This window comes from Vigna umbellata, chromosome 1 (assembly GCF_029865625.1).
Source record: "Vigna umbellata cultivar VRB3 chromosome 1, Vumbellata_1.0, whole genome shotgun sequence".
Lineage (NCBI taxonomy): Eukaryota > Viridiplantae > Streptophyta > Magnoliopsida > Fabales > Fabaceae > Vigna > Vigna umbellata.
Window position 1 is genome coordinate 55,846,751 of NC_142165.1, and position 70,809 is coordinate 55,917,559.

The 70,809-nt window shown below is 33.9% G+C and overlaps 7 protein-coding genes across 18 annotated transcripts; 2 read left to right on the forward strand and 5 right to left on the reverse strand.

Annotated features, from left to right (window-relative positions):
* Positions 1–5,701: 5,701 nt before the first annotated feature.
* On the reverse strand, positions 5,702–8,862 carry LOC124847418 (Pentatricopeptide repeat (PPR) superfamily protein). Of its 6 annotated transcripts, none has more exons than XM_047324906.2 (4): positions 7,391–8,862; positions 6,988–7,202; positions 6,676–6,791; positions 5,702–6,217 (listed from the first exon to the last, which is right to left on the reverse strand). In XM_047324906.2, the coding sequence occupies exon 1, from the start codon at positions 8,860–8,862 to the stop codon at positions 7,483–7,485; it is 1,380 nt and encodes a 459-aa protein (XP_047180862.2). In that variant the 3' UTR covers positions 5,702–6,217; positions 6,676–6,791; positions 6,988–7,202; positions 7,391–7,482. The 6 variants fall into 6 exon arrangements, with proteins under 6 accessions (XP_047180862.2, XP_087959973.1, XP_047180861.2 ...); XM_088103847.1 differs by having other exon boundaries at positions 5,702–6,243; XM_047324905.2 differs by lacking the exon at positions 6,988–7,202.
* Positions 8,863–9,623: 761 nt separating this feature from the next.
* SC35 (serine/arginine-rich splicing factor-like protein, putative) lies at positions 9,624–14,318 on the forward strand. Of its 4 annotated transcripts, none has more exons than XR_015783366.1 (11): positions 9,624–9,846; positions 9,936–10,014; positions 10,116–10,195; positions 10,281–10,347; positions 10,921–10,992; positions 11,775–11,981; positions 12,074–12,299; positions 12,397–12,537; positions 12,800–13,001; positions 13,105–13,283; positions 13,378–14,318. XR_015783366.1 is itself a non-coding variant. In XM_047324907.2 (8 exons), the coding sequence occupies exons 1-8, from the start codon at positions 9,771–9,773 to the stop codon at positions 12,400–12,402; spliced, it is 813 nt and encodes a 270-aa protein (XP_047180863.1). In that variant the 5' UTR covers positions 9,624–9,770; the 3' UTR covers positions 12,403–12,677. The 4 variants fall into 4 exon arrangements, 1 of the variants encoding a protein (XP_047180863.1); XR_015783365.1 differs by having other exon boundaries at positions 13,397–14,318; XR_007029617.2 differs by having other exon boundaries at positions 13,105–14,318.
* Positions 14,319–15,430: 1,112 nt separating this feature from the next.
* LOC124847423 (heavy metal-associated isoprenylated plant protein 45-like) lies at positions 15,431–19,104 on the reverse strand. Of its 3 annotated transcripts, XM_088103849.1 has the most exons (4): positions 17,768–19,104; positions 17,587–17,661; positions 15,945–16,017; positions 15,431–15,856 (listed from the first exon to the last, which is right to left on the reverse strand). In XM_088103849.1, exons 2-4 carry the CDS (start codon positions 17,608–17,610, stop codon positions 15,660–15,662), a joined length of 294 nt encoding a protein of 97 aa, XP_087959975.1. In that variant the 5' UTR covers positions 17,611–17,661; positions 17,768–19,104; the 3' UTR covers positions 15,431–15,659. The 3 variants fall into 3 exon arrangements, with proteins under 3 accessions (XP_087959975.1, XP_087959974.1, XP_087959976.1); XM_088103848.1 differs by having other exon boundaries at positions 17,587–19,104; XM_088103850.1 differs by having other exon boundaries at positions 16,580–19,104.
* A 143-nt stretch (positions 19,105–19,247) lies between these two features.
* Positions 19,248–20,648, reverse strand: LOC124847420 (tropomyosin). Of its 2 annotated transcripts, XM_047324910.2 has the most exons (3): positions 19,974–20,648; positions 19,703–19,846; positions 19,248–19,542 (listed from the first exon to the last, which is right to left on the reverse strand). In XM_047324910.2, the coding sequence occupies exons 1-2, from the start codon at positions 20,311–20,313 to the stop codon at positions 19,713–19,715; spliced, it is 474 nt and encodes a 157-aa protein (XP_047180866.1). In that variant the 5' UTR covers positions 20,314–20,648; the 3' UTR covers positions 19,248–19,542; positions 19,703–19,712. The 2 variants fall into 2 exon arrangements, with proteins under 2 accessions (XP_047180866.1, XP_047180864.1); XM_047324908.2 differs by having other exon boundaries at positions 19,248–19,846; positions 19,974–20,640.
* A 1,255-nt stretch (positions 20,649–21,903) lies between these two features.
* On the reverse strand, positions 21,904–24,675 carry LOC124847422 (uncharacterized). The gene is made up of 4 exons (XM_047324911.2): positions 24,499–24,675; positions 24,137–24,360; positions 23,845–23,918; positions 21,904–22,349 (listed from the first exon to the last, which is right to left on the reverse strand). The coding sequence occupies exons 2-4, from the start codon at positions 24,356–24,358 to the stop codon at positions 22,256–22,258; spliced, it is 390 nt and encodes a 129-aa protein (XP_047180867.1). The 5' UTR covers positions 24,359–24,360; positions 24,499–24,675; the 3' UTR covers positions 21,904–22,255.
* A 19,516-nt stretch (positions 24,676–44,191) lies between these two features.
* Positions 44,192–48,941, forward strand: LOC124822993 (uncharacterized). Its single transcript, XM_047295108.2, has 5 exons — positions 44,192–46,227; positions 46,317–46,479; positions 47,294–47,457; positions 47,956–48,214; positions 48,494–48,941. Exons 1-5 carry the CDS (start codon positions 44,600–44,602, stop codon positions 48,599–48,601), a joined length of 2,322 nt encoding a protein of 773 aa, XP_047151064.2. The 5' UTR covers positions 44,192–44,599; the 3' UTR covers positions 48,602–48,941.
* A 17,058-nt stretch (positions 48,942–65,999) lies between these two features.
* LOC148205810 (uncharacterized) lies at positions 66,000–67,101 on the reverse strand. The gene is made up of 4 exons (XM_088105412.1): positions 66,691–67,101; positions 66,353–66,612; positions 66,091–66,274; positions 66,000–66,032 (listed from the first exon to the last, which is right to left on the reverse strand). Exons 1-4 carry the CDS (start codon positions 67,099–67,101, stop codon positions 66,000–66,002), a joined length of 888 nt encoding a protein of 295 aa, XP_087961538.1.
* Between the last annotated feature and the right edge of the window lie 3,708 nt (positions 67,102–70,809).

The following is a 70,809-nucleotide window of genomic DNA, read 5'->3' on the forward strand; positions in this document are numbered from 1 at the left end:
TTACAAATGAGTATTAGCACCACTCTTGGTACTCAGCTACCTTGTTGAGATTTCCTCTGAGTATTAGCACCACTCCTAGTACTCAACACCCTATCGAGATTTCCTTTGAGAATTCGCATCACTCTTAGTACTCAACAACTTGTCGAGATTTCCTTTGCGTATTTAAACCACTCTTGGTACTAGACTATCGCGCCTAGATTCCTCAACTTAAACAGAGTTCAGTTGTAAGTGTTTTAATTCTCTTGAGAATTGCAATCAACAATTACTTACAAGTAGTTCAGACTATATCTCTCGATGAGAGGATTTGAATACAATACAATGAAGTCTAAGCACTCATAGTTCTTTCTCTCTTCTCTCTACAATAGTAAACAATTTGATAATGAAGCTTGAGAGTATCTCTTTTTCTTTTTCTCTTTTCTTCTCTTTTCTTCAGCTTAGATGTATTCTTTTTCTTGAGCTCTTTCTCTTTTTCTCTTCAAGATGAATATGTCGTTGTAAGCTTTTCTTTCTTAAGATTTTCTCTTAAGTTATCCTCTTGATTTTCTTTTTTAGAGATCTTCTATTTATAGGCTTCATGAATATTTGTCCGTTAAACTGAGTTTGTAGTTTATAGCCTTTATACTTGTGTTTTCTCTTTCTTCTTTTCACAGCAGTCGTTGTGTAAGTAAACTTTGTTAAAGCAAGGATGCTTTTTCAGTCTTTTTGCTTCAAGTGAGAAACATTTCGTGAATATCTCTTTTGTCTCAAACGTCCACATTTTGATATTTGAACTGTAGCACTGTGGATGTATATAGAATGGCTTATCTGCAAAATTAGAGTAAACTTTGCATGCAACAAATATGACTTTTCTTATCACTTTTGTTGTTTTTGAACATTGAGCATTTAATGTCATTTAATGCTTGCTCATAACAACAAAGTGATTTTGATTTCCTACCGTTAGGTAGCATTTTACAATTAAGTTCTTTTCGTTGAAGAAACCAAGTGTAGATGTACATTTCATAAAAAAATATAAGGTACTTGTTGAACTCATTGTACCGTTTAGTCAAGTAAATGCTTCTTTAGCTTTTGTCTCGTTTTAGACAGATGATGTTTAGCTTGTTTAAGCTTCCTTACATATTTTTAAGTCTTTTAATGTATTTTGTCAGAGACATTGTCTCGACCTATTTTGTTTTCGAAAGAAGCCAAATACCTATTCCAGGTATTATAAGCATTAAGCTTTTATCTCAATCTCTCTTGGACGCTTTAGGCATAACATCGCTTAGTTATGCGTCTTATCACTTTTGTTGTATAATGGCTTATCTACAAAATTAGAGTAAACTTTGCATGCAACAGATATGACTTTTCTTATCACTTTTGTTGTTTTTGAACATTGAGCATTTAATGTCATTTAATGCTTGCTCAGAACAACAAAGTGATTTTGATTTCCTACCGTTAGGTAGCATTTTACAATTAAGTTCTTTTCCTTGAAGATACCAAGCGTAGATGTACATTTCATAAAAAAATATAAGGTACTTGTTGAACTCATTGTACCGTTTAGTCAAGTAAATGCTTCTTTAGCTTTTGTCTCGTTTTAGACAGATGATGTTTAGCTTGATTAAGCTTCCTTACATATTTTTAAGTCTTTTAATGTATTTTGTCAAAGACATTGTCTCGACCTATTTTGTTTTCGAAAGAAGCCAAATACCTATTCCAGGTATTATAAGCATTGAGCTTTTATCTCAATCTCTCTTGGACGCTTTAGGCATAACATCGTTTAGTTATGCATCTGGATGTTTTAGTCTAGATGTTATTCTATTTTCTAGGAGCTAAGTGTTTTCCTATGTTTTTCAATGTTTGGGGATTCTGGTTCTAGGTTGTGTTTGTTTGGGGATTGGGCTCTAAGTCTTATGTTCTTACCCTAAGTTATTTTCTAATTATTACTCTGTTTTAATGTTATTTAATTAAACTTCAAAACATGAGAGTATTTGGTTGTATAGACGATTTTATCTTTAACATTTGCAAAATAAGAAATCTTCCATGCAGGATTTTCAGAATGAATAATTTATAGAATTCAATTTAATCATGGTTCCAACACCGTCATTATCTCTCATCTTTAGAACACAAATCAAAGCTCCTAACTAGAGTCCTGATACCATTTGTTGGGAAGATAGTAAAAATAACAAATAACAAGCGGAAGAAAAACCCAAATCAAATCTTTCCTATATAAATAATAAGCAAAACAATGAGATGCCCAAATAAAAAAGAGAGAAACCAGTAGACATTAAAACTTTTAACAGAGGAAGGAAAACCCACAAGACCTAATCCAGTATCACTAACAATAATTAATGAGTACACTACAAGTTAAGGATCAAAAGAAAAAAAAAACCTTTTTCATCATCAAGGTGGATAACAAAAGAAGAAATCCCATGGAATAAAACCTTTTCTCCAAGCTAGCTTATTTGCACATGATATTTTTCTCACCAAAGGCACTCACATTTTATCTATATGTCTCCCTCGTAAAAACTTAATGCAAAGGGTTACATGATTTTAAATTGCATAGTAGGTTGGTAGCCCATGAAGAAAAATACCTCATTTTTTTCTTAATTAAGTTAGTGTGAACTCAATAAACTTTTGACTCATCTGACATATTTAACTAAAACAAAAACGGAAATTAAGTTTGAAGTAACTAAAGTTTTCAAACAAAAATGAGAATTGATGAAAGACCCTTTTGAAATTAAACTTAATTAATGACAAATTCACACAATACTCATATCAGTGAACACGTCATAAGTTAAGGAAACATGTTGAGGAAAATCTACACAATGTGAGCTATGTGGACCAACCTGTCATATTCCGTCATTGGCCCACATGGGTTGTGGGTTTTGCAAGGTGGGTCTAAGCAGGTTAATGAGCCAAATTACTCAGGCCACCCTATACTCAAGTTGTCGCCCTTAACATGACTCGCTCTATACTGTGATCCTAACCTTAGGCAGTAAGATTTAAAGTTTGCATAGGCCCTTGTTGAATAGGGTATAAAAGGACTCTTTTAGGGTCAATCCATTTACGTTAAAGTTGCTGAGAATGTTTTGGCACAAGTCATTAGAAGGAGAAACAATTGGTCCAATGTCATTAAACTTGTGATGATTTTGAACCAAATAGCTATTGGGCAAACAATTAGTGTCCGCATTGCCACCAACTACTACTACAAAGCTTGAGACAACATGTATAAATATGACAATGCGATGTAACATGTATTGTATAAAGTGAAGTTTGTAACGAAGTTGATAGGCAAAAAGATAGTTTATAAGAAGCTTTACTCACAACAACAAAAAATAACAAATCTACAATGAGTTCATATTACATAAATTAAAATAGAAAAAACATGTAATTGAGATTGGTAGGCCTATTATCTACCACCTCTTATTAGGAATTGTTTTCAACCTACTCCATGTATTGTACATCAATTCCTACACTCCATAAGGGCATGGAAAAGACATAAGTGACATATAATATTCCACTAGATTGAGCAAAAATATTATGGAGACAAAAGATATTTGACACATTATTTCATACCTTAACCTTAACTTTTTATAAGATATCATTGAAAGAGGAAATTTTAATGTAAATAAACTATTTTTCAATAAAGTCAACATAAGAAAAATGTGCATCAACCTCATTCTAGCAAAGTTGAAATGGTTTCAATGTTTGACATTGAAGGCAGTATGGTTCATCATCTAACAAATCTTAATTTGTGAAAAATGAACTTCAGTCTTTATGAAAATTAAATGAGGTCTTGTACTCATTTTTTGCCTAACCCTTCTCATTACACTCTTGATATAAGAAGAGTCCATAAACTTATCTTAACAATTTTGATAGAATAAAAATACGAGTTATTATCTTTATGTGTCATATTTTCTAGGTGACGCTTCTTAATTTATCACTTATGGAATGTATTAATGATTAATCAAAGTTTAAGAAGTATAAAGTTCTTTTTATTAATGTTGCTTATTGTGAGATAGATTACAAATATTGATTTTACATAGTTGTTGGAGATAGTAACACAAAGTTCTTCCTCATCTATAATATTTACAAATTCTTTATGAACAATTAGTTCATAGTTAAATATGACCATTTTTATCTTTTTCAAACAATTAAACATTAGCAAAAAAAAGTATAAATGATCAAAAACATATTGATAAGTACATCAATACACATATCTTCATAAATTATAATTATGAGAGAAAACACATTAAAAAGATATTTTAAATCATTTAATTTAAATTAAATAGATTAAGCACACAAATGATTTAAGAAAAAAAAAATATGAAACTCACGTGTAATAACAATGGAGTAATTATTAATGAATTTCAATAATTAGTCAATGCAAGAAATGAACACAACATTAATCTTATTTTTCTTTTTTAGTTTTTTTTTAACAAATGTAATAATAGCAACCTAAAAAACATAAGTACATGACAAATACATTAATATGGTTGAGAGATTTAATAAATACAATTTATCAATTACAAAGTCATACTAAATGTATCGTGACAAATGTCTCGAACAATATAATGAGGATTTAAAAAAAAAATCTATGTTAATTAGATACCTTCAATTTGAGCACAACGTCATGAACATGAGATAAAAAAAAAAGATGAGACATCGATCACAATCTTACTATTAACACAATTTTTATTCAACATCTTCTTACATCGATCACAATTTATTCTTTTTATTAATTAGATAAGTTGGTATTAAATTCACACAAATAACCACTAAAAAATCATTATTATTTGTTGCAAAAGTTTGTAAGTAAATCACAATATTCGTAAATAAAACATTTTTATTTACAAATTACTTAAGATAAAATTTGTAAGTAAATCAGTCATAACTAACATGGATTTATACCTAAGTGGATTTATACCGAAGTATTTTATCTATAAATTATATAAATAAATAGGTAATATGTTGACTTCTTTTCTTATTCTCTTATCCCATATGAATACAATCAATCTAAAAAAATTCATTAGATTTCATTAATGTTGAAAAGAAATATTGGAAATTGGGTGATCTAAATGTTTTTAATTCTCTTTTGATCAATCATTGAATTGAATGTGAATCAAACGAGAATCTACTATTATTCTATATAGTATCTTTTTATCACACGTCGTAAACGTAAATATCATACAGAATTCGAATTCTAGCGCTTCAATAATAATAATTTCAACTTAACTTGACTCTTTTATTAGTGAGTCGAAAAAATTCAAATTTGACCCGACTCACCATGGATTGATAAATTAAACGGATTAACTCACTTATTCACTTAATAATAAGTTTTTCTTTCAATTCCAAAAAAAATAACAACTTTTTTCTAATTCAAATCTAAATAAATTTCAATCCAAAATGATGTTAAATTCCAAAAACAATTCAAAATATATATATATATATATATATATATATATATATATATATATATATATATATATATATATATTAAACTCCAAAATATAAAATGAAGTGGGTTGGCGTGGATTCAACCTGGCTGAGCTAGATTCTCATTAGATCAAGTTTAAAATTGGTCAAAAGTGGGTCATGTTGGCTTACTAGTTCCAATTCATGTTGACCACACTAGTTATATAATCCTGAACATTGAAGTTTATCATAAAAGTTCATAATATTATTGCATTGCAAAGAATTTATATAATATATAAGAATCAATCAATGAAACAAATAATTTAAATATACAATATTCATAAATAGGTTTAACAACGTTAAAAATCCAAACATTATGATGATAATCACCCGGGCTTACAACATGGGTCCATGGATAGAGCAAACTTTAGTTTCCTTATTTTTAAATATATAAATAATGGCTGTAGAGTTTCCATGTTACCTGCCAAGCTTTCATTCTGCCTATCGGGTTAGTTATACTACCAACCGAGCTCTCATGCTTCCTGTTGAGCTCTCATGCTTCCTGTCAGAATGATTATAATGCTAGTCCAGCTTCCTCGCTAACTACTAAGCTATCATACTGCTAGTCAAGCTCCTATATGATGTTTGTCATGTTGTATGCTAAGATGTTGAGCTTCTAAGACTGCTATGATGTTGATCTTCTATGAGTGTCGGCTGTCAGGCTATATGCATGAGGCCAGTCCATCATTCTTTGTCATGCCTCAATCCATTTTCTTCTTCTTAGCCATCTTCACAAGTCCTAACACCATCATCACTTTCACTTTTCCTTGCACACAGAGAGCCAATTCACACCTTACAATACAATTCAGAAACAGAGGAAGGAGAAGAAGGGTTGTGGCATTGGGGTCAAATATCATTGATTAAAAAACACAACAATAGTGTTACACTTTACACTCCCTCTAACTTAAATTTATGAGAACTAACACTAAGTGAGCCATCATCAAAATAAGAAACTAATTTACAACTTGGGTGGATTGGACTGCATGGCATATGAATACCATCAAACATTAGAATTATTCAAGCAGTTAATAAAATTAGAGAAGAGTTTCCCCACTTATTGTCAACACATTTTTTGAAACAGGTCTATAAAAATTAACAAAATTAACAAAATGAATTATGCCACCAACGAATCTTCTCAAACAAAAAGGAAATATACTCTACATTATACTTGCTAACAACAGTAAAACTATCAAGGCAAGCAAGAACAGGGAATAGCAAACACACCAAATAATGGCAAACAATAAGGCGAAACAGACAAAGTCTTGCTTGCATAGGACAATCACGGGGATAGGTTTCAGAGCTTTTGGTCCATTTCTTATTCCTCTTTTATGGGAAGAAACCTGCACGATAGACAGAACCATTAAAAATATTTCAAAACACAAAGCCCAAACGATAACAGCGCACAAATAATGACACTCACAGCAAGTTCTACAATAGTTCGTTTCTTCTTCAACAAGTTTAAATCATTTCTAACACGAAGATGCCGGTGAAAATAATTTCAATGCACATAGTACTATTCCTAAAAACATGACTCACCTGATGGTATTGGAACTAGAGAAAAAAATGGTTATGCATCCGAGATAAAGAATGCATATTCCCAGGACACTCATGTGCTAAATGATAGTAATATATTTATAATGAAAACATTCTCTTTGCTCCGTCTGTCTGTCTCGTCTTACACGTCACAAATGTGGTTTGCTCAGGTTTTCAAAGGTCATTCATTCACAATGTGTTATGTAATGTACGTTATTCTGCCAAACAACAATAAAGGTTTTCAACTTTTCAGAAAGACACAAGAGCAAGCAGTGCAACCAATAAGTTTCTTAAAGGATCGAATGTATGAGATAAAAACAATCAAGTTTGTGAACACAATTGACAGAAATAAACTAAGAACTTCAGCCCAACACAGATGGAATAGAGAGAGTAAAGGATTTGAGACCTATATTCCAATGTATAGAGAACTTTTGAGCTTGAGAGAGGCAGGGCATGGGCAATAATGGTAAATAATGGTAGAGGCAAATACATGATGCATCAAACACCACGGATAGAAACTTCGAGCTGTTGCACTCTACTAGCCAAATCATGTTTGCCAGAATTCTTCAACCCATCAGTGACCATGTCAAAACAGCGCGAGATGGGGACCAACCCCATCTCAGTCATTTCAAAGAGGTAGTTAGCGGCCTCCACAAACTTCCCAGCGCGGCCGCACATGGTAATCAACATGGTATAGAGAGGGCGGTTAGGGGGATGTGCCTTGGCCTTCATATCCCCAAAGAAACAAAAAGCATCATCAAACTGCCCTCTCCTACACAGAGCCTTAATAACAGGCGCATACAAGCTAGGAAATGGACGGTTACCATCCTCAACGAAATTGTTGAGCAACCTAAATGCCTCATCAATGGAGCCACTTTTTGAAACAGCCGGAATGAGAATCTTGTAAGTGTTGACATCAGGAACCATCCCTAAAGCACAAACCTCGTGATAAAGATCAACGCAAAATTGAACGTCTTCCTTGCACACTGTCTCCACCACGGCATTGAAAGTTCCAACGTCGGGAACGATCCCTTCCTTGATCATCTTCCTGACCATTCCCTTGGCGGATTCAACGTAACCGGCATTGAGCAGGCCTTCGACGAGAAGGTCGCGGCCACGAAGGGGAGGATTGAAGCCCTTGTCACTCATTTCCCTGAGGAAGAGCTTGGCCTCGCGGAGTTTGCCGGAGGAGCACCAGGCGTTGACGAGGACAGAGTAGGTTGTCTTGTCGGGGTGGACGCCCTTGCGGAGCATGCGGCGGAGGAGGGCGTAGGCGCCGTGAAAGAGGCGGTTGTGGCAGAGGGATTTGAGAAGGGCGTTGTAGAGCGGGAGGGTTTGGGGACAGTTGAGGACGGCGGCCTTGTTGAAGACCTCGACGGCCTGGTCGATGTGGCGGTGGTGACCGTAGGCGTCGATGAGGGTGGCGACGGCGGCAGGGGAGAGGGAGAGACGGTGGAGGAGGGAGACTTGACGGATGAGGGACCACATGGTTTGGTAATTGTTGGCGTGGGCGAGGGTGGTGACGATTTGTTCGAACTCGAGAGAGGTGGGGGTGTAGGAAGGGTGGGATAGAGCCCAGTTGAAGAAGCGGAGGGAGGGCGTGGGGGCGGTGGAGCACGCGCGGAGAACACGAAAGACTAGCTCCGGGGTGACGTGGATACGGAGCTTGTTGAGGGTGCGTTCCAGGTAAAAGTCGCGGCGCACGATGTTGGAGACGTGGTGAATCACCGCGAAGTACTCGTCTCGGGGTGAGGCCGCGGTGGTTAGGGTTTTAGGGAATGAATGGAAATTGAGTATAAGTGTTTTCGAGGTGGTGAGGATCAGTTTTGCGTAACTCTTCAACATTGCGTTTGCAGCATTTCTCAAGAGCCTGTTCATGTCTTAGTAGCCTCGATGTAGAGGATTCAATTTTAAAATGTTTTTTTATTTTATAATTTTTTTATAATTAAGAAATGGTTAAATTGAAAAAATGGTTAATTTTTTTTTAAATGGTAAAATTGACAATATAATTATTTTAATTTTAAAAAACTTGTATTTAAAGGATAAATTTGGAAAATAAATGTAGACATAAAAATGTATAATTTTTAATTATAATAATTATTTTAATTTTCTTTTTTTTTAATTTTACTTTTTAAATAAAATTTTCTTTAAATTAAAATAATTATTCTATCAATTTTATTCATAATCACTGTTGCTTTACATTTACCTGTGTTTTTAATTTAACTATTTATTAAACTTGCCAATTTTTTTAATTATAAAAATATCTTCAAAATGAATAAAAATAATTTACAAAGTTATAACAATATTTATATTTAGTTTTATAATAATAATAATAATTTATTATCATTAATTTTACTATAAAGAAAAAATTATAGATATATATATTTACTGATATTTAAAACATATATCAGTTATTTAATTAATTTAGTATAATATATAAACTTTATCAAATAAATTATTTTTTTCAATTTAAAAAAATTAAAAAATCAGGTAAACATTAAGTTTTCAAAATCAGGTGAATAAATATTATGAATAGTAAAAGAGTTTATTTATTTTTGGCACAATGCTGGTAAAAGAAAAATAAATCAAAGATGATAGAAAGAGTTTGCATGTGAAGATAAATAGAGGCTTTGGCACAAGGAATGTTCAAGAAGGTTTGGTTTATGCGGCCAACGCAACGACAAACCCAAACCCTAGCCCTTCTTCTTCTTCTTAATCCCTAATATCTTCTTTTTTCTTATCTTCATCTTCTTCTTCTACGCCTCTGTCTCTCTCTCCCAACAAACATGTCTCACTTCGGACGCTCGGGTCCTCCTGACATTTCCGACACTTACTCTCTTCTCGTTCTCAACATCACCTTCCGTATTTTCTCTCTCTCTATTTTTCTCTTTCTCTTTTCTGTAATTTTTCTACTAAACCCTTAATCTAACGGTTAATGTTGTTGCCTTCAGGCACCACAGCCGATGACCTATTTCCTCTATTCGACAAGTATGGGAAGGTCGTTGACATCTTCATCCCCAAGGATCGAAGGTACTTTCAAATTTCATTCTCAATTTTTTTTTGTCACCGTTTATTCATAATCTTTTCTCTATATAATGATTTGTTCTTCGTTTATTGATTTTGTCGTAAAGGACTGGTGAGTCCAGGGGTTTTGCCTTTGTGCGTTACAAGTATGCTGATGAGGCTCAAAAGGCCGTTGATAGGCTCGACGGTATGCTTTCTTGTTTTTAATTGGTTCTTTTAGTCTTTGTTTTGTTAGATTCTGTTTTGAATGGGGAGTCTTGTAACCCTTTCAGGAAGAATGGTTGATGGTCGTGAAATAACTGTCCAGTTTGCGAAATATGGGCCTAATGCTGAGAGGATGTAAGTGGTTCCTTTTTCTTTTATTTTTTGTTATTTATTTATTTGTTTATTTTGTTTTTAATATATCAGTTGTAAATTGTAATTTTTGTTTGAATCATCCTTCACTTTGTTTTCACTATGTTATTTCTGCTTTGGTATTTTTGTTTATGTTATTTTTGAAAATGAAAATTTGTTGGGGGGATTATTTCCCAGAGCCTCTTTTTCCCTTGTGAAGTTGTTGCCATTGTCTGTTTCTCTATTTAGAGATTCATCATGGTTTTAGCTTAATTTGCAAACTTACACTGTTGTGTTTGGGGTGTTAGCATTCCATGTGGCAGTGGTGATGTTGCTAGGTTTTGAGATTGAGAGCTGCGAAGAATTAAAGAAAATGTATCATCTAGTTTGTGTTCTCAATCTTATCTCTATAAATTTTGGCCCACAGGGTTTGAAAATGATCAGTTTCAGAAGTTAACTTTATTAATAACAAAGAGTTTTGGAAAAACAGTAATCAGACTGGCCTTACTCCAATTCAATGATTTTGCATGAAATGACATGTGAGTTTGTCCATGGCTTAGTTAATTTTTCAATTTGCAGTCACAAAGGAAGGATTATTGAAACGGCCCAGAGATCAAGGCACCGGTCAAGAAGCCGTAGTCCCAGGAAAAGGTCTGCTGTTGTTAAATTTACTTGCTTCTTTAAAATGTTGTGCTGGCTTTACTGTAATGAGAAGTGTTGAACTACAATTGTAGAATTATTTATTTTGTTCATAAAAGTTGTGCTAGTATGCTTTGATTGCCTGTTTTTGCGTTGAGTTTGATGTTCAATTTCATATTTTTTCTTAGCTTTTGTTTTTATGTTATGAGATATCCCTGTTACAACTAAAACAATATTTTGGAATCTTCATTGGTACACTGTAAGCTATGATTTTGTGGCAATCAGGCTGTATATCATGCAATCTAATTTTGTACTTATGTTGTTTTTACTTATGTTGTTTTTCAGAAGTAAACGCATAGTTTTTTTTTTGTTGTTTTGCCCTGGATTCTTAATGCAGTTACCTGAGTTCAGGGATGAAAGGGGAAGTTAAAACACGCCTGTGTTCAGCATATACTAGCCTTCTCTTATCTAGTGAACGCTGAATGCTTTCTCCCTCTCAACTGTCATTTATTGGACGGAGTTTAGTTCATATACATTCCAGTTGTCAAATGTTTTTAAAAGAATTGTGTTAGGATTAACAGGGTTTGGGAAACATTTTTTTTCAGTTTTTTCTTTTGAAGAAAAATCTATTATTTCCCCAAAATATTATTTTCAAACATACCAATGCCATTTATCCAGTCATTTTGAAAATGATCTTTGGCAATTAAAATGAGTTTTTATAGCCAATGTAGTTTGGTCGTTCATTTTTCCAGTTGATGTGGTTGGAGAAATGAATTTATTAATGTCATCTGCAGGTATCGTGATGACAGAGACAGGGACTATAGAAAGAGAAGTCGCAGTAGAAGCTATGATAGGTATGAACGTGACAAGCACCGTGGGAGAGACAAAGATTATCGTCACAGAAGCAGGAGCCGTAGTACCAGTCTTGATTACAAGGGTCGTGGTAGGGCACGCTATGATGATGAGCATCATAGTAGAAGCCGGAGTAGATCAGTTGACAGGTCTTCATTTGTTGATATATAGTTCTTGCAATTGTTTTTACCCCATTCCTTATTGCAATTATGTTTGACTCTTTCCTTGATGTTCCTTATAGTCGCTCCCCTGCACGACGCAGTCCTAGTCCTCGAAAGAGTCCTTCCTTACAGCGGAGCACTTCTCCCCAAAGGAGTACTTCCCCTAGGAAAAGCCCAAGGGGTGAAAGTCCAGCAAATCGTAGCCGTGATGGACGTTCTCCACGTTCTCCTTCCCCGCGCAGTGTATCACCACGTGGTCGCCCTGAAGCTTCACGAAGCCCTTCCCCTCGAAATTCGAATGGTGATGTAAGTAACTTGTCTTAATGCAGTAATGGAATTTACCAACCTTTTGGTCAACAAGGTATTTATTTATTGTGGCTTTTCCATATTTGTTCTCTTGCAGGAATAAGATATGCTTCGCATGAAAAATTCTAGAGTGCCGGACTATTGCACCTGTAGCTGTTTTGCTATTGTTGGAACTTTTAGTCTGTGTGAATGGTCTTATCAGAGTCATTGAAGGATTTTATGATCTAAGTGCTGTTTGGTAGGGTCAGACTTCCTTGATGTTTGGTTTTTATATTTGGACTTGCTATGTCATCTACTTCAGTGTTTGGTAACTATTAGACCCTGTAGTTGATAGGATGATTCTACCTCAGTTTAAGGGATTTTTGCATTTTATTTTCATTCTGCTGTTTGCAATTTTCTCTCTCCACATCTCCATTTTCGTTTTCCTCTTTATGGGAAGGAGTGACTGATCTAGTTAAAGTTCAGTTAATTTATATTGAAAAACTTATTGGGTTTTATAGTTATGATCCGGAAAAGTGATGGGGGCCTGATAGGCGCATGTTGGCTTTGTTGCTGTTGATGCTGTTTCTATGTCATTGATGATTGGTCGTGAATTTGATGCTGGTTGCAAGAATATGCTGATTTAAGACTGATTTTTTACCAATGTGCTGATTAAACAGACAATTAGTTGACTTGGTTTTTTCCTGAATGATCTGATCATTGGTAAGCTTTTTTTGGTAATTTTTTTCTTCTTCTGAGATCCGTCATATCCATTGAGAATATTCTGATTTTTGATCTGGTAATCGTGTTTGGCCTTGGAAAAAAGTGTCCTAAAAGGGATTCTTGATGCTGTGACGAACAAGTTGAGCATATTTTGACATGTAGCCGATGCCTCATAGGAGTTGGACCTGTCATTTGTTGATTCAGATGCGGATACTAAACATTAAACTGTGGGTCGTAAATATGAACTTTAATGTGCTGGTGTTTATTTGGAAGTGGACAATGGTAACACACTCATGGTTACTCTTTTTTAGGGTATTTTAATGGATAATTTTTAACATTGACCTTTCGAGATTATAACATCTGTCACTTAATGTAGTGAGATACGTTTGTTGTAGAACACTGCTCCATGACACTGTAGCTGTGAGGTGGTAGCTGATGCATCTTTAGTAGTAAGATATGCATGTGTTCGTGAATAGTTTGAAGCACTAACCAGTTACTGTAGCTGACTGTTGCTGCCCTCTTTGCTGAGATCGGGTTGGCAATGGTATTAGCAGTTGGTACACTGATGATGGCTGTCTAGCTGTGCTGCTGGTTTCTGTTGATTCCAAAGCCGCAAGACAGAATTGTTTTTCACTATTGAACTGGTGATTTGTTTTCGTAGCCTCAGTTAAGTTATTCATTCGTTCTTATGGCATTAAAAGATTTGTTACTTATTCAATTGTGATCGTGGTTAACATTGTGTCTGGTTGTTATTGTTTTACAACTGAAGCGACCAATGTGTTTGCAACAAGTTTCTCTTCAACGAATGAATTTCTCTAGGTTGTAGGTGTGCACTTCAATTTATTTCAGTTCTTGGCCATTTCCTTGAATGACTGTCAACTATTACTAACAATGGTTATTAAAGAGTGCTATGCTGGCTGCCGAAGCACGCAGAACCAATAAACAGTCTTGAATAGGCACAGTAAAGATTTATAGTTGGCTAGTCTTTGAGCGTATTAAGATCTGGTGGGTAGTTTTTTATTTGAGTAGGGTGTTGAGCCTGAGCTATTCCCGGTTTAGAAGACTAAATCATTTGTGGTAATTGTTATCGTTTTGCTTTAAAGAGAATGGTGGATGATTGAGTTATGTGGATTTTTTTGTGTACTCAAAAGTTGAATTGGAGGACTTTTGATGATGGAATTGCCGTTGGCTATTTGCTTTGCGTGAAGTATGAGTTTTTTTTTCTTAATTAGGGTTTTAAGGAAACTGATTCAATTAATTGTATATCAGAAAACCAAAATTTCTAAGTATTGTGGAATAACATTCTTATTTGGCTGAGTTGAATGTTGGAGATGTGGTATTTAGAAGGGGTCAATCTAATAAAAATTAATGTTATATGCTTTGCATAGTTTTATTTATATTGAAGGATTTATCTGTATGGTTGTATTTTCGGAATAATTTTTGATGTTTTATTTTTGACATTTATATTTTAATTAAATATAGTTTGTAAACTTTTGTGTTTATTTAGTTTCTCATTCTCTATATTATGTGTGGCTTCTCGTAGAAGTAATTTCAAATACACAACGAAGAAAAATATGTTTAATTTTGGCTTAAATTAGAACGTATATAATGTCTAATGATCGACTTTTAAAAAAAGTCTCTCTAGTCAATAATTTTCACTTTATTTGAAAAATAATTATGTTTTGTAAAAATTAAGCCTTTTTTGAATAAACTTGGAAGCATAGGATAAATGGTTACAATAATGTTATAACTGCACTTAAACATAATAGACGTGTTGGAAAATTAATTCTCATGCTCAAATAAGTTTCTGATTTTATTATGACCAAATTTATAAATTTGGTAAATTAAGGCCTAAGCACAAGAAAGTTCAAATGTTTAGATAATTGAGTCCTATTATTGCAACTTTATCTGTCTATTGGAGGTTTACTTGTAGTTAATATTTATTCAATTTGAAAAATTAAATCTTAACAAAAGTCACAACTGTTGAATAACTTTGTTTAGATTAGTTGAATCATTCTGAAATCCAAACTGTTTTCTCAGGTAGAGAATAAAAATGTTTTGTTTCTAATGAAGCTAGGCAAAACAATTTGGTATTAATTCAATCAAATAATATATCTGAGCAAGAAATATAAAATGGAATTTGTCAGAAATGTTTTATTTTATAAGTGAGAAATATTTTCTGATAGTCGAGAGAGTTGGTGTACATAATTTATGTTGGCTTAAACCTTCATAGAAGAAACTTTAGTTCTCATTTTTGCCTTTTCATGACATTGATTAAACCAACTTGCATTAAACTTAACTACAAGAAAAAGTAAATAAGAACAAATTTGAAATGAGATTTTAAAAAATACATCTTTTATATTTGAGTTTATGATCTTTCAGTAATTAAATGGAGTTGCATGCAGACAAAGAAAGCTTGAGTTTGAAAGTTGTAAAAACACAAAAAAGCCTCAAAATTAGTTGGATATGTCTCTACTACACCCTATATTCCTTGGACATTGTGATTGGTCATGATTTCTATGGAAATGAGAAGCAAAATGAATACAAAGTAGTGTATATATCTACCGTCTCACACTAGACAGAAGGTACTAAAGTCCAAAAAGAAAGCCTCAAAAGAAAAGAATATATGAAATTTGGTGTAATTGGGGATGATAAAAACTAGAAGAAGCTGAAGGGGTTGAATCTCAAGTTGGTATAATTGGCACTGACATAAGCATTAAGTAACTCATTTTGAGCAGACCAGAAATCAGCCTTGAGACCCCCTCTCCTAATTGCCTTTAGAATTTTGTTCTTGTGTGTGTATCCAGTGACTACTACTTTTTGGCAGTTAGTGTCTACCTCCACTTTCTCTATCCCTGCATGTAGTGATCCATATGTTAGCACAACAACCAACTCAGAATTATGGTGACACTGCTTAGCAAAATCTCTTTCAATTAAACAAACCTTTCAATTTTGAGAGACATTTCCTTAGTCTTTTCTCGTGTATACAGACCATCTCCACCTTTAACTCAACAACCTGCAAAGCAAAACAAGTGATTGAATGTTATTGAAAAGAATTGGTTCCAATGTTAAGAGACTAGCCAGTTAACTGATATTATTCTTTTTATATAGTTTACAAACGGATATTATCTGCTTAAGCCATGGTAATAACCTTTCAGTTTATAAACAAAACATTGATGCAATTCTTTAAGACGCTGTTCTCCATCAAAATTAGAATTCAGCAAAAACAAACTTATACTGATATTTAATAACCACAATAAAACTTTATTGTATAGAATATTAAAATATAAAAATAAAAATCCAATTCTAAATTGAAAACAACATAAAAAACACCCTAAGAATGTCCACGATTTGTTTCCAGTTTATTTGGTAATCATTTTGTTGATATACCACCATGCATGTTTTCATTTATTAATTCAATGAATAGCATAGTATACAATACAGAGATTAAAGTTAAAAATACACACAATCATGATTTTTCTGCATAATATTAAAGGCCAAGTATGCAAGGATGAGAGATAATGTCTAAACAAACCACATAATAGTCTATAAGAGATTAAAGGTTAGAAGAATAATACCTCCATAGAAACTGCTGAGAGGAAATGATGTTACAGAATGATGATTTGGAGAGGGAAGACAGGAAGGAGTGAAGGATAAAGTGAGACAGAATGATTTGAAAACAATTGGAATGAGATTTAATCAATGAGACTAAGCATTCAAGGTTATTTATATATGTTAGACGGAAGACAAGATCAAAAGTTGGAAGAAAAAATAAGTGGGGTGTCTCTTAGATTTTTAGTCTGCTGGCTGTTTAAACTAGTAATATAAGGCAAAACCATAAACTTTTTCAGACAGAAGCACATTAAGCTTTAGAATATGCGACACGGGCCTCGAGGTTTTGGATCCAAGCAAAGCAATGAGTGTATGAGAATTTGAAATGATTGGCTTTGACAGGTCCAACCTGACCCCTTTTTTTTTTCCTTTTGACTGAAGTTTACTCACATAGAGATAGGAAACAAAGAATGAAAGAAATCAGACAAGGACTTCTTGGATTTGATGACAAGTGCATCATCATGATTAACGTCTGGCACATACCTTGTAGCTCTAATATGTCCATTACCATGTTAAATTATCACATCTAGTAGTACTCAAACTCTATTTGTGTTATCACAAAAAAGAAACTCTTTCAATTTTATGTTGTCATGCTTCGGATGAATTTCAATATCATATTACTTTTCCTTTCTGATATTTAACTATGTACTATGGTTGTATTATTTTTATATTTTTGATTGATATAAGTGATAGAAGATTATATTTGCCATTTTTTGCATAAACAAAAAGTGGTCTGTAAACTTCTTACTCTGCACTATGTACAGGCATGGTATGTGTATGAATAAAGTAGATTAATTCTTTTCTTGTTATCTGACATATGGTATTTGATTTGGTTCAATGCGGAGCACATTTAAAAAGGAAAAGGAAGTACAGATGAGAAAAGAAAAAGAGAATAGAAACGTCTAAACAATGAGAATGACAACATGAAACAGACCAAGCAGCAAGTTTGGTATAATTTAGTTGGGTGATGTACTTTTTTGCTTAGATTGATGTCCATCCTCGGTACACGAGGTTTCTCTCACACCACTTTGGATTCAGCTCCTGTATCCTATCGTCACAGAATAATTTTCTCATCAAACAAAAGAAATTAACATAACCAACAAATAAAGAGTTATTAAATGTTTAATGATAACTTCATGTAGTTAATTTCCTACTCCAAAGGTTCCTGGTCCAACAAACTTCATTGGAATCTGTTGTGCTTTGAATGTCCATTCCAACATTCTCTTTTTGTCAACTATTATTGCTTCCTGCTAGTCCCAGGTAAGGAAGATCATTTACCAAAGTTGTAAGCGCCAAGTTAAAGTTAATTTTAATTAAACAAATTCTAAAATGTTTCAAATTCTATGTATAAATAAATTATCTTTTATAATTACTCTATGCAAATTAATTGCTTCCACATATTCTTTATTAGCTAAAATTAATTACAACTTGCAATGTTACGAGTAAAATTCAATTAATAAAGAATGAAATGTCAGTACAAAGAATGTGGTAAAAATGCGTTTTCGAAATAATTATATTTAATAATTTATTTACTTTAATAAGAAGAAGAGTTGAACTATGATAACAACTATTTAGGAATTTACGACTTTAATCAATATAATAATATATTACTAAATAACAGTCTAAAATTAAATTCCGTACCAACCTATGAGTTTTTGTTATAGGGTTGTCTTAACTGAAAGAAACTATTAAATAATCATGTGTTAATCTCCAAATGCCACATAATTAGTCTTACTCCTGATTTTCAACAAATTAAAAAAAAAACAGATTATATGTAACATTAATATTTAATTGGGACCATAGTCATGGTAGTATTGGACTAATTTCTTCCAAATAGAGAATCCGTTAGTTTCTTGTAGAGCCAATAATCTCACAGGATCTCATACCACGATTATAAAAGGAGGAACAGAATAAGTTACCAGACAAATAGCTAGAGTTTCTGGGAGAGTGAACAAAGAAATTGAGAGTTGAGGATAGAAAATGGATAGCCCGCACTAAGAGTTCAAAGAACAAAGAGATCACTGATTTTTTTAATTGCAGCAGGCCAAAGCCACAGATACCCGTGATTAAAGGTAACATAGGGAGTGTTTTAGTTTACCTTGGAATTTTAGCAAGTGTTCATCTTACCTGTGTGTTTATATTCATTCAGTTTTCACCGAATTGTTAATTGGGCCCCAAATACATCAAACATCCATACATACCTCAGAACATTACTAAACCTTGCACACAGCGCTTGCACTTAAATCCAAGGAAGTGTTTTGAGACAAGCATGCTTCATTCCATTCATTATTACATTTTCCAATAAGTATAGACAATTACTTTCAGTCTTCTCCGAACTAAAAAGTGGTTGAGAAAGGTACACCAACTAGTTAAGGACATCAAAGAAAAATATATATAAAAATTTGGCGAAAATTTTGAATTTATACTCATGAGAAATGACGTGAACTTTCACAAGAGTAAAGTATTTAATGCCCATTTAAAATAACTTATTCACGTGTCATTTAGATTTATCTTATAAGGCTATCATTAGTACATATATTTGGAAACACTCATAACAGCTTATGATGTATCCAGGATCTAATTTCAACTTATTTTCATAAACTCGAACACAACCTATAACATTACAAATCACAGTAAATGAAAACAGTTTAATCATATGTATTATTTGATTACATAAACAAGTAGTTACATAAGAACACTTACTCAACAAGCACTTAATTGAACTGTTTACTCAAACACACACACTCCTATTGTGATGAAACTATACATGCAGATCAGAAGTAATACAAATGTATCGTAACTTATGACAACTGCATGCTATGAAACCGATGAAAATTCGTTTCAAGTTAAAACAAAGTTCAACACCTGCAAGTTGCAATCTACCTTGCACTTCCTCCATTCTTTATCCTCATTTGGAGCAGGAGAATCACTAGAGCAATCGTGCACAAAGAATTATCAATATTCATTCATACAGAAACATTATTTATTACAGTGATAAGGATGAGAATCCTTCACTTGCAAGTGTAAAATTGAATTTATAAAGTAATGAAAGGGGATACTGCCACTGGTTAGGGTTGACCAAGACTAACGCGTATGCTTTTACTGAGACGTAGAGAGCGATTCCTTTCCTCCAAGTGTTCGAATTATAGCTTCGAGAAGCTTGATGTCCTCGTCGCGCTTCTGGATTTCTTCTTGCTTTGCACGCAGCTCTTCCATGTGCAACTCAAACACCTCTGTTAAAGGAAATAAGAAACGATTAGCTTAGCCGATCACAGACCAGAACCATTCCAAACTTCAATTGAAAGATGAAATGCAATGATTGAGAAGAGTAAAAACAGAATATGACGAAGATGATGATACTTGTGGTGTTTTCAAGTTCGGCGGTGAGCTGTTGAGCGCGCGATTCGGCGGCTTTCTGAGCGGTCTCGGCCTGTCGTTTCTCGGAGCGAGCGCGAGCGGCAGCTGTGATGGCGGCGTCGACCTCTCTCTCCAAGGTCTCGACTCGTTGCTGGAGCAGTTTGATGGAGCGTGCTTGGTCAGCTGTGAGGGAGGCTTTGGAGAAGGTGTCGTCGTCGACGAAGACGGCTTTGGTGAGAAGAAGCTTCTGGAGAGATTCGAGATTCGATGACATCTCCGTCAGATTCGTCATCGCTCCGCTCCATCGTTCTCCTTTCTCGTTCTCTCCCGTCATCGTCATCATCTCACTACCAAGCACCAACCCTGCCCTCTCACTAACTAATTTCCTGCTATTGTTCTCGTTTATTACACTCTGCAGGGTTTAATTGGAAATCCCCAATCCTCTGCATTTTACTTATGAAAAACGATACCGTATCAACAGTTTTTGACACAACACATTCCATAGGTCATTTTGTTAATTATTTTTTAATATGCTGAAGCAGAAGTAGAAATACAAAACTGCACAAATTTTTCGTTTTGGAGTTTCGGCCAGCAAAACCTAAGTTAAAAACTTTAGTTTTTGCAATTCAATTGTTACTTCTCATTCTTGTATTGTTTCTTCATTGGCACCAAACATTATGTCATTTTTTCTGTTGTTATGCCGAGTTTGCATTCTCTTCTTCCTCCATTCAGATATTTCTTTAGAAATGAGTTTTTTAAATTTCCAAAAATTTCTTGTCTAAAATTTACTATATTTTGTTTTTGTGTTTTGAGTGCAGATCAAATAGTAATTCTGTAGAAAAAAAAAATGTATGTGTTAGTGACAATGATACTAAAAAATTGTGACAAATGAGAATGATACTTATAAATTGTGCAAAATTGATTTTAAGAGAAAATAAATAAAAAATTAGATAATTTGATTCAAGGGTATTATATGCTTAGAAAATTTGTTTATATATGTGATTGATTTAGTTGAATTAGGAAATATTGAAGAATTATTATTAGTTTAATGTTAAATATACCTTTTATATATTTTTAACATATCAATTTTGTTAGTTATAAAAAAATTATTGAAAATTACTTGTTGTTCCTCATCTATAGAGGAACATCAGTAAAAAAAATATGTTCGATGATCCCTTGGTGGCGAATAACACGAAAGATCAAGGATGCATAATAGCTCCAAAACATGTTTTTGTGGAATTTTTTTATAGACCTGATCAAATTAATTTAGATGACATGTCAGGTTATAGGGTACCCCCAATCAACAAATGGTATATGGCATACCTACCCAGCTCCATAACGTGGTCCCTCGATCTATTCTTATGTAGAAAGGTTTTAGAAACATGTTCCAAGAAGATTTTTTCTTTCACCACCCCTGTAAAATTCTTGAAAGCTCATTCCGGTACGAATGCAAGTGTATAGGAATTTTATGCGATACAATAAAAGATTATTAAAGAACTGCATATTAAAATCGGAAAGCTATACACAAATTTCATAAATTTATCAGTTGCCAATTCATTTTTAAAGATTGCATATCAAATACAAATATTGATAAAAATAAGACTAGGCTTTTAGTATCCAAGAAGGTTTTTTCTATCACAACCCCTGTCAAATTCTTGAAAGCTCATTCCGGTAGAAATGTAAGTGTATAGTAATTTTATGCGATACAAAAAAAATCATCAAAGAACAGCATATTAAAATCGGAAAGCTTGGCTTAATTGCGCGTTTTTTCAGATCAACGAACTTTTGTTAGGCTAAAAGATAAATAAAAGACATCGGTTGTTGTCATTGCTGGAGTGGACTCGACATAAAACAGGCCCTTCGGCCTATACTTGTAATGCTTCCGTCACTGGTCTAGTAAATTCAGATTCCTGGACTTTTACCATCTAATTGATGATAGTGTAAAACTGAATCATTAGCATTGTTTAGCAGGTTTAGATATGAGCAACCACCCCTACTTATCTTTCAAAAGAACGATGTTTGCTTATAGGTGAAAGATAAATGTCTTTAGATCAATATTAAAGCACTAAAACAGCTTACTCTAAAATGGATGTGGAATATCATCTTTCAAAATCCACAAATTTTATCCACCAACCACTCCATTTATCTTTTAAAGCAAAAAATCTCGGATCCAATAATGGCATTGCTTAGGAAACAAGAAGAAAATAAAGCATGGCTACCAAACGGACCTACTTATGGGTGGCTCTGAACGTCAACCAACATCTGGTGTTACGCAAACAGCTTGATTAGCTTGGACTACCTTTCTGTTCACCAGTATCACCTTGATTAGGTTTCCCGCCACAACAGAAAAAGTGTGGAAGCCTAACTCGACCACAACCCCTACAGAAGAAAGTGAGGTTAATTACTCACCTAAACTGGAAAAATACAAAAAGTTTAATATTCTAATCTTTTGGCAAAAGTATGGAAGGGACCTACACTAAGCAAACCTACCTATGCACACGGTATTTAGACAATAGAAATTCAGTTGAATTTTATCAGTGCCAGCATGCTTCACTGGCAGTTGATGATGGAATCCACACATCGGGAAATAAATTTTAAAGTTCACCCTTCCCTGCCTCTCTTTATCCCCCTTTTTCACAGAAACAAGTTAACTTCTTCGATAATGCTGAATCGGCTAAAAGGAGTGCCTAAGAAATCATGATTTATGCATGAGGCTATTCAAGAACTAGGTTGAAAGCGAAGTTCCCAAACTCTATTTTTATAATTTTTAAAAAAATGGAAATCAATTGTCCTACACAAATGGTGAAAAAGAAAAAACCAAGGGTTATTAAATATTTTACATATATGTACTCTAGTTTAAAGTCTACCAATTCTTGGGTGTGATGATTCTCAACTACTTGTTCTCCTTCAACTTATGTATAAAATAATTTGAAATGAGTGATATTGTGAGCAACTTTCTAACTTCTGTTAACAGTTTGAGTAGCACTAGAAACAAACAAAAACAAATTTAGTTGTTTGATAGCTCAATACAGTTTTTAAGCATAACTAGAGCATATAAGTGACTTTATTGATTAATTCCTGTTGAACTGGTAGCACAGTCATGGTTTAGAGGAGTAAAGTCTAGTAACTTTCTCCTCATGATCTTACCATAATTACTGTTTTCTAGACTGTTTATTAGCAGGTTTGACTCATTGTGGAATAACATGCGAGCAAGAAGGGGGACCACATCTATGGCATGCAATGAAATAAAAAGTCCCATTGCTCTCCAAACTCAGAGTAGTTTCACTTTAGCTCAAGCATAAGGATGAAGTGTCCTTTAGACCGCAACATATAAAGAAATCCCACCCTCCCTTTTATCTCCAGCATTGGTTCTTGGTTCATTGAAGAAATATTTTAACTAATTGAACATGAACTCTTCATAATATTAACTTATCGTAAACTTTCTAAAAAATTATGGGATCTCATATTACCAGCAATTACTTAGAAAAATGTATTTTCTTTGTAGTGATCCTTAGCCTTTCTTTGGCTTTAACAGATTGATTTACCATTCAACTTCTTCAAATACAGAAACTCAAACTATTTCTGTTGCATGATATATCTTTAAAAGGTATAAAGAAGAAAGGACACAGTTCGTAAGCTGAGGGAAATTATAAAACTATAACATTATAGACTGAAAGATATGACCAGGTAGAACTGAACTGTTCATTAGAAGTTTATTTCACGCCTAAATCGCACTGTCTTACACTGATATATATTTCATTTAAGTACCTATCCTTCAAAGGCTCTAACATAGCTGATAACAGAGAAATTACCCGATATTTGCAAAACACACCAAATAATAGCAAACAATAAGGCGAAACAGATGAAGGCTTACTTGCATAGGACAATCACAGGGATAGGTTTCAGAGCTTTTGGTCCATTTCTTATTCCTCTTTTATGGGGAGAAACCTGCACGATAGACAGAACCATTAAAAATATGTCAAAACACAAAGCCGAAACGATAACAGCGCACAAATAATGACACTCACAGCAATCCTGTTTAAAACACTACACCATATCATATCACCATACTATATCAATTGATATTCCCAGCAGTAAAATTCAAAGCCTCTAGAGTGCAAAGCAAGACCAGAAAATCCAAAACGGCAGAGAAGTGAACTCCGTACCTTGCGTTTTGGGACAGCCATGAGCTCCATAGAGCCACCAAAAGAGAAACTCGGGGAACTGAACTCGGGCAAAACGGGTTGCGGTGATTGAACCCCAAAATCAATGCTTCCAGATAAAGGAGGACATTGGGGCACCGTTTGAATCAACCTATTAAACCCTAAAACACTTCCTAATTTCCCTTTCCCTCCGGTGCCCCTCACAATTGCGAGTCTCGCAGCCATTGCTGTGATTGAAGAACAACAATAGGAAGACATTGAAGGTAAATATCACAAAATAGTGGAGATTAAGAAGAAATAAAGCGAACGCAGAATTTGAATAAAAAAAAAAACTAGAAGAAGAAATCATTGAACTTGGGAGTTACCTGAAAAATATTTTGTAGGAACTTCGATGTTTGAAATGGATGAATTGTTTAAGCGAAGTTAATTATTGGTGGAAGTATCGAGAAGGTGAATTAGTTTAGTTTGAGCAAGTGTTCATGGTTGCTGGAAATGAAGTGCCAATTCTCCAAACCCTAACATAACAGAGGATAAAGATAATAGGGTAAATGCAAAACCTCATATTCAGGATTTTTATTAAAGTATCGTAAAATATTTTTACACTTATGTAAAAAGTGTATACAACTATAGCACCACAATGTAAAATAGTTTTACACTCATATCAAGAAATAATGTTTTTAATATATTTTTATTTAAAAAATACATATTTTAGAACAGTAGAAGATAATTATTATTTTTAAACAAATTAATAAAACCAAACGTAAATTATTAATAACTTTGGTAATTCAAAAATAAAGTATATTTGTCTAAGTATACTAATTTATAAAAATATTATTAAGATAAATTTAAAGTTTTAAATAATTGTATTGAAATTTAAATTAGATAAAACTAACTTAACAAAATTAAATGTAAATTTAGATCTTATCATCGTAGATCTATTAAAAAATATGTGGAATATAGTGATGATTTTTTATGAATAAAACTTAAGTACGATTATATATGAAAATATATATTAGAAACGGTAGTTATTTATATGAAAAATGATATTTTGATAACATATTTGACAACATTTTGATACGGGTCACATGTCAAAATTTCAGTGGTCCACATGGAAAAGAAATTAGCAAAAATAAAATGATGTGAAAAGAAAGTGTTGTAGGGTTTAAAGTGCCGGGGTCTATTTTGTGATTTCAAAATTAGATTCTGAGTTTGGGTTAGAGAGAACCCTAGAAGGACGATCCAACAAAGTCGTGTGACGGTGAGGAGAAGCATGGTTTGAGGACATTTTGACCGTTTCGCCGACCGGCACCGTTCACCGGCTGAACATCCGCCACCGTTGGAACCTTTGGAAGCAACGAGCATAGAAAGAGAGGTGTTTTCATCGTTCCATCGTCGTTGGAACGTTCATTTGGGAAGTCGTTTGTTGTTGTTCGATGTGTTTTAGTTCTTCTTTAATTTTTTTGACCATATACTGGTTTAGTTCTTTTGACACAATTATTATGACATTTATATACAATTTCATGTCCAAGGAACCATTATTTGTAAAACTCATGGTGCAAAAACTGCAGTGGTAGCAAAGACAAAATAAGTGGGGACTTTAGGCAAAGATTTTGCACAACTAGGTCAACTACGTAGCATGTACAACACTTGCACACTCCAAGCCAACCAAACTTGTAAGTTTTTAATGTTTATTTCAGCAAATATAAAATTTTATTGTTTCATTGATATTTTAAATAACATTATTTGTATGTTGGACTTTGTTTGATGTAGATATGATTATGGAGTTATTATTTTGAAATTTATGGAGTTGTGGGATGACATTGAGAAATATGAAGGCAGCACAATGCCCACCTACAGAACTATAAGTTATAAAAATTTTCATTTTTGGGAGCTTTGATAGAAGATGTTGCATTTTGTTGATATGTTGTGCATCTATCTCTTTGCAGGAGGAACTGCAACAGGTTAGGGAGAAGTATGTTTGTGATTGGATTTTGGATGTGGACAATGTACAGAGGGATAAAGTGTTGCAAGATTTAGGCCTTCTGTAGATGTTGTTGAATAAGGATTTTTGCAATGTGGGACTTCCAACACCCCTCACACCGAGATATATACATATCGAGCGTGATACTAAACATTAATTGGTGGTCCAATAACGGCCCTATAGCGGGTGGAACAACATACCCAACAAACAACAAATATCGCTAGGATAAACTCTAACCTAGATCTGATACCATGTTAAGAAGTGAACTTTAAGCCTAACTCAACCCCACAAAACTGGCTTGTAAGGTGAGGTTTACACCCACTTATATATTATAAATTGACCTTATTTCTATTCAATGTGAGACTTCTAATAGTATCCATGACTTTCTATTAAAATATTGTCAATCGAAATCGATTTTTCTATAGCATGTGGTATGGGACACATTTATCTTCGATTATTGCACCATGAATAAGTCTTGTGGTTTCTTTCCCCGTCTTTTAGTTAATATTGATTTGTTATCTGATCTACATAATGAAATTTTGATAGGAAAGCCTAAATTTGCATTCATTGTTGATGTGGAGTATGAAAAATTACCTTATATTTTGTTCTAAATGTAATATGATTGGTCATGAACTATCGAATTGTAGAAGACTACAACATATGCTAATGCAAATTCTGGTGAGGGGAAAATGTTGGTACAAAAATCCAACAATATTATCGTCCTAAGGTTGTTAGTGTTCTGAATGGTTCACAAGACCTGACTCTCAAGTTGGTGGAGCCTATGATCCAGTCTAAGAGGCTTGTAATGCAATCTTTGGTTCAACAACCTTCTAATGAGATGAATCAACTCGCTAATGAGATGCAACAACCTACTAATGAGATTCAATAACTTGTTACTATGGTACAACCTGCTACTATGGTGCAACCTGCTACTATGGTACAACCTATTATAGAGCATGTTGAGGTATAACCTGATGTGGTTCAACTTGGTGTGGTTTAGCCTATTGTGGTGCAACTTGTTGTGGTGTCGCCTACTGCTCAGTCTCAACTTACGATCCAGTTCTTGGCACTAGGTTTACCTTCTCACTTGGTGGTTAATCTTGGTAGTCCTAAGATTGAGGATAATTCTTCTCCTATACATAATATTGACACTACCACTGGTCATGTGCTAATGAACTCTAATTTCTTGACTGATATGCCTTCTTTGAAGGATGTTACTCCCATTGGAAATAATTCTCAGGACTCATAGCAATTTGATTCTCACAATAAAAATTCTCATATAATCTCTAATTCTTTTACGTTTGAGGAAGCTCGCCTTGCAGAAGAATTGAAATTAGCTTTTAATTGAGCTAATGTGGTGGAAGAGTCGGAAGATTCTACTATTGAAAAAGATGATGCACCAATTCAATTTACTAAGAAACCAAAATAGGGGAAAACCTCTAATAATAAATCCTCCAATTCTAAAAATCACTTGAGTTTTAGAGGTTTTTTTTGGGAATATGAGAAGCTTGGTTAATGATAAAACTCTTAATATGCTAAAAAAATTGATTATTGAGCACCAACCTAATTTTCTTTTCTTAGTTTAACCAATGACTCATTTTAGTTCTTATATGCAACTTTTTTTTTATATAGTTTGAACTTTAAGTTATTGGTTATCTATGATTCTTATACCAAGGTTGCTAGAATGTGGTTCTTGGATAGAAGTGAATTCATGTTTGATATTATTGATATTACTAGCCAATTTATTTCATTTGTTGTTATAAAGTGATGTTAAATTACAAGTTATTGGGGTTTATGGTGCAACTACTTAATTGCTTTTGGCTCTTTGTGGTATTCTCTTGTTAATCTTCATAATTCTTGGTGTATCCTTGGTGATCTTAATGTTGTTTTTTGTGTTGAGGATGTGAAAGGTGGTGTTTCCTCTAGTCCAATCTCTTGTGCTGAGTTTTCGAATTGGATCAGTTCTAATGAGCTTCTTGTGACTCCATCTTCTAGATCTTATTATATTTGGCTAAACTTTTAGAGAGGTATGATTTGTGTTGATAAATCTTTTTGTAGTTTTCCTTGTCTTGAGAATTGGTCTTCTTCTCGTGTTAACGTTTACCCTAAAATTGCTCAAATCATCATCCCTTGCTCGTTTTTCTTTCTCATTTAGTTGGGGTTTCCAAACCATCATGTTTTCGATTTCTAAAGATGTGGATATCTCATATGGACTGTCGTTTCCTCATAAATAGCTTTTGGAATTCTCCTACTTCTAGTTGTTCTATGTTAATTTTGTAAAGAAATTTCAACGTCTTAAAGTTGCTTCAAAAGGGTGGAATAAAAATGTTTTTGGGAACATACATAACTTGGTAGTGGATAATCATTCTAATATTCAACCATAGATTTTGAATGTTCTTTATTCAACCATAGAAGAAGGGGTGAAGAACATGAGAGAAGAGAGAAGACAAAATTAGGCCCCCAAAGGGTTCCTAAGCTCCCGTAATGTGTTTCCCTAAGTCTTTCTATATAGAAATTGGATTGGACTTTGTTTTGGGTTTTTTTGTTGTTGTATTCTTCTTTTTGATAATGTAATCTTCTCTAATTATCTTCTAAATAATCCAATATCTTCAAGATATATTTGATTGTGTAGAGATCTAAAAATATTTAAGAAGATCTTTGCTAGATTAAAAAAGATTTGACAAATATTATCTTTTGATATTTACTAATATAGTTAAATAAGATAATTATTTAAAAATATCAAATAAAATATCTAAAGATATATTTTCTCCAAATTATATTTTATAATAAACATTTATCAATTGCCAAAGTCTTTTTTTGTAGAAAAAATAGAGAGAACCGCAAGGTCTAATTTTTTTATGTTCGTTCCCTCTTTTTGAATTAGCTAAATTTTTCTTTTTTTCATGCTTTTATTGTCTTCTTCATGTAATGCTTGGTTTGACTTCTTGTGGTTTTGATTATTTTTTATTCTTGGATTTATATTTAGGGTGTCATTAAACTTTAACCAATTTATTTCTACACTTTTATGAGCTCAACTTAGCTACAACTGCCTTAACACACATCAAAATATCTAAAGAACATTTATGCAACTAAAAAGTTATTTTTATCATGTTTTTGTATCTTACCCTCAATACCCAATTATAAGAAATCATACTTAAAATTTTATTTTAAAGTGAAAAAACCAATAAGAATTCAAGATTAAGGGCTAAACGAAGCTATAAATATGTACTCATCAATAATCAAGTTATTTCTGATCTAAAAATGATTGAAGATTCTATTTTGTCCTTTTATACAAAGTTATATGTTGTTCCTACTAATCCTGCTATTTATGTTACTTATATGTAGTCTTTGATTACATTTTATATTCCTTCTCTAGTTATTGAGGATGACAATAATTTTTTGATTAAAAGCCATGATCTTGATGAGGTGAAGCATGTGATTTTTCCACTTAATGGTGATAGTGCTCCTAGTCCAATGGATTTAATGAATGGTTTTATCACTCTTTTTGAGATATTGTTGTTGTTAATGTTTGTAAAGTTGTCTAACAATTCTTTCGGCAAGGTTGGATCCTCCCTGGTATGGATTCAAATATTATTTCTCTTGTTCCTAAAGGTTATGGGGCATAACGTATAAATTTTTGTCCTATAACAATGGCTAGCTTTTTTTTTTCAAAATCATTATAAAAATTTTAGTTAATAGGCTTATAGTGATTTCTAATAGGATTATTTTCCATAATAAAAAATGGTTTCATTAAAAGGAGGAGTGTTAAAGATTGTATTTGCATTATTTTTTAAACTATTAATCTTCTATCTTAAAAGGTCAAGAGTGGTAATGTAGCCATTAAGATTGATATAACCAAGGCTTTTTACACCACCAATTAGCATTTATTAATTCAGGTGTTGTGTTGTTTTAGTTTTCATGAATGCTTTTTGATGTGGATTCTTCATATCTTGCAATATGCTTATATTTCTATTTGGGTTAATGGTGGTTAGGATGGTTTGTGGTGGAAGGGTTAGATATGGGGATCCTTTCTCCTTTACTTTATTGTTTTGTTGAGGAAGGTTTGAGTAGGGGCATCCCAAAGCTTATTTCTAAAAACCTTATACTTCCTATGGTTGGTCCTTTGGGGATATAATTTTATTTTTTTAATTGAAAAAAAATCTAATTAAGTGAGCCAATGAATCAATCTGTTTAACCCACTAACCCGTTTTGAGCTGTGCTAGGTTCAACTTTTTTCGACTCGCTAATAAGTGAACTGGGTTGGGTTGGCTTGGTAAGTGTCCAGCCTACAGTGGGCTAAGCTAGATCGAGTCGGTTAACCCGTTTTAACAACACTAAGTTTAACAAAGCGTATAAATGAAATAATGTCTCATAACGTTTAAACCATCTAGGATAAAAATGAAAAGTGCTAAATGATATATATTAAAAATATCCTAAATTCTATAAGTTACTCAAACAAACAACACCTAAACGATCATGCATGTATAATGCCTAAACAACTAGGATCGTCTAACACTTTATTGCATGTGCATGTACATTGTAGTACTCTTTTGATTGTTATGTTATGCTCTCTTTTTCTGTACAGATCATATCAGTACACTACCTTTATTCAAAAGTTTGCATCAGAATTAGAAGAACGTTTAGAGACATGAAAATATTCTAGGAATGTTTCCTTCATTCTTTTTATCTGTGTCTTTTGTACACAACACTGTTACATCTATAAGACACAACATAGCTTCTAACCTAGTACAAAAGGCTACATCCCTACGTGAAAGTCTCTTTACACCAAAATCCTACAACATATGATTTAAAAAATGAATCTCCACAAGAATAGCTCCAAAAATCATGTGACTGATTTAGGAAGGTATGTCCTTTATCATTTACTGACTGAAGTTCCTTTCAACTTGCCATATATTCTCTACATCAACTTGGTCAAGTCCATCAAAAACCTACACAAGAAGGTGTATTGGAGTTATTATGGTTCCCTCATCTTTAAAGTCATCCAACACCATGGAATCGTCAATAATTTATTCTCAAAAGAAGTTCCTTTGCAAGTAAGGAACAAGATCATGTTGATTGGTTCTTACCGAGGCCAACAGTTTGGTATCACTAACATCAAACAGATGCAATTAGGGATTAAAGTTAAAAAATTGAAGACAACACCCCTATTCGACCCTATGAGAATCATGAAAGAGAGGAGGGATAAACTTGCACTTCCTCGTATGGATGTTGATCTCAAGGAATCACTAAGTATGAAGAGTTTCACCTCAACCTTAGTAAGTATCAACATTGAGATCTCCCCTCGACAAAGAATGGGGGACATTGAAAGTAGGATTATTCTTAATAAAGATCAAGTGTCTACCCCTTAGCAACCTCCTGTAGCGTCTAATGAAGAAAAGGCTTAATTATACACTCCACCTCCTCCTCCTTCTCGAGTGGCCAAACGCTCTCGTTCAATGATTGATAAGAAAAAGGCCAAAAATACCAAAGACTCTCCTGCCCTTGTTGTTCGTCTTAAAGAGTCATGATGGACTCATTTTTAATCACTCTAGAAAGTCCAAGGAAGCTATCGTCGAGCAACCCTTTCTAAAGAAGCAAAAGTTGGTCATTAGATGATCCTCTCAACAAACATTTAAAGAAGCTATTAATGTTTCTATTATTGTAATTAATGCTCCTAAGAGCAACATTTTGTCTTTTAGGGTTCTTTTAGATTAGGGATTTCTGTTTTCTGTTAGGGATTCTAACTATTCTTCTATCATTTTCTTGTTCTTACTGGAACCCTATATAATCAGGGTTCCAGTATGTTGCCTATTGTAAAAGAAACTCAATTACAAAAATTCCATTCTATCAATAAGAAAAATATTAAAAGTGCTTTCTTACCTCTGTCATTGCGCCTCTTCTTCTCTGCAACAGGATGATATGCTTCCGCTCATCAATCGCTGCTACGAGCTCCGTTGGAGTTCCATCACGGGTTCTCTCTTTTCCTTCTCTCTCGTGAGCAACACAAGAAGCTGGCCTCTACCAACTCTCTGACGCGAGGAAGCTTCAAGTGAAGCTTTAGTTTCACTCTTGGACCTGAGCGTTTTGGGCCTCAAATATTTGGGCCTGTATTTTCAATACGGTACTAGAGCAGGTCATGTACCTGTTCTGCCCCTGTTTCTGTTGCGCTTAAATCTTTCTTGTTTTTCTTGGTGCTGATCTTTTCTTGCCTTTCTTGGTGTTATGGAAAATATGGATCAATCCAACAACCCTTCTAGCCCTTTTTATCTTCATTCAGGAGAGAATCCAGGCATCTCTCTTATTTCTCAAATTCTTAATGAATCCAACTACACTTCTTGGAGCAGAAATATGAGAAGAGCCCTCCTCTCCAAGAACAAGCTAAAATTCATAGATGGAGGGATCAAGAAACCTCAAAGAGATGACCCCCTTTTTTATTCTTGGGAAAGAAGCAACATGATGGCGCTATCTTGGATCATCAAGACCCTTTCTGCCAAATAGCAGAAAGTGTTATATATGTGGAAGATGCTCAAGAACTATGGGAAAAATTGAAAGAAAGGTTCTCTAAAGGAGATTACTTTAAATTTTCAGACTTGCTCCAAGAAGTTCACTCTATTAAACAAGGAGAAAGGAGTGTAAGTCAGTATTTTATTGATCTAAAGATCTTATGGGAAGAACTGTAATTTCTCAGACCCATCCCAAGTTGTAACTGCAAGATTCTCTGCAGCTGTGAATTGTCTAAAATTTCTCATAAGTACAGAGAAATGGAACACGTTATCTGTTTCCTAAAGGGCCTAAATGATTGTTACAATACTGTGAGGACACAAATGTTATTGATGGAGCCTCTGCCCAACATTAACCGTGTATTTTCTCTCATTATACAGAAGGAGAGACAGGAAAAACATGACTCTAGCCTCACTAATCAAAGTGATATTAAGGTCCTTGCCAGCACCACTGAAAAATAGAATTAGTGGACGAGTGACCAGAGTTGGAAAGGTCATGGACGTGGATCTGCCCCTCGTAGTTAGGGAAGAGGGAGAGGAAGAAAGTCAAATTATGGGAAACAGTGTTCCCATTGCCACAAAATGAACCATACAATTGATGAATGCTATTCTAAACATGGATATCCACCATGGTACAAGAAAAATGACAATAATAGTCAGAATAATGTGGGACAAAATGAATGGGGTTCTGCCAATGCTTGCTCTACCTTTACTGTTTCACAGACCAGTCAATAAAGTCCTACTCAGAGTTCTTTCACTCCAGAACAAATGCAAAAATTATTACAAATGCTTGAAAAGGTTGACAACCCTTCTCATAGTGTCAGCGAAATACACAAAGACACTACAGAGAACAAACAAGGTACGTTCTCATGGATTATTGACACAAATATGTATGCATGAAGTTTTGATCAATGGCATAAAAAAACAAAAGATAAACACTTTCAATGAAATATATGTATGAATATGTTGTTGGGGGTCAATTTCATCTTATCCACTCTCATATATTTTAGGAATTCAACATTCAAATCATCATTGTTAATGCCACTCTCTAAAGTACCTTTCAAGAAGGCTTCTCCCTAATCACGAGTTCATACAATTCCTAGCATTCCTAATGATCAGTTCATAAGTGCAGAAGCTTAACGACAACCAATATAATATTGGGAGAAATTCCCCGGATCTAGACTTCCCCGTACGCGTCCGTATCGACAAAACCAATAATCATGCATCGAATGAGTTAAACAATGCAAGCATTAAGCAAAGAGGAAAAACCCTAACTAATGATGAACGAAAGCATAAGTCTTAATTAAAAGATGTAAAAACAGATTCCATATATGAGAGCTTCAAAAGATTACATTGATTCCCCAACAAACATACAAAGTTTAGTTCACCATATTCATGGTGAACCTAGATGAATTACAATGAAAAAATGAAAGATAAAACCCTAAAAAGGTGAAGAGGAAGCCTCAGCATCCAAGATCCTCCTTCAAAGGGGTGGAAGAGAGAGTGTTTGCTTCGTTCCAGCCAAAGATACAAACCCTAGGACGTGCAAGTCCTTAAATATGGCATACAAATAACATAAAACAAGTCCAAGCCCATAAAAACAAAAGAAAACCGGTCCAAGCCCACTTAGAATGGCGCTCAGCGGTATTTTACCGCTGAGCGGTAATACCGCATGATCCATTTTGCCCCCAGCTGCTGTTTTTGCCCCTCAGCGGTGATTTTGGCACCTGAAAAGTGCCGCTCAGCGGTATTTTACCGCTCAGCGCCACTCGGTCACACGTTTTCTGCGTTCTGGTTGGTTTTTCAGCATTCTGGTTGACTGGTTGACTTTTCTGGTTGACTGGTTGACTTTTCTGGTTTCTGGTTGACTTTTCAGCACTCCAAAGGGGCCACTGATCACATGACCCATGACAAGAATCAATTCATAACATTCAATAAAATCAAGCCAATATCTGTTAGATTGCCAAACAATTCCATTGTTACAGCCCACTATGCAAGAGCTGTACAATTTTCCAATGAATTCATAATCTTTAATGTTTTATATATACCTGAATTTACTTTCAATCTTATATCTGTCCTAAGTTTAACAAGAGATATAAACAACACACTAACTTTTTCCTTTAAGATGTGTCAAATTCAGGACAACTCTACATTGAGGATGATTGAATGTGCTAATGTGTACATGAGGCTTTACTACTTGCAATCTTTTGGAAGGAACCCAACACCTAGTTTTGTTTTCTCATATGAGTATGTAAATATAAATTTGTAGCACTATAGGCTAGGCCATCCTGGACACAAAACTGTTGAAAGAATATGCAAGATTTTTCCTTATGTTCAAACTACTTATGATAATGCTTGTGACATTTTCCATTATGCTAAGCAACACAGATTGCCATTTCCTAAGAATAATTCTATGTCTACTAATTGCTTTGATATAATGCACTGTGATATGTGGGGTCCTATCTCCACCCATCTATACATGGGCATAGATACTTCCTCACTATTGTTGATGATTGTAGTAGGCATACTTGGACTTTTCTCATGCATAATAAGAGTCAAACTAGGGAACTTCTGCAAGCTTTTATCATAAAAATTAAGACCCAGTTTAATAAAACTGTCAAAACCGTTAGAACTGACAATGGACCTGAGTTCAATTGTTCCAGCATATATGATTCTTATGGGATTGAACATCAAAGAAGTTGTGTTGAAACTCCACAACAAAATTATGTTGTGGAACGTAAGCACCAACACATATTGAATGTTACCCGTAGTTTGATCTTTCAATATAACATTCCCTATGCGTATTGGTCTTATGCCTTGTCTCATGCTATATATCTAATAAATAGACTTCCTTCTTCTATTATTAAAGATAAAACCCCCTATGATATACTACATAATAATTCTCCTACTTATCTTGACCTAAAGGTCTTTGGTTGCTTATGTTTTGTTTCTACTTTGGAAAGTAACAAAAGTAAACTTGACTCTAGAGCTAGAAAGGGTATATTTCTGGGCTACAAAAATGGTGTTAAAGGATATATTGTTCTTCACATCAATACTAGGGAAATCTTCATTAGTAAAAATGTTATCTTTTATGAAGACATTTTTCCCTATAAGAATGAGCAAAGTAATAAAGATAACAACAATGACAGTGAAGACAATATGTTTTTCTTCGATAATTTGCCCCACAGCCGTAGAAGGGACTTGGTTGAGGATAGAAGAAATAGTGAAAGGCCAGTTGAGAGCACTGATACCACTGCTGAAGACATTGATCCCATAGAAGAAGTGCAAGGAATGAATCAGAGAAGATCTAACAAAATAAGAAAGACTCCTGAATACTTAAAGGACTACATACATCAAATTGATCAGCCCTTATCTGCATCCTTGTGTGTCAAAAATGGTTTGAAAACTCCTTATCCTATCACTAATGTTTTATCTTATGAATCTTTGTCCAAGAAACATTTAAGGTACACTCTTTCCATGACTGCTGACAAAGAACCCAACTCCTATGAGGAGGTTAGAGACAGTCCTAAATGGGCTGATGCTATGCAGAAGGAAATCAAGGCACTACAAGACAATTCTACCTGGTTTTTGACCCAACTTCCCCCTGAAAAGAAACCCATTGGATGTGGATGGGTTTACAAAGTAAAGCACAAAGCTGATGGTACTGTGGAAAGGTATAAAGCCCGGCTGGTAGCCAAGGGCTACATCCAACAAGAGGGGATAAATTTCTTGGATACTTTTTCCCCTGTTGAAAAGCTTACTTCTGTTAGACTTTTACTTGCTCTTGCTACCTCAAGAAACTAATGTTTACATCACCTTGATGTAGATAATGCTTTCTTGCATGGAGATTTAAAAGAGGATGTTTACATGGATCTTCCACCTGGATTGGACACTAACACCAAGGGACAAGTCTGCAAACTGACTAAGTCTCTATATGGGCTGAAACAGGCTAGTAGACAATGGTCTGAAAAGCTATCTACCTTCCTTATTTCTGCTGACTATGTTCAATCCAAATCTGATCACTCTCTTTTTGTCAAGAAAACCTCCACAAGTTTCACAGCTTTACTTGTATATGTAGATGACATTGTCCTAACAGGAAATTCAATGAATGAGATCACCCATATAAAGGCTCTTTTGCATCGTCAATTCCAGATAAAAGATATGGGAGAACTCAAGTATTTTCTAAGATTTGAGGTTGCTAGATCTAAAAAGGGGATACATCTTTGTCAAAGAAAGTATGCCCTTGACATCCTTGAAGAAACAGGAATGTTGGGAAGCAAACCATGCTCTACACCCTTTTTGAGCAACACAAACTCCTTATATAAAACAGAGAATTATATGGATAATCCAGTGCCTATCGCAGATTAATAGGGAAGTTTTTCTATCTAACTAATACTAGGCTTGACTTGTGTTTTACTGTTAACCTATTAAGTCAGTTTATACAGGAGCCTACTAATTATCACTATCAAGCCTTGCAACATATTCTAAGATATGTCAAATCCAGCCCTTCAGAAGGACTCTTCTTTGTAGCTAACTCTGACATACAGATTAAAGGGTTCAGTGATTCAGATTGGGCCACTTGCCCTAACATAAGGAGGTCAACCACTGGTTACTATGTTTTTCTAGGATCCTCATTGGTTTCATGGAGGTCAAAGTAACAAAGAACCGTGTCAAGATCCTCTATTGAAGTAAAGTATCGTGCCCTTGCTGCTACTGTTTGAGATGCAATGGCTTCACTACCTCCTTCAAGACCTTCAAATTCAGCCCACTGCTACTATTGTCCTCTACTGTGACAACAACTCCGCCAAACACATTGCCCACAAATAAAGTTTCCATGAGCGGACCAAGCACATTGAGCTGGACTGCCACGTAGCTCGTGAGAAGATTCAAGACAAATCTCTATGCCTTTTTCCCATTCGATCAGAAGAGCAGCTCGTTGATGTGTTCACCAAATTTCCTCACCGAACGCATTTCAAATCTATCATCCCCAAGCTTGGATTAGTGAATATCCACCATCCAGCTTGAGGGGAGAGTATTAATGTTTATGTTATTGTAATTAATGCTCGTAAGAGTAACATTTTGTCTTTTAGGGTTCTTGTATATTAGAGATTTCTGTTTTCTGTTAGGGACTCTAACTATTCTTCTATCACTTTCTTGTTCTTATCGGAACCCTATATAATCAGGGTTCCAGTATGTTGTCTATTGTAAGTAAAAGAAACTCAGTTACAAAAATTACATTCTATCAATAAGAGAAATATTAAAAGTGCTTTCTTACCTTTGTCACTGTGCCTCTTCTTCTCTGCAACCGGATGACTTGCTTTCGCTCATTCATCGCTGCTACGAGCTTCGCCAGAGTTCCGTCACGGGTTCTCTCTTTTCCTTCTCTCGCGAGCAACACAAGAAGTTGGACTCTACCGACTCTCTGACGCGAGGAAGCTTCTAGTGAAGCTTTAGTTTCACGCTCTTGGACCTGAGCATTTTGGGCCTTAAATATTTGGGCTTGTATTTTTAATAGAAGCACTGTCGAGCAATATACCTATGCCTACTGCCATACCGATCAGTTCTGATGAAGACTAAGTTGTTGTTGTTCCTCATGTCCAGTCACCCCTCAAATTGTCTCTACCTCCACCTTCAACACAAACCATTCCCTTACCCATCAAACAACCTTATCCACACGCTGAAACTGAAACCATCACTTCAGTCTTAACCACTCATCCACCAATCCCAAAACCTAAGTCAACCCTCAATGCTAGAGCCTTTTACCCAAAAAACCACACACCTAAACCATACAAAGATTTTACTTTTCCCTTTCTTAACTTGCCAAATAATGTTGCCTATCTACCTCAAGAATCCTCACCCAACGACTATCACCAAAACCTACCTCATTTTCTACCCATTCAATGCCATATAGAAGTACGCACCTATCCACCAACAACATATATACCCACCTTCCAACACCAACCTTCCTAAGCCTACCAAAACCTTTTACCCAACGCCATCATCCCCTTACCACTACCAAAATGAACCATAAGAAACCATCCTAACCTAAACTGTTTACCCGACCTATATCATCCTCTCATCAAATTCATGGCTGCCTATAGAGTCAATAATAACAAACCTAATGACCAACCACATAGAGGATTGTTCCATGTAGTGGAAGAATGATCCTCTTTCAACATTGTCCTCTCCACCACCTTAGTTCGATGATGACAAAAATGAAGAGTTTTAAGTTACTCTTTAAAAGTCACTTGAGGACATTCAAAACATGACATCCATAGGATACTTCTCGAAAGAAGTCACCATCTAACCATGGATGTCCAAGTTTGACCTAATTCTTCTAGAATACCCAAGACTGCATGTATCTCTAGAGTTCTTCAGGAACATGTCATTACTGTTGTAGAAACAAGTTTGCAAATGCTTACGTCCTTTGGGACAAGTATTTGTGGTGTCAAATGACATAACACCTCTTTTAACTCCTATAGACATGAGACCTTTGAAGATGCCTAAGGTTGAAACCATTAGAGATACTCGTCCAACTCCAACAAGACCAGTGTTGGCTAATCCAAGGAAGACTAGGTTTGTTGAACCTTCAACGTGTTTTAACGAGTACATGCCGATTTCATTCTTTTGTGCTTGAGTACTAAAATGATGAGCTTATTCTTTGTTCGATTTAGTGTTTTAGGTTGTCGACTTTGGCTTGGTATCCCCTTTATTATGTTGCTGTTTTATGTTGGAGATCTTCTAGATGCATGTTACTTGTGAGATTTTTCTCCTGTTACAATCTAGTAACCCGATTGTCTCATTTGAGGTCTTTTGAGTGTCACATTTGTGGTCTTTTGAGTGTCACATTTGTGGTCTTACATTACAATAAATATGGAGCAAAAAGGGAGAATTTTTACTGTAAGGGATAAGGTGTGCCTCACTAAAACATTGTTCGACAAAATCCATTTTAGGGAAAAATTCAGTCGAAGAAGAAAGAGTACACACATCCTTAAAAAAAACATCTAAAGGAAAGCAAATACATATAACTATTCAGTTGTAATATGCCTTCAAGTGCGTGGCATTCCACATTCTAGGAACGAGTTTCCCTCCGAGCTCTTCTAGCTTGTAGGCCTTATTTTGGAGATAATTTGTCACTTGGAAAAGGGCCTTCCCAATTGGGGTCGAGCTTGCCTCTAACTACTCGGGCGTTGCTAAGCATTCTCGAGACTAGATCTCCCTTTCAAAAGGATCTTTCTAGAACCCAGGTGTTGTGGCACCGGACTGCCGTATGCTTGACTACTACTTTTCTTACTCTAGCTTCTTCTTAGATCTCGCATATGGGATCAAGCTCGACTTGGGAGTTTTCTTCATTGTGTGTTTCTTCAAAATGTTACCGTCTCCAAGGGTTTTAGCTTAGCTTTACTAGTACCATGACATTAATGTTGTAGGGTAGACAAAATGGTGTTTCCTTTGTTGAAGATTGTGGGGTGCAGTGATAACCCCATAATATGGTTGATATCTCTTCAACACAAAGCCCTTTGGCTTTTCTAACTTCTTCCTTAGCTTAGTAAGGATAACTGTGTTGGGGGCTTCGGCGTGTCTGTTTGACTGGAGGTGTTCTACTGACGAGAGTTTAACTTCTATAGCAAGATGGTTGAGGAACTGCTCGAAGTCGATAATACTTTTCAAACAAAACTTTTGCACTTGTCGGGCTGAGAAGATGACAAGTGGTTCTACCTCTATCCACTTTGTAGATTAATTTATGACCATAATGATAAATTTCACTTGTCCCTTTTCCAAGGAAAAAGGACTGAGTATATCCATGCCCTATGTGGCAAATGGTCAGGGAGAAGTCAATGTGTGTAACTTCTCGAGAGGAACTCGGTGTAGTGGACCAAATTACTAACACTCTAGGCATTTCGTAATGTACTCGTGAGCATCATATCCTCTCTGTTGTTCTCTTATCACGATACATGATTGATTTCAAACTCCTTGAAACATGTTGTCAGTCTTTTTGCTATGTGAAAGTATTTTTGTAGAGAGGGCTCTTTAGCTTGGTAACTGCCTTTTAGTTAGCTTATGACTAGTTAGGAGTCATTGGAGTAGTGTAATTTTCTGACTGACTCAAATCGTGAGCTAAATGTAGCCCGACGATCAAGACCTCATATTTGGCCTAATTATTGGATGTGTTGAAGTTGAATCGGATGGCTTACTCTAGAACATGGTTTTTAAGCCTTCCAAAATGATGTATGCTTCATTGTCCTTTTTTTTGGAAGACCTATCGACACTAAGGATCCAAAAAGATATACTGGGTATTTCTTTTTGCCTTCTCCCATTATAAGGACTGAGTTCACCACTGAGAAGGATACTACTAGATACATGGCTAAGAGTAGGACCGTTAAGAATAGGAAGTGCCAAAATCTCCCTCTTTAATTATTGAAACATGAACTCACATCCTTCATCCCTAATTGTAAGTTTAGGCTCCTTTCAAGATTATACAAAGGGATTTGACATTTTATGCATGTGTGACAAGAAAGAAGTCAGGACGACTAGCTTGTCATTAAACTCTGGACTTCTTTCAAATTGACAAAGTTTTTCATACTAAATATAGTTTTACACTTGTCCCAATTAATTTCTATAGAAGCTCAAAATTTTTCCACTAATTAACAAGAACAAAAAAACACTTTCTAGATTCAGTAATTTCTTTAACCCATTAATCTTGGATTTTTTATAAACATTAAAAGGTTATATATGAGAATTGGCATGTTAATAAACTTAAAGAAAGACCATTTTCTTTCTCCAATTTTTAACATTATTTTCTTTTTTCAATTATTTTTTTGTCCAATATCAAGATAAATATAAAATATTTAGTTTATATTAGGTTGGTTATCATATTATTAAAGATAGAAGATATTATAAAATGTTTTTACTTTTTAAAAAAGTATATATTGTATCTGTATAGTTTTTATTTCTATGTTAAGAAGACCAAACATTGCATTAAAGAGCGTGTGAAAAGTTAATTTTTTAACTTATGAGAACTTAGTTTTATTCTAAAAATTATAAAAATGATAGAATTGTGAAAAAGTTAACCAAAGACATTTTAAAACACGTGTAGAAACAATATAGATTTCAGTTACTAACTTCCGAAGGATTGTCATTCCCAAGAATACAACGTGCAACTTCAAACAAAAACTTCCCTGACATCTGCTTCATTTCTTGACAAATTCTCCCTTCTTATAGGAGAGCTACGATCAACATGGGTAACCATATAAAAGGTGTTATTTATATAAAAAAAGTAAAAAAGAAATATTGTGTAACTGTTTATAAATCATTGGTTTAATCCGAATTTAAACACATATATTTCTTAAAAAAATATAGAAGCTTTATTTTCATATGTTTCATTTAAAAAATAATAATTAAAGTATTTTATTTTAAAGTTAATTGTCTTACTTTAATTATTTTGTATAAACTATCCTTTTAATTATTACACTTTTATGCATTGAAATTAAAATTAAAGATATTAATTTAAATAAAAAATTCACAATTATTATTTGGTTTTAAAACTTAAATAGTTAAAATGTTTATTTATTTTTTGTATAAAACAATTTTATGAAAGATTATTAAATATTTAAATTAATTAAATTTTATAATATTATATATATATATATATATATATATATATATATATATAATTTAATGTGAAATAATATATCATAATAATGATATATATATATATATATAATATAATATAATATAGTGTAAAATATTATCAGGGCTCATACATATGTTTATTTTCAAGTTATATATATATATATATATATATATATATATATATATATATTATTTTTGAATGAAAATTAAACCAAATTGTTCTACTAAAACATAGATATAAAAATTCAAAAGAAAATTCATTTAATCAATTTATTATTATTATTATTATTATTATTATTTTATATTAGTTTGTGGTTAAAATATAATGTTTTTTGTACAAAACACTTTTACTTATCTTATACTAGGCTAATTAGACCTTTTAGAAAATAAAACCAATATATACTTTTAAATTTCTTATTAGTAAAACATGACAACATAATTTTATATAAATAAAAATCAATGAATTCCTTTTAGATGAGAAACTATATGCATGATTTGTTTGGGAATTGAAAGATCAAATTCATTTATATGAAAACAACTTTGATTAAACTTTGATAAAAATAATCCAAGATTTCTTACTTAAAATCTCATTGAAAAAAAATGTTTAGGCATAAAATATGAATTATTTAAATAAATATAAATATTATTTTTACTTGTTATGATTATATATTTTTACAATATATTGAAAGTAAGAGTCATTCATTTACAATAATTAGTGTTTTACTATATAGTTTGATATATTATGAATAAAAGTAACAAATTATCTATGTAAATATTATTTCATGCTAAGATCAATAAAGTTTCATATTTATAAACTTTGGTAAATGATAAAAATATGTGTTATCATATAATATAAAGAAGTTAAACTCCACTATTATAAAATAGTAACTGAAATACTTTTACTCACCTTAACTTGTAATTATTTTAATTTTCTTAATCTAAAATTTGTGTTACATTTTTTTATTATGTTATTAGTTTCTTAGTTTGTTTAGGAATACAATGTACTGTTTTACAATGTTTAATAGGATTTTAAGAACAATGTTGTAAAATTCGTTTCAACTAATTAGTCAAATCGGTTTTAGAAAACAGGAATTGTAATTAGATAGAGTAATTTACTTGATTAAATTTACTATCAATTTCTTGTTGTTACTCAAATTGAACAAGACAGTGTTACTCAAATTGAACAAGACAGTGTTACGTGTGAAAATTAAACTAAACTTTGAATTCAATTGGTGGGAAAAAAAAGAAGTTAGTCATGTTAAAATAAACAATCTACACTAATATACTTTTTTTAAAAAAATTAAAATCTGGTATAATTATCATAATCTGAAGCATTATTTTTCTTTAAAAAAAATTCTAGTCTTTAACATATTTAAATTATCCAATCTAAAATATCTTATTTGTGTCACTCAAAAAAATTATTTATTATTTTTAACCATGGTTATCGTCCTTATCATCGTTATCATCATCATTATTATTATCATTATTATTATTATTATCATTATTATTATTATTATTATTATTATTATTATTATTTTTATTATTTTCATGTATTCAGAATAATAATAATAATCAAAATAGAAATATGATTGGTTAAAGACAAATTATGATAATTAAGGTTTTTTTAAAATATATTATGTACTATTTTAATTTAAAATAATTTGATATTAACATAAAAAAAAATAGTGATAAAAAAGTAAAAAGATGTATAATTATCTTTATTTTAATAATACATACAAATTATTTTATTTTCTAAAAGATTTTTTTTTTTAAAAAAAATAGGTTTAAAATGTCACCTTCATAAGAACTAATCATGTATAATATAATTTTTTAAATTTAGTAAAAATCATCAATTTGTGATTTTTATTCTATAAATAAATATATTCCAATTAAATATTCCCTCTATATAAATATAGAAAGCCCATAGCGTCTGTTCTTGCTTCAGCTTTAATGGCCTGTGAGACTACGCTGAGTGTGTACGCCTACGGTTCCCAGTGACCGCATGTAAATCTTCAATATTTGCATGCTTCACCAACTCCCCTCAGACAATCCCCATTACCCAAATAATATGATTTTCTCAAAATGCAAATGCAAATGCAATCCCAATTCTCTTCTTAATAACAAAGAACCTAACTTTTTCAGTTTTTCCAACCACTGAGCGCAACCCAGATGACACAAGGCTTCTAATTTCTGATAGGATTGTGTTATTTACTCTCTTTTAATCTATGTCTGAAATGGGTTTTCTGATTCATGGAGTCTTTTGATTGTTGTGTGTGAGTTTGGTTTGTTTGTTTTTCGTTTTGTTTTTTTGTTGTGTTCTGTCACTGGTTGTTGGTGTGTGAAAGCATTGAGATGGGGAAAGAGATGTTGGAGAATGTGAAAGACGATGGGGGCCTTGAGGAGCTTGAGATGTTGCTGAATGAGATCCCTCAGGCAACATCAAACAATCTTTACCACGGGAAATCATATGATGTTCGTGATGGTGATGATCATCATAATCATGGTTTTTTTGTGTCTAATGGAATGTGTGGTGTGTGTGATGATGACCCATTTAGTCAGATTCAGTATCCATGTGTCTCGTCTCCTGCGAGTGGTTTTTCTCTGCAATCTGATGGTTCTTCCTCAAGCTTGTTCTCTTCTGGACATGCTTTGTCTGACACTGGATCACCAACCCCTCCTCCATTGGAGGATCTTAAATCCACCATGCCTTCTGGAGGTTCTTCTTCTTACCCTAAGAACCGTTTCATCACACCTGATTCAACTGTTTTTAATAATGCCAATGGAGGTTTGGTTGATGAATTTGACCTGTGTGCCAATTTGAGTCGAATGCACATCAGCAATCATCAACAAGAGAGGCCTTGTGATTTCAAGGAACATTCGATGGGCATGAATAGGCCACTGTTTCCAGAATGTTCGTTCACTGGAAATGGTCCCAGCAATGTTCACACAAACGGGGCACATTGCAGTTTCAGGAGAGGTTCTTTGGATTGTGTTGGGGTTCAAGCCCCTGTGCCATGGAGCCCTGTAAATCATGATGGTGAAATGAATATGGCCTTGTCCGGGTTGACCCGGGACTATAGAATGGCTAATTTATTTGGATCAAGACAGTGTGCTGAAAGGACTGAGACAATGCTTTCTCAATTAAATGACTTTAGTGGTTCATTGAAGTCTCCATGCCATCAGACAAGGCAGCTGATGAATAACTACTACAGTGGAGGAAGTCGAAGCCAGCCACCGGAGTACACTCCTTTGAGTATAAATCCAGTGGTTGATGCGTTACTTTATGCTCAGAATAATGGAATGCATCTAACTGAAGAAACAGGCATGCAAAGATGGCCTACCTCTCCTCAGTTTGTTAATTTAAGACCTTATTTGGGTGTTCAAGATTTACTGCAGTATAGCCGTTCTGTGCCTAATAATGCAAGAGCTGTCCCTCTATCAAATGCTAGAATCCCACAAGGAAATATAGATGCAATTACAAGTGAGGGAAGCTTCATCATACAAGGTGAAGGTGTAAATTATGTTGCTGGCAGAGGTTCGGATTCTTCCATGTATCATAGTAAGTCTGCACTACGGGGCACTGGCTTTGATAAGCATTGCAAGAGATCAGAGCTAGGCATGCCTTACCAGGTTGTAGGAAATTTTGACAATCCTAGGGGTGCCAGGATAGGTTGCTCCTTACCTTTGGTGCCCAAATACAATTCTCTAGCTGAAGCTCAAGGTTATATATATTTAATGGCTAAAGATCAGCATGGCTGTAGGTTCTTGCAAAAAATGTTTGATGAGGGTACACGGGATGATGTTCAAGTGATATTTAACGAGATCATTGATCATGTAGTGGAACTTATGGTGAATCCTTTTGGAAATTACCTTATGCAGAAGTTATTAGATGTATGCAATGAAGAACAGAGGATGCAAATCCTTCTAATCCTTACTGAAGAACCTGGTCAGCTTGTCAGAATCTCTTTAAACACTCATGGGTAATGGCACAACTTGTGCAACTACTTAAATATTATATGGTTGTGTTATATTGCATTTGACTTCACTTCTTTGCCTTTTCTTTTATCAGCACTCGTGTGGTACAGAAGCTTATCGAGTCTCTCAAAACTAGGCAGCAAATTTCATTAGCTGTTTCAGCAATTGAACCAGGATTTTTGGCTCTCATTAAAGATCTAAATGGAAACCATGTGGTTCAGCGCTGTTTGCTGTGTTTGAGCAATGAAGATAACAAGGCACGATTTCTATCTTTCTCAATAAAGTATACATATTGGATAATATTATTGTGCATGATGTTATCAATGAACAGAAATCTGTGTGCTTATCTCACTCTTGTTTCTGTTTTTAGTTCGTGATAATTGATCATCTCATGTGAAATAGAATTTCATTGTTTTCTTACACATTCATTCGATTCTGAAATTTTTTCGTCCTTAACTTACAACCTTTTTTAATATGGTAACAATAATGGTACTTTGAAAAATGGCACATATAAATGTTTGAACTTTTTTGTATCGTGGACTAGGCTTCTTAAATGTGCTAAAAGTTTCATCTTCAAGACTAATAATGAATATAAATTTATATAAATGTCATGTGTTGCTGTGAGATTCCAATTATGTTTCAAAGAAAAAAAATTGTACTGATCCATGATGAACAAACACCACTCTAACGACTAGTGCTTTGGTCAGATGAAAATTGCTTGTGAAGGGTTTTGAATTTAACGCCTAGAGAAAATCCTATTACACAATTTTTGAAAATTAGAAAACTAGAGGTTTAAGGACATTTGCTTCGATTGTGAAATTAATATCTACACGGTTGTTAAAGTAGAGCAATATTGAAATAGGATCAAAAGAAACGAGCTTGTAATAATCTGGATTCTGGGATAAAGGGCTTGTGAACTATGATTGAAATGCTGTTATTTCGGTGTTGATAATTTGTGTTTTGTTCTTGACTTGAGCCATCACTAAAGTGTGATGAAATGCATAATACATTTGCAAATTGATATCTGGTTGCATAAGTTGAACATTTACCCTGTTATTTTGCATTCTGCAGTTTATATTTGTTGCTGCTGCAAAGTATTGTGTTGACATTGCAACTCACCAACATGGATGTTGTGTTCTGCAAAGATGCATTGGCCATTCCAGCGGGGAGTACCGAGAAAAACTGATTGAAGAAATATGCGCTAATGCACTTCTGCTAGCTCAAGATCAATACGGGTAACTATTGGAAGCATTATAGTTTACAAAGCACGAAATTCCTTTGGCTGGTTCATCTTCTTCTTGTTAGAATATCCACTTTCCATCCCATAAACATGCCTTTTTTTCTTCCCAAAGTGAGAACTTAGTTGTAGTCAAGTGTCATTGACAATTTGTATAAAAAGTTCTAACCCATTTTCATGAGGCCAAGACTAATGAGGACTGGAAAATGTGGCGGTCAGACAGTACCCGTTGTTCTTCACTTTGTTCTTTTACATATGACCATTCCTAGTGCTACGCTGGTGAAGATATATGTACCCCTGAAAAAATGAATAGTACACTAGGAAAGGAGATTGTTATAAACTGAAATTCATATGTTGCTATCAGTTTTAACATCTCAGGAATTTGTTAAATCAGATGGTAGTACAAAGCACTCAAACAACAGTGAGCCTTTTTCTCTATTGATTATGAATTCTTTCTTCTACCCTTTCATCACTCTGTTCTTTTTGCTTGCTGCAGAAATTATGTTGTTCAGTTTATCTTGGACTTAAAGATTCCATCTGCCACCGCATTTATAAGGTCGCAATTTGAAGGTAACTATGTGCACCTGTCAAGGCAGAAGTTTGGTAGTCACGTAGTTGAAAAATGTCTGGCTGTATTCAATGATGAAAATCGATCAAGAGTCATTCTGGAGCTGCTGTCCACTCCTCACTTCGAACACTTGCTTCAAGATCCACATGCAAACTATGTTGTTCAATCAGCTCTTCGAAATTCTGAGGTTTGTAACATGGCCACCTTATTTTCATTCAATCCTCATTGAAAAGCCAATGACAGAAAATAGTAAGTGCAAAATCCTGTCATAATTTATCACTAGCCAAAATCTATACCATCTACAAATATGTTGTACTCCTACTGTTTTAGATCAGTAAATAGTGCATATAACTTCTATACTCATATTTTAGCTGTTTAAGAGGTTCTTTTCATGACTGAGTTTTGATACTGATCTAGTGGAAATGTTTGTTTCTTTTTCTCTCTTTGCCTTTTCCTTGTAAACTAGGGCCGTCTGCACAATGTACTAGTTGAAGCAATTGAATCCCACAAAGCCATTTCTCGAAACAGCCCGTATTCCAAGAAGATTTTCTCGCAGAAGTTTCTGAAGAAATGATGTACATTCTCCCCTTGTGCAAGAAGGGTTCATGTTGTTTAGGTCTGCCACAAAAGTTTATGTATGTTTTGGATGGTTATTTAACTGTAAGTTGAAATGCTGATAACCATACAAAGGAGTTAAGGTCTGTTTATAAGTGCTTGTCCATCTGCTCAGCTAATTATGGAAAAATGGGAAGAGAAAAACAAAAGAGCAGAAATTTTGCTCACGTTTTAGATCTTTTGCATGTACTATTTTCTTGTATTTCAACTTATTGGGTAATATTATCATGTTAATTATGCTACTCTCACTCTGGGAATGATGGTGTATATATAACTAGCTGTTTGCTTTTGTTGTGTAATGAAGACTGCTATCAAACCACTCTTTAAGATACTGTTTTGAACACAAGTTTTTACTATTGGCTGAAATTGATAGAAAATCATAAACATAGATTAGTAAGAGTATAAAAAAAAGCATAGTTTTCAATAAATACCACCTAATAATGGTGTGTATTAAAATTAAGAGTAGGTTTCCAATAATAATAATCCTATATGTTTGCTCCTTCATTGTGTGTAAATTTATTACCATTTCCTAATTTTGTTCATGGTTCTGAAATCTCATGTGTTGGTTCTTCCACATGGAGGCTGAATTTGGCAATTGGGCCCCTCTAAAATGCATTCAGCACCTTAAAAGCAAAGTATAATAGGTCACTAATAAATAAAGGATTAAAATTGTTATTATATACGTAATCACTTAAGAATTTATTAAATTCTCAACCGTTTTCTAAAACAATCTTTTTTAAAGGACGGAGTTGGGTGGCTTTTCGGCTAAAATTTAAGGAACGTACCTAAACCTTTTAATGAAACAACGATACGAGGAATGTAAAAGTTTTAACTTATTATTAAAATTAGTGGAGTAATAGTTCTACCATAACTTGATGGGACATGAAAATATATATAGTATGAGAAACAACTATGCATACGATATTTCTTCAGTTAGGCGTTCTAAATTTTAATCCTTCCTTGATTCTCACATATAAGACACAAAAGTAGCTGAACATAAACTACTTGGGGATATTCAAGGCCGGTCTACTCGTTAACCGAAGAACATTAAAAACTCATTCCAAATAAGAAAAATTATGCATTTATTTGCTTCTCATTTTTCATCACTAATGAATATTTTTATAATTTTTCTCTTAGAAGATAGAAGATCATTGAACAAGTTGTATAAGAAGTAAAATCTTGTTGAGTTAGAAAAGCGTATAAACTCTTGATTGAATAGGATGGCAAATGAATATGTTATCTTGGTTGTTGTTCAAATTTATTTTGATTTTGATAAAAAAAGAGTATTGATAATACTTGATTTTTGAAATTGGATATTAAAAGGAAGATTGGTATGTATCAATCTCCTTCCTTTCTCCACACTCATTCATTCTTATTCTTCTCTCATTATCATTTCTAATTTTAAAATATCAAAACACCTTTAATTTATTAGGTATTTTAGAAAAAACTTAGATTAAATTTTGTTTGTTCTTTAGTATTGTAAGTTGTTTCTAAAATATAAATTTGATCATTTTAACTCTTTTTTATATAACTATTTGACTTTTATCTAATTATTATGTGATAATGTTATGTTTTTTTTATGGACAAAGGGTGTGTGTATTGAACCAACATATAAAAAGGTATATACAAAATTTCCTGTTATTAGGTTTCCACATAATTCATTATTTGAACATGTACAAATTGGATTCAAATATCTCCACCTAAAACCATCCAATATAGGTTTTAGACATTCAAGCACACATTCTAAACAAATGATAGTAAGCATTTATCCTTAAAATATTATCTTAGTCTACTTCTACGATATGACTATTTTTGCTTTCTACATTTGCACACCAAAGTGTACATGCTATATTCATGGCCTTTTCATAGTAATTCTTCTAATTCATCCTTCATATGTATTGGATGGTATTTTTGCTTTCTACACAGTGCATTCATAGCTTCACCTTATCAAGGTCAAGATTATGAATGGTATTTTGATAGTGGAGCCAACAACCATGTGATTCCCCAAAGTGACAAAATTTAGGAACTTAGTGTAAATAATGGTACAAATTATTTACTTGTTGGTAATGGTGAAAAACTGAAAGTAATGGCCTCAAGATCAACCAAATTGAATAATCTTCATTTTCATTATGATATTTATGTTCCAAAAATAAGCTCCAGTATATAATTAGGTGTGTGTTTCTTAGTTACAATAATTCACACAAGAGATTCAAATGCATTAACTCTCATGGGAGGATTTTCATCTCAAGACATGTGATTTTCAATGAGAACCACTTCCCCTTTCATGAAGGTTTCATTGATACAAGAAATTCTTTAAAGGAATTAACTGAACGTATGTCAATTTTGCTTCCTAATTACTCTACAGGTACCATTATCAACAATACTCGTAAACCAGACAATAATGCTACAAGTCTTAACGACAAGTGATAGTCTTGCCAATAATGGTACAAATTAAGGAGATCTTGGTGAGTCTTTTACTGATACATTAAGAGAAAGTCAAGAAGGTTCAACATCAACAAAGTCAATAGAAAACAACAGTTAAACTGAAACTTGTTGGTATCGGAGGGGGTATTTTTCAAAGAGTATAGCGCAGCGGAATTAAAACTCAGAGAGCGGAAAGAGTGTTCGATCACAATTAAAAATAATTTGGTCCTTTTAGTAAAAATAATTTTCTTTCAGAAAATTAATCAAACAGTTGATATACGTAAAATAATATGAGTGTAGGGAATAAGAAGATCAACACAGAATTTTTATCCTGGTTCGAATCAAAAGATTCTACGTCCAGTCGTTAATCACTATAAATAGTGATTAACCTTTTTCACTAAAAATGGTTTAACAGATTACAAGATAATGAACAGGAATAAAATGAAAAGAACCACTCTACTAACTTGAAGAGAACCGCTCCAGCAATCGACCAACGATTCACAAGCTTCTCCTTTCACAAGACCAGGCGGAGCACCTTGCTAACTTGAAGAGAGTCTGCTCCGACTATCGACACACACGATACGCGAGCCTCTCCTTTCACAAGACCAAGCAAGGGAACGATGAACAAAAAGCTCTCTAAGAACGTTCCTCTGACACACAGTGTTCTAAGCTTTCTCAGTTCAAAAAACGTTACCTTCTGATTTCTCCAAATCAAATTATATAGCCAAGTACAGTGAGTGCCAAAGGTCAGCTCTCAACTGCCATGAATAATCGATTATTGTAAGTGATAATCGATTATTCAAGTCCGTTACAGGTTTTCAAAAATGTGATAATCGATTATATGAAGTGATAATCGATTATTCAAGTATGACTTGTGATAATCGATTATTGCTTAACCATAATCGATTATTCTAGTAAAAATTACAATGTTTAACATTTTCCTACTACATTCAAAATCTACAAGTTGCTTTTTTAAATATTTTCCTACTACATCCAAAATCTATAAGTTGCAGCATCATCAAAATACATCTTCAGGTTTTACCAATACTCCTTATTGGTAACAATCTCCCCCTTTTTGATGATGATCAAAAACTCTCTTTTTAAAAGCAACTCAGGTTTACCTGCAACATATATAAACTAATGGACAACCACAGTTAGCAGTACCTGTACAATTAAAAAACTATTTTTTTTTCTTTAATCCTCCCCTTATATTTCTTCTCCCCCTTTTTGATCATAAGCAAAAAGAATAATGTAATAACCTCCCCCTTAATATGAGCTCCCCCTTAAAAATGGAATATATGCAAAAAAATAAAAGCTCATTATATTAAGAACAGAAAGGAATTACATGAAATTCATAAAGATTAAGAAACTAAATACCATAACGAAAATAACATAACAATCAAACTTAGAGGCCTAAAACCTAGAATTCAGGACTAGGAGAACGTTCAGGAGGTGGGATATTAAGATGACCCTCGATGTTAGATAGGCGAACATCAAGATCAAGAAATTGATCAACCATGTACTCATCAACAGATCGCTGCCACTCATAAATCTCCACAAAGTGAGTCTTTTGTGCAAGACTCATATCCTCCAATTGTTTAGATAACCTTGCAAAATGTTCTTCCATAGAAGTTGAGGAAGAGGAGGGTATGTTGGATGGTCCAGCATCAGACGGAGCAGCAGCACTTACTGGGTCAGCCATATGAGTGTCCATGTCATCATCTTCATCTACATCAGGATGATCATCATCTTTGTGAATAAGGACTCTGCCTCTAGTAATGAATCCCATTTGACGAAAGGTAGTATCTCCAATTTTTGATCCCACAGCTTCAATATTTTGAACGAGTTCTCCTTCAACAGGTACACCTTTGAATTCTAAAATCCTAGAAACAAGAAGGGCATAGGGAAGTTGATATGAATGGGATTTCTTGGCTTTTACCATTGTGTCAGCAATGAGAGCAGGCCAGTCGATGTGTATGTGATTTAGAATCCCATACAACAGAAGTAAATCCTGCTCAGAGCATTGAGCATGGTTGGTTGCTTTAGGACATAAAATCCAGACAATCAAGTAGTGGATCATCCTTTCTTCAACTTTAAAACCTCCAACCAGTAATTGCCTTCTATTTGTTTGTCGGTCAGGATGACGTAGGAAGGATTGAAAAGTCATCATTCGGTTGAAATCTTCAAGTCCTAAATGGACTTTGACAGCATCATCCCAAATGGAAAGTTGAGCAACATTGGTCCATACATCATCATCTAAAATGATGCGTACTCCCTTGACCTTAGTAGATATTATCCCATCTCGATAGCGCAAGTTGAAGTAGAAGACTCTTATAAGATCAGGATAAATGCATCCTTTTTGTTCTAACAGATGCGTTAACCCCTGCTCAGCAAAAGTGTTTGGAAATTGAAAGCCATAGAAGCGGAAAAAGTCAAGACGAATAAACTTTACCGCCATGATCTTCCTTTCTTGCCAAGAATTAACAAAGTCTGCATGTTTCCCTTGATCTGAAATCCATCCATCTATGTTTGCAAGACGTGGTTGAGAAGAAGAGGAGGCTCCACCTGTTCTGCGACGGTGCCTTCTTGAGTCAGCCATGGAGGAAGAATGGGAAAATGATATTTTGAGAAGGTGAAGGGAAATGAAGAAGATTTGAGCTCTAGATTTGATTTCAGCAGTATTTGGTTGCAAAGGAGTGTCTAATAATCGATTATGGGGGGCTATTTATAAGAAAAATGGAAAAACTAGCCGTTTATGGTCGTTTATAGCCGTTATGGGATGCTCCAACGGCTCTATTTTTGAAACTGTCAGCACGATAATCGATTATGGCTCGTGATAATCGATTATCAGTTCAATAATTACTGCCCAGAATTGCATGATAATCGATTATGCATAATGATAATCGATTATCTGCTCAAGATTTTCCAGAATTGAATTTGATGCATGAATAATCGATTATAACTTAGTGATAATCGATTATGAAGCGTTAAGTTTACGAAAAATGCAAAAATTTGCATAGATTTTGATTCTAAGATATGTCTAACACTCCTAACTCTCTTCTAAGCTCAAAAAATCTATCTTTAGGTAGAGCCTTGGTAAAAATATCAGCTAATTGATGTAAAGTATCAACATATTCAATTTGACAATCCCCCTTTTGAATATGATCTCTTAAGAAATGGTGCCTAATTTCTATATGCTTAGTTCTTGAATGCATGATGGGGTTCTTGGTCAAATTTATCGCACTAGTATTGTCACATTTTAGAGGAATTTTGTCAAGGAAGATATCAAAGTCTTCTAATTGTTGTTTCATCCACAAAATTTGGGCACAACAGTTTCCAGCTGCAATATATTCAGCTTCGGTGGTAGACAAAGCTACACATGCTTGTTTCTTTGAGTGCCATGACACTAAAGAACATCCCAAGAAATGACAGGTTCCACTAGTACTTTTTCTATCAATTTTACAGCCACCATAATCTGCATCAGAATATCCTATTAAACTAGGTGAGGAGTCAGAGGGATACCAAAGTCCAAATGAAGTAGTTCCCTTAAGATATTTTAGAATTCTCTTAACTGCAGCCAAATGAGATTCTTTAGGATTGGCTTGGTATCTAGCACAAACACAAACACTCTGCATAATATCTGGTCTACTAGCAGTTAAGTATAGCAAGGATCCTATCATGCCTCTAAACATGGTTTCATTCACTCCTTTTCCAATTTCATCCTTGTCTAAATAACATGAAGTACCCATGGGTGTACTAGCTTCCTTGCAGCTATCCATACCAAATTTTCTAAGAATTTCTCTACAGTATTTAGTTTGGGAGATGAATGTTCCACCATTCATTTGTTTTATCTGTAGTCCTAAGAAAAAATTTAACTCACCCATCATAGACATCTCAAATTCACCTTGCATTATTTTTGCAAACTCTTCACACAAAGAATCATCAGTTGACCCAAAAATGATATCATCTACATAAACTTGCACGATTAAAATGTGTTTTCCTACTTTCTTAATGAATAAGGTTGAATCAACCTTTCCTCTAGAAAATTCATTTTCAATTAAAAAGGTACTAAGTCTTTCATACCAAGACCTAGGTGCTTGTTTAAGACCATAAAGGGCCTTTTTCAACTTGTAAACATGATCAGGGAATTTAAAATCCTCAAAACCAGGAGGTTGACTAACATATACCTCTTCTTTTATGAACCCATTTAAAAACGCACTTTTCACATCCATTTGATACAATTTAAATTTCATCAAAGATGCATATGCAAGCAACAATCTAATTGCTTCTAACCTGGCCACTGGTGCATATGATTCATCATAGTCTATACCTTCCTCTTGACAGTAGCCCTTTGCAACTAGCCTTTCTTTGTTCTTTGTGATGTTTCCATCCTCATCAAGCTTGTTCCTGAATACCCATTTGGTTCCTATGACTTGATAATCATCTTGCTTTGGAATAAGTTCCTAGACTTCATTCCTTTCAAATTGGTTTAGCTCTTCTTGCATAGCAACGCACCACTTATCATCTTGAAGAGCTTCCTTTATATTCTTGGGTTCTATCTGAGACACAAAAGCTACAGTTAGACAAAAATTATTAAGATTATGTCTAGTAGTTACTCCTTTTGAAATGTCTCCAATGATGTTGTCCAAGGAAAGTCCTCTTGGTTGTTGATAGCTTTTAGAATCAACAGCTTGAGGTGTTTCTTGAAGTTCTGGAGGATAGTTCTCATTTAGATACATCTCTTCAAGAGCTTCCTTTAAATAGTCCTCATCACCTGCAATAGGTTTGTTTGACTCAAGAGGGTTTTCCTCAAGGTCCACAATCTCATCAAAGACAACATGCATTGATTCTTCAATTGTCAAAGTTCTTCTATTAAATACTCTATATGCTTTACTGGTCAAAGAATATCCTAGGAAAATTGCTTCATCAGATTTTGCATCAAATTTGCCTAGATTATCTTTTCCATTATTCAAGACAAAGCATTTGCACCCAAATATTTTCAAGTGAGATACATTTGGTTTTCTACCATTCAACAGTTCATATGGAGTTAATTTCAGAATTGGCCTAATAAGCATCCTGTTTAACACATAACAAGCAGTACTAACTGCATCAGCCCAAAAATATTTTGGCACATTAGATTCATTCATAAGGGTTCTAGCTAATTCTTCTAATGATCTATTTTTCCTTTCAACAACACCATTTTGTTGGGGAGTTCTAGGTGCAGAAAAGTTATGTGCTATGCCATATTCTTCACAAACTTTATCAAATGACTCATTTTCAAATTCTCCACCATGATCACTTCTCAAAGTTTTGATTTTCAAATCTTTTTCATTTTGAATACGTTTAGCAAAAATTTTAAATGCTTTGAAAGCTTCACTTTTCAGAGTTAAAAAGAAAGTCCAAGTGAATCTTGTGTAATCATCAACAATTACAAGAGCATAGTAATTTCCACCAAAACTTTTAATTCTAGATGGACCAAATAAGTCCATATGCAAAAGTTCTAAAGGTTTTGATGTTGAAATCATGCTTTTGGATGAAAATGAAGATTTGGTTTGTTTACCTTTTTGACATGCAGTGCATAATTTGTCTTTCTCAAATTTCAGTTTAGGCAAACCAATCACAAGATCTTTTGAAATCAATTTATTTAAATGTTGCATATGAATATGTGCAGCTCTTTTATGCCATAGCCAAGGATTTTCTTCTTTAGCAACTAAGCATGTTATACTATGATTAGATGCACTTTCAATATCAATCAAATAAATATTGTTATGCCTAACACCTTGCAAAGCAATATCAGCAGAATCTTTAAAGTAAACAGTGCATTTATCACTTTCAAAAGTTACCTTGAGACCTTTGTCGCATAATTGACTTATGCTTAAGAGGTTATGCTTGAGGCCTTCAACATATAGCACATCTCTTATTGTTAATGTATTTCCTCCTCCAATGTCTCCGGTACCCTTGATTCTACCTTTGTTGTTATCCCCATAAGTCACAAATCCTTGCTTTTTCTTCTCAAAAGAAATAAATCTTTTCTTGTCACCGGTCATGTGTCTTGAACACCCACTGTCAAGATACCACAATGACTTCTTTGACTTAGTAGATTCCTACAAAACAAATTAGCAAGAGTTTTAGGTCTCCAATCTAATTATGGGTCCTTGAGGTTAGTTCATGCAAGTATAAATCTTTTTACAACTTTAACCCATGCATATTTACCATTTGGAACACCAAAATGTTTAATGTTGCATTTGTTTGATGTGTGTCCATGCTTCATACAGTAAAAACAACAAGCATTGCTTACTTTGTTTTTAATAAAAGTCCCTTTTTCAACCCAAACTCTACGAGTTCTTCTTACTTTGGACTTATTTATTTGATGCATATTTCTATTTTCAACATTGCTTTTCTTAAGGTTTATCTTAGCATGTGAATTATTCTTGGTTTCCTTTGCAAGTAAGTTTTCAAGTATATCAATATCAAACATATGATTCTTACAAGACAAGCATTCAACAGGTTCAACAGTAGCATTTGCATCAGATAATTTTGTTTTTAAAGAACTAACTTTATTTTTTAAGACAACTTCATCATCAAGCAACTTTTCATAATTCAATTTTAATTCATTGTGCTCTTTCTTAAGTTTTTTATGTGTAGCATCAAGTTTTTCAGATTCAATCAACAATTCACAGAAGGCCTTTTGCATGTCTAATTCACTAGATTCAAAGCTGGAATCACTTACTTGGCTTCCAGTATCTTCTGAGTCAGCCATTAGACAAATATTGGCTTCTTCATCTGAATCACTTGAGCTTGTTGAGCTAGATGCATTGTCTTCCCAAGCTATGTATGCTTTCTTTTTCCTTTGAAATTTTCTTTCCTTCTTGTCTTCACTTTTCTTGCTTTTTGGACACTCAGATTTTACGTGCCCTCTTTCTCCACAACCGAAGCACTTTACGTTTGATGGAGATTCTGGACTTTCTTTCCTATCTTTGTGAAACTTGTCCTTTCCCTTTGCTTTCATGAACTTTGCAAATTTTTTTATCATCAAGCTCATGTTTTCTTCATCATCAGAATCATCTTCTTTGATCCTCTTAGAGCTTTTTCCTTTAGATATTTCAGACTTGAAAGCTAGAGTTTTCCTTTTGCCTTGATCCTCTTCAGCAGTCAATCTTCTCAGGTCAAGTTCATGCTCACGGAGCTTTCCAAACAAGATTGGCATTGACATCTGAGTAAGATTTTGAGATTCCGAGATGGCAGTCACCTTTGGTTGCCAAGACCTGTCCAGAGATTTCAGAATTTTCACATTAAGTTCATCAGTATCAAAAGTCTTACCCAACCCTGTTAAATGATTCACAATATGAGTGAATCATTTTTGAACGTCAGAGATAGTTTCTCCAGGTTGCATTCTGAACATCTCATATTCCTGAATGAGAGTGTTCTTCCTAGCGCGCTTCACGTCCTCTGTTCCTTCATGAGTGACTCTGAGGACTTCCCACATTTCCTGTGCTGTCTTACACACTGAAATTCTATAAAATTCATCAAGTACAACAGCAGATGAAATTATATTGCGAGCTTTAATATCAAACTGAGCTCGTCTATTTTCTTCAGCAGTCCAATTAAAATAAGGTTTTTCAGTCTCTACACCATCAACAGTATTCATAGGAATATAAGGGCCATTTTGTACAGCTTCCCAGATACCTCTATCAACAGACCCCATAAAAATCTCCATTCTCACTTTCCAAAAAGCATAGTTATCACCAGTAAACAATGGAGGTCTGTTAATGGAAGCACCCTCAGCATATACATGGTTTTGATTGTGACCGCCATTTTCGCAAATGTTGAAAAACTATCAAAGCAAGCTCTGATACCAATTGTTGGTATCGGAGGGGGTATTTTTCAAAGAGTATAGCGCAGCGGAATTAAAACTCAGAGAGCGGAAAGCGTGTTCGATCACAATTAAAAATAATTTGGTCCTTTTAGTAAAAATAATTTTCTTTCAGAAAATTAATCAAACAGTTGATATACGTAAAATAATATGAGTGTAGGGAATAAGAAGATCAACACAGAATTTTTATCCTGGTTCGAATCAAAAGATTCTACGTCCAGTCGTTAATCACTATAAATAGTGATTAACCTTTTTCACTAAAAATGGTTTAACAGATTACAAGATAATGAACAGGAATAAAATGAAAAGAACCACTCTACCAACTTGAAGAGAACTGCTCCAGCAATCGACCAACGATTCACAAGCTTCTCCTTTCACAAGACCAGGCGGAGCACCTTGCTAACTTGAAGAGAGTCTGCTCCGACTATCGACACACACGATACGCGAGCCTCTCCTTTCACAAGACCAAGCAAGGGAACGATGAACAAAAAGCTCTCTAAGAACGTTCCTCTGACACACAGTGTTCTAAGCTTTCTCAGTTCAAAAAACGTTACCTTCTGATTTCTCCAAATCAAATTATATAGCCAAGTACACTGAGTGCCAAAGGTCAGCTCTCAACTGCCATGAATAATCGATTATTGTAAGTGATAATCGATTATTCAAGTCCGTTACAGGTTTTCAAAAATGTGATAATCGATATATGAAGTGATAATCGATTATTCAAGTATGACTTGTGATAATCGATTATTGCTTAACCATAATCGATTATTCTAGTAAAAATTACAATGTTTAACATTTTCCTACTACATTCAAAATCTACAAGTTGCTTTTTTAAATATTTTCCTACTACATCCAAAATCTATAAGTTGCAGCATCATCAAAATACATCTTCAGGTTTTACCAATACTCCTTATTGGTAACAAAACTGAAAGCAATCAACCTAACACCAACACTCATTGGATGGTGACCAAAAGCAAAGCTAGAATTTATGAGCCTAAGCAATCATACATATATGATTGACAGAGATTCGTGAAGATGGCAAAGAATCAAGAAATGTCAAGGAAGCTCTAATCAAGACAAAATGGAAAGAAGTCATGGATGCAAAATTCAAGGCTCTAATGTCTAATCAAACTTGGACATTAACACCATTAAAGGGTCAAGAAAACATCATAGACTCAAAACGGGTCTTGAAAACCAAGCATAAAGTAAATGGTTCAACTGAAAGAAGAAAAGCAAGACTTGTTGCAAGAGGTTTTCAACAAACAATAGGCATAAACTTTGACGAAACTTTCAGTCTTATGGTCAAGTCCAACTCTGTCAGAATCATATTAGCCATGGTAGTGCATTTCAGTTGGGATGTTAGACAACTTGACATAAACAATGCATTCCTAAATGGAAATTTGAAAGAAACAATTTTTATGCATCAACTTGAAGGCTACATAAACTCAACCAAACCGAATTATATATGTAGATTGATCAAGGCCATATATGGTTTGAAGCAAGCACCAAGGGCTTGGTTTGATAAACTAAGAGACACACTTCTAAATTGAGGTTTTCAAAACACCGAAAGTGACTCTTCTATATTCATTCTTACAGGCACAAATCATACCATGTTCCATCTCATTTATGTTGACGACATTATTGTAACAAGAAGCAACCGCTAGTATTTAGAAACATTCATCAATCAACTGAATGTTGCTTTCTCACTAAAAGACTTAGGAAATTTACACTACTTTCTTGGCATTAAAGTACAAAGGAATGTACCTAAGGCAAACTAAGTACTTAAAGATATTCTGAAGAAGTTCAACATGGAGACAGTTTCTGCTTGTGCAACACCAATGGTGGCTGGTAGACAATTCACTATAGAAGGGGAACTAATGATCAATGCTACTTTGTATAGACAAGTCATAGGTGCATTGCAATATGTGACCAATATAAGGCCAGATATTGCTTTTGTTGTCAATAAACTCAGTCAACACACGAACACACCTACCATGGATCACTGGTAAGGATTAAAAGAATACTAAGATATCTTCAAGGCACAATGAACCTATGTTTGCACATAAAACCCTTGAATGATCTTGACAAATTATGGTATTCTGATGTAGATTGGACAATTAATATTGATGACAAAAAATCCATGGTAGGACAGTGTGTGTTTTTTGGAGAAACTCTTGTGTCTTGGTCTTCAAGAAAACAAAAGGTAATGTCACAATCAAGAAAACCCTTCAAGAAAACTAACCTATCAAGAAAACTCTCATGTCTTGGCTGATCTTACAACTGAAGTAGCTTGGATTAGATCACTGTTGACGGAACTAAAACTACAAATGCTCAGAAAACCAATTTTATGGTATGATAACCTAAGTGCCAAGTCAATTGCTTTTAATCCAATTTTATGGTATGATAAACACATTGAGATAGATGTGCACTACATACATGATTAAGTCCTACAAAAAGAAGTAATTGTGACCTATGTTCCTACTACTAATCAAATTGCAGACGGTTTGACTAAATCTCTCACTCATACAAGATTTAACTGGCGACAAACTTGGCATGACCATGTCACCACCTGTTTGAGAGGAGGAGTTAAACATAATCAAATATCCTATCATTTATGATCCTTGATTTTGACTATTTACAATATTAATTTTCTTTTGTGTAATATTACAGTAATTACTGTCAGCATCCTATTTAGAAAATTATTTATCTCTATTTAGAAAAGTATTTGTTTCTATTTATATAATCTTGATTGTACATTACTACTTGTATTTAAACAATATACGATTAATGGAAATTATGACATTCAATACTATTTTCTATCTCCAAACACCCAAAAGAAAAATCAAATATATTTTATTTAACTCTAACCATAACAAAAAAATGAAAAAGGATTATATGTATCTTACTTGTAAAAGGTTAAATGAAGTTCATTAAAGGAACTAAGCGTAAACATAATGGAACGAACCCAAACTTGAACCAAGAAAAACTACAAACTCCTACCAAGGCAAGGAACCTACACAAAACAATGAAGCCACATCACAAGTGAGGAAATGGAAGCCAAACCACGTCAATACTAGGTTTTTTACAATGGAAGTTCACCCTGTACCAATTCTATTTCAAATTTTTGAAGCCACCATGGACAAATAACTCCCTCGTCAGCAACAAACAAATAAGTGGAAATTGATTTTTAAAAAACCATGTAAGTTGTGTCAAAACTATGTAAAAAAATGTGTGTTAAAATATAATTTCTGTTAATAAATTTATCTATTTTTACCCACAGAAGCATATTGTCTAAATCCAATAGATTTCATTGAATGAAATTCATTAATGTCTACTTTTTTTTCTATATATACCTCTTCCTTGAAAACATCTAAAGTTTTTCAAAGTGAAGTATTCAAAGATGTCAATAAGATCATATTATTGCACTCTAATAAAATACCCCAATTTCTCATTGGCAAAAACCACACCAATTCAAATATAGGATCATATGTGTTGTCGGTTGATATTGAGAAATTAAAATAGCTTCCACATTCGATTAACAGCTAAGATTTCCTTACCATAATTTAAGAGTAAGTTTTTTATTTATTTTTTGTTTAGTGCTTTTTTTTTTTTTAGAACAAACTTTTACTTTATTTTAATATTTACGTACTCATACTTGCAAACTAACTTCTTTCAATGTTTTTTTTAAATCCTAAACTTAAACCGTTATTTATTTTCTTAAAGTCATTCTAGATTTCACATTACACAAGAAAGTATTTTTGATATAAGTATTCACAACAAACAAATAATTTTAATATATATATATATATATATATATATATATATATATATATTGATTAATATTCATAAAAAAATATTTGAGGTCATAATTATATTTTTGGATGAAATGAGACTCAAAAGTTATTAAAAATATCCAGTTATTAAAGTATAGGAATAAAAGATCTTATTATGAAAGGTATATATTTTTTAATTCAAAAATAAAATAAAATAAAAAACAATAGAACAGTGTTACTAATTCAGTAACGTCAATATCTTTAATATCATAATAAGAAATAACAATTTATTCACTTCTTTTAGCTCCTAGTCTAATAAGGTGACCAACAAATTAATGCTTATGTCAATATTTATGTGATGACATTTAACTAATATATTATCAACATCTTAAATTGCTTTTTTGAAAAATTATATATTAAAAAGGTTATTTTGAATATACAAAATATCAATATGAACATCAAAAACAACCTGTCTTACATTATAATCGATCATGTCCAAAATATCAAGCACAATTAAGACGTAGTTTTCCATATTGAAAAGGATGCGATCTTATATTCAAAAGATTTATAAAAATCAAATATTCAATTTACTTTCACCATTTTTTGTATCTCAGGCTCAGTTTGACATGAAAAAAATCGAATAAATTTAAATAAAAATTGAGAATTGATTAATGATCATATCAATATAATCAGGATGAATATGTTTCCATAATCCTATGAGAAGTATATAATATTATTTCTTCATTTTGAGGTTCATAAAAAAGTTGGCTAACATTATATACTAATTTCTATCAAATAAAATATTATTAATAAGCCGATAAGAAACATATGTTTCGAAAGGTTAGCTGATAGGTTAATACATTTCCATCAAGGTTAGGATGCATAACAACGTCACACAACTCATATAACACATTCAACAAATTGCTTACAAAATATGCAAAATATTAGAAAATTGTATTCCTTTTTAATGTTTATTAATGAAATAAAACAAAAATTTAAGATAAATTTTCACGATAATAAAAGCATTTAAAACTTCTTTTTTGTCTTGAACTACCAAGATGAATAGTGTCTCGGTTATGGGCTGAGTCACCAAACTCCTTCACAGTTTGCCTTCTTGTCGTCCGATCACGTTCCAAGCTCAGTTATCCTGTTTTTCCGTCCGGGAGGGAACTTGTCAAAGATCCTCGATGCCAAAGTCAGTATTTGAATCGCTCAGCAATTCAATAGAACAGTAATAAATGTGCAGTAAATGCAACCTATCTACCATTTACCTACCTTTTACCTGTATTTATAGTTTTCGCCATGGCCTTGAGATTAGTGAAAAGTTAATCACGGTCCAATTCTAGCCAAATGGCTCTAATCACTGTTTACCTTAATCCTAGTCTTAATGACCCAGTTCACCTACCGGCCTATCTGGTGCAACCGTTCGGTCAGGTCGACTCAACGCTGCTTCCTCCGGACTGCCCGTTTCGTACGGTACATGGTTATTACTCACCCGAGTGAAAGGATGAATGATCTAATAGACTAGTACGCAGTGAGTGTTTATTCAAGTTGTCCAGTAGTGCTGAGAGGAGTAAAAGAGATTGAAGAAACGCCGGCGGTCAGGTTGATGTCGGCGTTGCTCTTTGGTCTGTCCGGCATACAATTAAAATAGTAAGCACAATTTTAGTTTAATAATTTTCTTTTAAAATTGTGTTTTGAAAGACGAATTATTATTTTTTAAATAGTACAAGTATGTTTTTAGAATTATTATTGTTTTCTGAACGATTATTAGAAAATGGATCGGCCAAACTAATGCTTCAAAAGTACGAATTCTTCATTCATTTTGTGACATTCGAAAACCTAATTAGTAATGCTTTTGGATTCTATTATTTTCGTTAGAAATAGGGGAATTATAATTCATAAATTATAATAATATATTATGTGTACTATTAAATCTACCGTTTAAAAAAATCTACCCGTTAAACCAATTAAAACAAAAAAAAAACATAATTAAAATATAAATATATCTAATTTAGTGATTTTTATTCAACAAGGTATATTAAATAAATAAAAAACAATAAATATGTAAAATTTATTTAGCAAATAAATGTAAGGATGTATACAATACCTAAGAATAGTAATAGAATTTATAATAAAACATAGATTATTTTATTATTATAAAACTCAAACCGTAAATAAAGAATAAATTAATTGAATTTTATTTTATAAAATTTATCATCTATTTACAAAATACCTTTTTTTTCTTATACATTTTTTTTAAAGATTATGACACTAGTACATAAATCAGTTTAGACGTTTGTTATTTTGGGTTTTTTACGCCTGACCCCTACCCGACGTCTATATGGGTGACGTTGATGGGATGTCTGACTTGTACAGTCAGACGTCTATATAAACATCTGATTGTACAGGTCAGACGTCTATGTATATGTCAGACGTCAAAGACCTTGGAACGTGTTTGACCTTTGTAATTCATTGGACGTCTCTGTATACATTGACGTCTATAGACGTCTGATGTGGCATTAACAGACGTCTAGTAGGTATTTTAAAAAAAAATTATTTTTGCAATAAAACCACACTTGAAAAGCAGAAAATTGTCCCAGAACATTATAATATAATATATAAACTCGTTTGAAGTTAACAAAGTACTAAAATCAATCCAAAACCTAAACTATCAAAAGTTAAAGTTAAACTAAATGTAAATGTTTAACAACAATAATAAATCTTCCTATATAGGTCCATTTTCGCAGAAAATAAGCTGTCAACTCCTGTCTTATCTTCTTAATTGCGTCCTCTGGTATAGTATATGTACTCTTAAAGCGCTGCAAAATGAAGAAAGATGCATTATGTACCTAAAACAACAAAGTTAAGTTGTTAGAAACTAAGAATCTAAATAAGTTAAGCATCATTACCTCATTCCAATCATCTGTAATGACAGCTCGAATGATGGTCTTAATTCAAGACATGACATAGTAGTCACATTCCCATGAATCTAGATGCTTGTTACACTAAAATGACAAACTAAATAGTCAAGCATTTAGATCATTCAATAACTAATAAAATAAATTAGAAATATAAATGACTTACAACCTTTGGATACAGAACGAATACTAGTTGTCCTCGGTTTTTACCCATTACTCTATTTACATTGAAAACACAAGGTAATATTAATATAACTATATTTATCATAAAAATTGAAAAAGAGAAACACTTACCCTTGAAGCATGTTTCTCAAGTCAATTTTCATCTTCTTATGCAGCGAACAAAACCATACAATTTTACATTGTTTAGGAATGATGAGCATCAGCTGCTAGTGAGACCTATCATGATTCATAAATAGTTAATAAACTAATTAAGAAAACTTTAATGAAATTTTACATAAAGCAACCCATACCCATCAATGTATGGCACAAAGTATATGTCTCTGTTTGACTCGGCCATCCATGTTTCCAAATACTTTTGTTTGCTCTCAATTGTGTTACCAGAAGGTTGGATGGTCTGAGGTTCAACAAATTCGTACATGGAAGACCGACCTTGGTCCACAATGACTGTGTCCATGTACCTAAAACAACAAAGTTAAGTTGTTAAAAGCTAAGAATGTAAATAAGTTTAATATGGAAGACAAAATTAACTATCTTACATGCAGCATAGTTGAAGGATGGAAATATTCAACATCCTGTCTCCCCCAATGATCTCCAGTGCATCATTGAATGTGATATATACTAGGACATGGGGGGGGATGCCAAATACTCTATTATCCCAGTACACTTCTACTGGTCCTCTGTTCAACCTGGGTAATTTTGTCATGAGCTTTGCTAGAGGACCATCCTCTGCTTCAGCCAAGTCATCATCTTCATCCATGACTGGCTCATGCATCGGCTGCTTCTGGGGACGTATGAACTGAACATAAAAATTTCAAAGTTATCAATAAATATTTTTAAATTTAACATACAAAGACTAATAATAAAAATAGTATACCTGTGGTGTAGCAATGTGTGACATGATTAATGGTTTAGGCCAGGCTATAAATGTTCTTATGGTCTTCCCCATAAAATGAATTTCTGAAGTGGGTATATGCACTTGAGCCTGGGGATCCCAAACCTCGTCAATCGTCATACGCGCGTGGTAGGGTAATAGGGGAACACCATGAATAGTCTGTCCTCCCTCAAGTACTCGTCTGACAGCAACAATGCGTGAGGGATCCCCATCAACCAACAGCTCATACTGACCACTATACTTAGTAGGGTCTACAACAGAGCATGATTCCCTTGTGCTGACCCTAGGTGGTGTGGGAGCTTCAGTGTGCAACCCCATGGTGGGTTGCGTCATGGAATGCAACTTCTCTTTAAGCACTCTTTGAATTTCTTTTTGTTCTTGTAGTTGCTCCATGATTCGTTACTCCATTGATCTCATGCTTTGGTTGAGCCTTTCCTCCCACTGAAGATTCATCTTCCTCAGTGCCTTCTGACTCATGGATTGAGTGTTTTTTTGTGCAGGGTCAAAGTAGTCATGAAGACCAATCGCCCCAAGAACTCCAGGTACACGTCCTGCGTGCTAGGGCTTTCCAATGGTCGTTGTTAGAATGTCGTCCCTACCTTGGCCAACAAATGTTCCCTGAGTTTGCTGCTAAACCAACTCATCCTACATATAAAAAAACTTTGTTACATAAAATACATGCGATGATAAATACACAATCAAACAATGCTTGAACTAACAATTTTTTGTGAGATCAAGGTAGCTGAGGAAGATGTCATGTTCCCATCAGATTTAGTCCGAGCAGCCTTCCATAGCTCGTACCTAGCAGGTGCAGGTGCTAGGTTAGGGGACTCAAGTCCTAAGGCCTCCGCTCGAGTCTTCCTCATCTTGTTCTCAAGTTTTGCATAACCACCTCGTGATAACACGTGTGGTGCATCATTTAGCCTTTGCCTTTCTTGGGTGGCTAACCTTTTACCCTATGAAACCATGTATATTCATAAGTGTAAAATCATAATAAAGTGCATTAACTAAAGACTCTGTAGATGTTAAGAGACAAACCTTCCAGTCGGCAAACTCTCTAGATGCACGAAACTACATCCACTCCTCTTGTGTGAAATTGTAGTGTTCCCATGGATTCTCATGTTGTCTGTCTCTAAAGACATATACACGTGTCAGTCTTGTCTTGAAATCCCTCCATCTGGTCGCTACATGGGACAACACTTTCTTTCTAAGTTGAGCAGTGTTTGGAATTTCATAATTTTGTCGTTTAAAACAAAGAACATGTTAATGACTTAAACCTATAAGAGAAAAAAGTATATCAAATTTCTTTTAAGTAAACATACCTGAATATCTTGCTATAAAAGGTTTTTGTCGACCTTTGGGACGTCATCCCAAGATGCAAGAAGGATAGAAACATGGGTTTTTGCTAACACACCCAGATAACTCCTAAACCTATCAAAATTTGGCCCTGATGGCACACCTGATCTCGGGTCAATGTCAACATGTCTCCTCTTGCCATCAACGCGTTGGAATGTCACTTCTGGCAATCGTGTGACAGATCAACGACGCCCGCTCTTTTGTGATCCTGAGGTCGACATACCTGAAAAATATATACAAGGTTAGTACTACATCAAATATTATGAATAAAACAACATTTAAAGTCACTAAAAAAATATCACAAAACCCATTAAGATATTGTTTTCTCTCAAATCCCTTCATTGTGATCACTACAAATTGCGTGGATGTCATCGATTACGTCATCAACCTTGTCTTTAATGGATCTTGATGCAATAGATGTTGTCTCAAGTATATCAAGAGAATCTTCATCATCATATTCGTGCATGTTTTTTCCTTCCAAAACCACTGACCATTTTTTATTTGCTGGATCATTTACGTAGAATATTTGTCTTGCTTGACTAGCCATAATAAATGGTTCATCAATGTAATTCATCTTGCCACGAGTGGAAAAACAGCGTATAACGTCACGCGTTTAACGTCTAACCACTAAATAACCAAAGTTAAAAATGACCGGTGGCAATTTTGTAAATAAATGCAATTATTAAACGTCGATTAGAATTATAATTCGACGTAAGACGATATAAAACGTTGAATGCCTCAGCGTTAGACGTCAAAAGGATAGTGAATTCAATAAAAATTTGAGCGGGAGATTGAAAAGTCATTCACTTTATCTTAGCGCGCGAGACCCTCTTTTCTGCTCAAACTTTTCTCGAACGAAGTTTGACGACCATCACATGTAATCTTTCTTTCATTTGATACAAATTCATGTTAATTAACTGCTTTAGGTATGATTTTTGTTTGTTTTCACCGATTATTTTCGTGTTCTTGTCCTTCATAGGCGCATTTTTCTTTCTCTCTCACTGGTGGCAACACTTTATTTCGATGAACCCACCTTTTAAAGGTTAGTTTTTGTTTTCGTTTTGAAGAACTTATTTGTTAAACTTGTTTGTTGTTTTTTTTTTGTTGAATTTGTTTGTTGTTGTTTGGTTGAACTTATTTGTTGTTGTTGACAAGTGGCATTTTGCTTTTGTGTTCTCACCGATAATCTTAAACCATTGTAAAAAGATTTTGACATGTTCATTAAGATGTCATTTTTCACTCATTATTGGGTATGCTGCCTTTATTTCATTAACGTGTTCATAAATGTAAGAAATCACATCAACAGTGTTGTTTAAGATGTACAAATGAGCTTAATCAACATCTTTTCTACTAACACACTCAATTCTCACACCTCGAACACCCTTACCTTCACATTTTCCTTCATGTCTGGTCTTAGGAAGACCCACTGGTTCACAACTTGGCATATAACTTGAACAAAATTCAATGGTTGCTTTTGCAACGTATCGCTCTATGATTGAAGCTTCTAGTAGATACTAATTCGTGACATATCCCTTTAAGATCTTCATTTATCTTTCAATAGGGTACATCCACCTTAAGAAAATCGGTCCACATATTCGAATTTCTCTAACTAGATGAACAATCAAATGAACCATGATATCAAAAAAAGAAGGTGGAAGATACATCTCCAATTCACACAGTATTCTTATTCCTTCATTTTCCAATTGATCTAAACCTCGAGGGTCAACAACTTTCTTACAAATGGCATTAAAGAACAAACTCAGACATGTCAGAATACCTCTAATAGAAGCAGTTAATATACCTAGAATAACAACTGGTAGGAATTGTTGCATCAATACATGATAATCATGAGACTTTAAACCAGTTAACTTTAACTCTTGCACAACAACAAGGTTACTAATATTTGAAGAATAACCTTGTGGAACCTTCACACTTCTTAAAGAGTTACAAAAACTGTTTTTCTTTTTTAGAAAGAGTGTGACATGTTGGGGGCAGATAGGTGCGTCTTCCAATTGACTATGGATGTAACTCAACGGATTTCCATGTCAGCCAAATCTTGTCGTGCTTTTATTCCGTCTTTTTTCTTCCCTTTCACGTTTAATAAAGTTCTGATGACACTGTCACAAACATTTTTTTCAACGTGCATGACATCTATACAATGTGTCAATACTGAATTTCGTCCGGATCGGTTTTTGGACTTTACCGTAGACTGTTCTCTTTTGTTTTATTATTTCCCCTTTTTTATTATTATTTTATTATTTTCGTTTTATTGTTTATTTATTTATTTTCTTATTAGTTTATTTGTGTCTTTAGTTTTTGTTTTTTTTAGTTTTTTTACCTGTTTATTTTATTAAAAAAACAAAAAAAGGATTTAGGAAAAGAGGGGCGTTTTGTCTTTAGTAAAGTATACGAGAAAAAGAAAAGTGTTTTGGTTGGGTGTACGACGTGTACGTGTGTTGGAGGGGGAGGATGCACAAAACCGTTTCTGCAGAGTGCGCGGGGGTGGCAGAGACGTTTTGGAGCCATGGCACACACCCGATTTGGTACGGAATGGCAGGGTGGCACAGAAAGCAGAGAAAAGCGTAGAGAAAGGGGAATTTTGAGGAGGAGCGAGGGGAGCCCCTTCATCAAAGGAGAGAAATCCATTTTGCTGGGGTACTGGACAGAAAAGAGAGGAGAGTTTGGAGGAAGAAAGAAAAAAAAGGAGGATTGGGCACTGCTTCTGAGGTCCACCATTGTTGGCAC

Coding starts and splice junctions, on each gene's coding strand:
- LOC124847420 (XM_047324910.2), bottom strand. CDS start 20,313: ATGATGACGATGACGGGAGAGAACGAGAAAGGAGAACGATGGAGCGGA. Junction 19,847..19,973: donor CGAACTTGAAAACACCACAA/GTATCATCATCT, acceptor TTCCTTTAACAG/AGGTGTTTGAGTTGCACATG.
- LOC124822993 (XM_047295108.2), top strand. CDS start 44,600: ATGGGGAAAGAGATGTTGGAGAATGTGAAAGACGATGGGGGCCTTGAG. Junction 46,480..47,293: donor TGAGCAATGAAGATAACAAG/GCACGATTTCTA, acceptor TGCATTCTGCAG/TTTATATTTGTTGCTGCTGC. Junction 47,458..47,955: donor CTAGCTCAAGATCAATACGG/GTAACTATTGGA, acceptor TGCTTGCTGCAG/AAATTATGTTGTTCAGTTTA.
- SC35 (XM_047324907.2), top strand. CDS start 9,771: ATGTCTCACTTCGGACGCTCGGGTCCTCCTGACATTTCCGACACTTAC. Junction 10,015..10,115: donor TTCATCCCCAAGGATCGAAG/GTACTTTCAAAT, acceptor TTTGTCGTAAAG/GACTGGTGAGTCCAGGGGTT. Junction 10,993..11,774: donor AGCCGTAGTCCCAGGAAAAG/GTCTGCTGTTGT, acceptor TGTCATCTGCAG/GTATCGTGATGACAGAGACA.
- LOC124847418 (XM_047324905.2), bottom strand. CDS start 8,862: ATGAACAGGCTCTTGAGAAATGCTGCAAACGCAATGTTGAAGAGTTAC.
- LOC148205810 (XM_088105412.1), bottom strand. CDS start 67,101: ATGGAGCAACTACAAGAACAAAAAGAAATTCAAAGAGTGCTTAAAGAG. Junction 66,275..66,352: donor ATCCTTCAACTATGCTGCAT/GTAAGATAGTTA, acceptor TTGTTGTTTTAG/GTACATGGACACAGTCATTG. Junction 66,033..66,090: donor ATGGGTATGGGTTGCTTTAT/GTAAAATTTCAT, acceptor GAATCATGATAG/GTCTCACTAGCAGCTGATGC.
- LOC124847423 (XM_088103849.1), bottom strand. CDS start 17,610: ATGGACATCAATCTAAGCAAAAAA. Junction 16,018..17,586: donor ACATCAATCTAAGCAAAAAA/GTACATCACCCA, acceptor TTTGCTTTGCAG/GTTGTTGAGTTAAAGGTGGA. Junction 15,857..15,944: donor ATGTCTCTCAAAATTGAAAG/GTTTGTTTAATT, acceptor CACTACATGCAG/GGATAGAGAAAGTGGAGGTA.
- LOC124847422 (XM_047324911.2), bottom strand. CDS start 24,358: ATGGCTGCGAGACTCGCAATTGTGAGGGGCACCGGAGGGAAAGGGAAA. Junction 23,919..24,136: donor TGGCTGTCCCAAAACGCAAG/GTACGGAGTTCA, acceptor TCTATCGTGCAG/GTTTCTCCCCATAAAAGAGG. Junction 22,350..23,844: donor CCTGTGATTGTCCTATGCAA/GTAAGCCTTCAT, acceptor TTTCTTCTGTAG/GGGTTGTGGTCGAGTTAGGC.